A 72,089-nucleotide genomic window follows, 5' to 3' on the forward strand; every position below is an offset into this window, starting at 1 on the left:
AGTTGAACAAGGTTACAATTAAGAATAAGTATCCATTACCGAGGATTAGTGATTTGTTTGATCAGCTTCAGGGTGCCAAGGTATTTTCGAAGATTGATTTGAGATCTGGCTACCATCAGTTGAGGATTAGGGCATCCGATGTCCCTAAGACAGCCTTTTGCACTCGGTACGGGCATTATGAGTTCTTGGTGATGTCATTCGGGTTGACGAATGCCCCAGCAGGTTTTATGGATTTGATGAACCAAGTGTTCAGGCTTTACTTGGATTCGTTTGTGATAGTCTTCATTGATGATATTTCGATATATTCCCGCAGCCGGGAGGAGCACGAGCAACATCTTAGAGTGGTTCTTTAGACCTTGAGGGATAGTTAGTTATATGCTAAGTTCTCGAAGTGTGAGTTCTAATTGAGTTCAGTTACATTCCTGGGTCATGTTGTATCAGTAGAGGGTATTCAGGTTGATTTGAAGAAGATTGAGGCAGTCAAGAACTGGCCTAGACCAACATCAACTACAGAGATTCGGAGTTTCTTGGGATTAGCAGGCTACTATCGTCGGTTCGTGGAGGGGTTCTCATCTATCGCAGCCCTAATGACCAGGTTGACCCAGAAGGGTGCCCATTTCAAATGGTCGGACGAGTGTGAGGCGAGCTTTCAGAAGCTCAAGACAGCTCTGACTATGTCACCGGTGTTGGTTTTGCCCACAGGTTCAGGGCCTTACATAGTTTATTGTGATGCATCTTGTATTGGACTTGGTGCAGTGTTGATGCAGGATGGCAAAGTCATTGCTTATGCTTTACGACAGTTGAAGATTCATGAGAAGAACTACCCGGTTCAAGATTTGGAGTTGGCAGCCATTGCTCACGCATTGAAGATTTGGAGGCATTATCTATATGGCATGACATGTGAGGTGTTCACGGATCACAAGAGTCTTTAGTATTTGTTCAAGCAAAAGGGGTTGAATTTGAGGCAGGGGAGTTGGTTGGAGTTGTTGAAAGACTATGACATCACCATCTTATATCATCCGGGAAAGGCCAATGTGGTGGCCGATGCTTTGAGTAGGAAGTCAGCCAGTATGGGCAGTCTTGCTTATATTCTGGTCAGTGAGAGACCGCTTGCTTTGGATATTCAGACTTTGGCCAATCAATTCGTGAGGTTGGATGTTTCTAAGCCCAGCCATGTGTTAGCTTGTATAGTAACTCGTTCTTCATTATTGGAGCGTAACTGTGATCGGTAGTATGATGATCCCCATTTGTGTGTCCTTAGAGACACGGTGCAGCGCGGAGGTGCCAAGCAGGTTACCTTAGATGATGATGGAGTTTTGAGATTGCAGGGTCGAGTTTGTGTGCCTAATGTGGATGGGATTCGGGAGTTGATTTTATAGGAGGCCCATAGCTCGCGGTACTCTATTCATCCGGGCACCGCGAAGATGTATCAGGATTTGCGGTAACATTATTGGTGGCGGAGAATGAAGAAAGATATCGTCGCATATGTGGCTCGGTGTTTGAATTGTCAGTAGGCTAAGTACGAGCATTAGAGGCCGGTGGTTCATTTTAGAGGATTGAGCTTCCCGAGTGGAAGTGGGAGAGGATCACTAAGGATTTCGTTGTTGGACTCCCGCACACTCGGATGAAGTTTGATGCAGTATGAGTTATTGTTGATAGGCTGACCAAGTCAGCGCATTTCATTCCTGTGGCAGTCTCTTATTCTTCTGAGAGGTTAGTTGAGATCTATATCCGGGAGATTGTTCGTCTTCATGGTGTGCCTGTGTCTATCATTTCGGACCGAGGTACGCAGTTTACCTCGCACTTCTGGAGAGCAGTTCAGCGAGAGTTGGGCACCCGGGTTGAGTTGAGCACAACGTTTCATCCTCAGACGGACGGGCAGTCTGAGCGGACTATTCAGATTTTGGAGGATATGCTCTGATCTTGTGTCATTGACTTTGGAAGCTCGTGGGATCAGTTTTTGCCTTTAGCAGAGTTTGCCTACAACAATAGCTACCAGTCGAGTATCTAGATGGCTCCTTATGAGGCTTTATATGGTAGGTAATGTCGGTCTCCGGTTGGATGGTTTGAGCCGGGAGAGGCTCGGTTGTTGGGTACGGATCTAGTTCAGGATGCCTTGGACAAGGTCAGGCTTATTCAGGATAGGCTTCGTACAGCTCAGTCCAGGCAAAAGAATTATTCTGACCGCAAGGTTCGTGATTTGGCATTCATGGTCGGTGAGCGGGTATTGCTTCGAGTGTCGCCTATGAAGGGCATGATGAGATTTGGGAAGAAGGGCAAGCTTATCCCTAGGTTCATTGGCTCGTTTGAGATTCTTGATTGAGTGGGAGAGGTGGCTTATAGACTTGCATTGCCGCCGAGCTTGTCAGTCGTGCATCCAACGTTTCATGTGTCCATGCTTCGGAAGTATCATGACGATCCATACCATGTGTTAGATTTCAGCACTGTCCAATTAGACGAGGACTTGTTTTATGAGGAGGAGTCGGTAGCTATCCTAGACTGGCAGGTTCGCCAGTTGAGATCGAAGAGTTTTCGTTCTATTCGTGTTCAGTGGAGAGGTCAGCCTCTTGAGACATGGACCTGGGAGTCCGAGTCCGATATGCGGAGTCGTTATCCCCATCTTTCCCCGAATCAGGTAATTCCTTCTTCTTCCTGTTCAATGACGAACGATTGTTTTAGAGGCGGAGAATGTGATGACCCAAGAGATCATCACTTGTTTTAAAATGAAATTTTGCGTTCCGAGGCTTTACAAACCTCTTTTAGCATCACCTAAATTTACGTGCGCAGTCCGGGCGCGTAGCCAGAAAGATTATATGTGAAAATCCGTAAATAATAATAATTTTTGACTATAAAATGAATTAATTTGACTTCGGTCAATGTTTTGGGTAAACGGACCCGGACCCTGACCCGTGATTTGACGGTCCCGGAGGGTTCGTAGGAAAATATGGGACTTATTTTTGAAGAAATGAATTTTTGAAGAAACTTGTTTTCTGAAATTGTTTATAAGGTTTGGAAATGAATTTTTTATTAGAACATATTGGTATCGGGCCCGTACTTTAGTTTCGGCACTCGGTACAGGTATTATATGTGATTTAAGATAATTTTGTGAAGTTTGGGAAGAAACGGAATCCATTTGACGTGATTCGGACCTTAAATGCAAATTTGATGTTTAAAGAGGTTTTGAGAAATTTCATTGATTTTGAGGTTTAATTCGATGTTCATGATGTTATTTTGGTGATTTGATTACACGAATAAGTCCGTAGTATATTTTTGAGGTTGTGTGTATATTTAGTTTGGAGCCCCGAGGGCTCAGGTGAGTTTTGGATAGGCCACGAGGTGCATTTTGAACTTAGAAAATTGCAGATTTTAGTTGTGCATAGCAGGCCTGCAGGCTTCGCATTTGCGAAGCCTGGCTCGCAAATACGATATCGCAAATGCGAGTGGCTGATCGCAAATGTGAAGGAAGCCAGGCCAGCTCTAGGCTCGCAAATGCGAGATTTCCTTTCGCAAATGCGAAACTCCCCTGTTCAGCCTTGGGTCGCAAATGCGACACTGTCTTCGAAATTTCCATCTCGCAATTGCAAGACCCCCCTTCGCATTTACCAACCTAGCATAGGTCGGAGTTCGTAATTGCGAACCTCTGTTCGCAGTTCCCACATCTAAGACCTGCAACTTTTATACTTAGACGATTTTAAACCTATTTTCACATCTTTTCAAAACACAAACTCCCTAGGGCGATTTTCCAAGAACAACTCTTCTTCCAAATCGATTGTAACTTAATTTTAACTCATTTCCTTCAATCATTAATATCTTTTAACATGATTTCAACTCAAAATCAATAATTTTCATGGGGAAATTGGGTGTTTTGGGTAGAACCTAGGTTCTCAAAAATTGGGGATTTGGACCTCGATTTGAGGTACGATTTAAAAACAAATTATATATTTGGGTTCGTGGTGGAATGGGTAATCGGATTTTGGTTCGAACATCAGGTTTTGACCATGTGGGCCCGGGGGTAATTTTTGACTTTTTGGGCAGAACTTTGGGAAATTCATTTTCATGCATTCATATTGATTCACTTAGCGTTTATTGATGTAATTAAGTAACTTGTGACTAGATATGAGCGAATTGGTAGTGGAATCAAGGGGTAAAGCTATAATTGAAACTTGAGTTGTGTTCGTGGCATCGAGGTAAGTGTTCGGTCTAAACTTAGCTTGAGGGATTAGGAGTTGTGCCCTATTTGCTATTTGCTTCTTGTTGAGTACGACGTATAGGCATGGTGAGAGTATCTATACGTTGGTGTCGAGCATGACCGTGAGTCTTAGATTGCAATTTATTTTGTGTTCTTAAATAGTACTACGGATGCTTCAATTGATGATTCTCGATATCGAGCAAGGATTAAGTTTGTTTTCATGGAAATTACTTATGATTGAGTATTGGTGTTAGCTGAGATGAGTAGAAGTTGGGTTAAGATTGGTTATAGTTGTTTCTCCCTTATCGGGACGTATTTACTTTTACGGTCGAATCCCTTGCCGGGATAGTGTAGCTTATTGTTAATCCCTTGTCGGGGCTCTTGGTATGGTTGTTGCTAAAGGTATATAAATGTTATATTGGATCGGGTTGCACGTCGCAACAATACTATATATGAAACGGGTTGCACGCCGCAACAATATTATGTTGGATCGGGTTGCACGCCGCAACAATGTTATATTGGATCGGGTTGTACGCCGCAACAGTGATATAAATGGATCGAGTTGCATGCCACAACAATATTATGTTGGATTGGGTTGCACGCCGCAACAATGTTATATTCGATCGGGTTGCATGCCGCAACAGCAATATAAATGGATCGGGTTGCACGCCACAACAGTGTTAAATGATAGGGATCGGGTTGCGCGCCGCAACAGTGTTATTATGATTTTGTTATAAATCTTGAATTGTTCTCTCATATTTCTCTTAAGTTTCTACTGGATTCGATATTTCCCCCGTAGCATGTACCCCTCCCATGTTAATTGTTTATTCCTGTTTATTTTCTGTTGTATATTATATAACTGCACAGGTTCATCTGGAGTCTGGTCCTAGACTCGTCACTACCTCGCCGGGGTTAGGCCAGGCACTTACCAGCACATGGGGTCGGTTGTGCTGATGCTATACTCTGCATTATGTGTAGTTTCCGGAGCAGCTTTTGGACAGTAGCACTTGGGGAGCCTGCCTTCAGTCCAGCCATAGATACCGAGGTAGTCCTACAGGCGTCCGCAGGCCCGACGTTCTCTTCTAATTTATTATGTATTTTGTTTTCATTAGATTTCGAGACAGATTGTATTTCCATCAGATATTTGTTGTAGTAATCTTAGTTCGTCCGTGATTTTGTGACACCAGATTCCGGGTAGAGATGTGTGTTGTCATTATCATATTGGTCTTGGTTATTATATTAGATAAAGTCTTCCGCTTGATTTCATTTATCGTTAATATCTAAATGTTGGATACTTGTTAATTTAGATTGTTAAAAAGGGTTAAAAATGAAAGAGTTAGAAATTTTCCATGTTTAGTGGATTGCCTAGCTTCTACGAGTAAGTGTCATCACAACTCCCGAGGGTGGAAAATCCGGGTCGTGACACTTGATTTCCTCACTTTGAAGGAAATTATGCATATTCTTTGTCATATAATTTAATTCCTTCTATGGTAATATTTGAACTGCAAATATTTTAAGTAACACGTTGTAATATACAGTTTTAATCTCAATATTAAATTTAAAAAGTTAAAAAACGATTGTGTCTACGGTACTAAGATTATAAATCAAGATATTGCTTATATTAACAAAGCTCCAAAACTCATGATGAAATTCAACTTACGGAAAATTCTGGACTAAAATTTTCATTAAATATGTTTCCCTTTATAATTCAAATTTTTAATGTTGTCTTAAAATTGCCAAGTTGCTTCATTTTAGCTTGTCACTTGGCTTAACCACATGCTTCACTACTTTCTTTTTAATATAATATAGAAGATATGGATTTGTATTTAACTAAAATAGTCAAATATAGAATAAAGCTACCATATACTATTGACTTTTATTAGCTTGCCACTTGGCTTAACCATAATGTCAATTATATATGGTAACTTTCTTGCTTTAATATATATATATATATATATATATATATATATATATATATATATATATATTATATTTGTATTTAACTAAAATAGTCAAATAAATATATATTATATTATATATGTATATATTTATATTATATTATATTATATTTGTATTTAATTAAAATAGTCAAATATAGAATAAAGTTACCATATACTATTGACATTTATTAGCTTGCCACTTGGCTTAATCATAATGTCAATTATATATGGTAACTTTCTTGCTTTAATATATACTAGTATTAGCACCCGCGCGGATGCGTGGACACTAATCATGTCAAATATTTATTTATTTGAATTATGTGTCAATAGTCTTAGAATTTAAACCTTCTTGATAAATATAGATAATTATTGGATATAAATTAAGAAACACTACATGAAAAAGATTAACCATTTCTCAAATTTCTTAGTTATAATTCTATTTTCTTTTTTGGTACCATTCTCAGCGGTGTCATCCTGTAAATAGTCAGGAAGCAAAATAATAACTCATATCTATGGCAAAACAATCAAAGGTTGAGGCTATGAAAGATTCTTTGGATACGACTTGACTCTTGTATTACTACTTGAACTCTTATTTGGTGTGTTGATATCTTTCAAAAAATATTTCTATTTCTATATAGATGAAAATAATTGGGTAATTATTAATTTTTAGTAGGAGATTAATTAATTAATTAAACAAATTTGGATAAGCTTAAATACTCCTCAACGTGGCAGCAACACATATGAATTAAGTGACTCTTAATTTATTTTTGCAAGGTGGCAATATTTAAAGATGCATTTATCTCATTTGATTAAGAATGTAATAAAAAAGGGCAACAGATTTAGAAAGCATGTTCATCTAATTTGATTATCATCTATTGACATAGTACATCTTTACACTTTCATGCTCATTTTCATTCAGTCTTTTGAGCATACCCAAAGTCGGTCTTTCATAAGTGCCTAAGAGAACAAGTAGAGTGGCTAAGACATTTTTAAACACCTTGGATGCCCTGATATATATTGGGATATTTATGGATCTCACAAAAGACATTTCCATATCATATTAGGGCCTTTCATGGGTGAGTAATCAAACAATTTTGTTACGTTGCTCAAAGACAAAACTATTGTGGCATACTTACTCTATGGAAGGAAATGGTTGGAGGGTGGTTGAAATATTGGGACCTCTTTTTAAACGAGTCAATGGAAATGAAGATAGTATTATCTGTTCTTGTCTTCTAATTGGAAATATCTTGTCTAGACCATTGATGCAAGTTTTTTAATTAGAAAGCCAATCAGTTTGTGGCCAGGTATGTTAAGGCTATCCCTTATTACAAATGAAGCGAGCAAAATACGCAATTTTCATAAATGACTCTATTCATAGAAATATTAGGGGTGTCTATATTCTTGATTCCCCATGTGAATTATCATTATATCTTCTGTTTATGGGTCTCAGAAAAATATGTATTTGATAAAGTTTATCCGAAAGGTATATTGATTTTTATGGCATTTCGAGAAAATCTTATTAACGTATTTCATATGCATTTCATGCATTTATACATGCACATTGACCCATGACTAGATGGCGTTATATATGCGTATATATATATATATGTATGTATGTATGTATATGGGATATGAGAAAGGTTTTGGCGTATATACGCACCACTACCTGATCAGCTGGTATACGTTAATGATTTTGCCTACAGTGGTCGAGATGATATGATGGGATGCCCTTAGAGGGTTGATGATGTTATGAAACATGTACCTATGCACGACATGACATTCATATGCATATACATGATACTATAAGTATTTCATGATTTACAGAGTTATCCAAACTTACAGGTTGAGTCCTTTACTCCATGTTTCTTCCATGTCCTTTATATACTGATTTACATGCCTTACATACTCGGTACATTATTCGTACTGATATCCTTTTGTTGGGGACACTGCATTCATGCCTGCAGGTATAGATAATCAGTTTGACGAGCCCTTATAGTAGACGAGATTGGCAATCAGCGAAAGATCGGTAAGGCTCCACCTCATTCGGAGTACAGCCGAGTCTATGAGTCGTCGTGTCAGAGTTTTGCTATAGACTTATGGGTACGCCGGTACCCTGTCCCTATTTGATGTCAAAAATCTTAGAGGCTTTGTAGACAGAGGTTCATTTTGTACAGTATGTCAGAGGCCTTGATGGCCCATATGTATTTATGTTTTAAGAACGATAGTTTAGTGATATAGTATTTTCCCCATTTACAGTTGTACATTATGAGTTGTGGTCATGTTAGCGCATGATAGATTGATAGTTAGAAAAGGAGTGAGTTCAGCCAACTCAACCTATGTATGTTCTAGTTTTGGTCGAATAATCATAAGTTACAGAGTAGTTCGCTCGGGCCAGCACGACACCGGGTATCAGCCACGCCTCCCTAGATTCGGGGCGTGGTAATTATTTTCAAATGGCATGAGGAAAATATATCTCTATGCCTACATGTCAATGTATACATGCCAACTGTGATACCATGTAGTGATAAAACCATATGCATACTTTCGGTGCATCAATGCACTCAATCCTCCCAATCACTCAATTCTCACAGTCACTCAGTCCTCACTCCACTCAGTCCTCCCAATTACTCGGCACTCGGCACCTCGCACTTAGTAGGTACCTACGCTCACTAAAGGTGTACAGACTCTGAAGAGGCTCCTTCAGCCCAAGCGTTATAACAAGCCAACCATGGTAAAAATCAGTAAAACATACTGCGGCGTGTAGCCCTCTCCCATTATAAATCAATAAAACATTGTGCGCGCGTGCAGCCCGATCCTATAAACATCCTCACCATCAGGCCCTTGGCCTCACTCAGTCATCAATCTCTCCACTCTCTTTGTAACAACCCGATCAGTCGTTTTGAGCTCTAGTGCATCGTTCAACAGTTTGAGGCCATGAGCAGCTTCACTTCAGGTATTATGAATTGTGCACACGGTCGGAATTGATTTCCGGGAAGTTCAGAGTTGATTTGGAAAGAGAATTCTCATTTCGGAAGCTTTAAGAAAGAATTAGCTAAGATTGAATTTTTGAGTAAACGACCTCGAAATCGGAATTTGAAGGTTCCAGCAGGTTCATATGATGATTTCAGACTTGGGCATATGTCCGGATCGTGTTTTGGATGACCCAGGAGCGATTTGGCGCCTATTGTGGAAGTTAGCATTTTGGAAGAAATTTCATAAGTTTGGGTTGAAGTGCATTTCAGTGTAATCGATTTTCGTTTGGGATTCTGAGTCTGGGAGTAGCTCCGTATGGTGATTCTGGAGTTAGGAGCGCAATCGGAAGTGAATTTGGAGGTCCGTAGGTCATTTTGGAGTCATTTGGCTAAAGATAGAAATTTGAAGGTTTTTGAGAAGTTTGACCAGAAGTGGACTTTTTGATATCGGGGTCGGAATCCGATTCTAAAAGTTGGAGTAGGTCTGTAATGTCGAATATGACTTGTGTGCAAAATTTGAAGTCAATTAGACGTAATTTGATAGGTTTAAACATCGAAAGTAGAAGTTTGAAATTATAAAGTTCATAAAGATTGGATTGGAAGTCAATTAGTGGTTTTAGCGTGGTTTGATATGATTTGAGGCCTCGAGCAAGTCCGTAATGTGTTTTGGGTCTGGTTGGTATGATTGGTTGAGGTCCCGAGGGCCTCAAGTGGATTCCGGGTGGTTAACGGAACGAAAATGGAATTTAGAGAAGTGTTGAAGCATCTGCTTCTGTCATAACCGCACCTGCGGTTGGTCGACCGCAGGTGCGAGACCACAAAAGCGGTCGTAGCCTCGCAGATGCGTCCCAGAGCTGGCCATGCCAAACCATAGAAGCGGCTTCGTCGATGCGGCTTCAAGACCGCAGAAGCGGTCACAGCCCTTTTAGCCAATTCCGCAGATGCGGCCTCCCTTCGTAGATGCGGAAACTGCTGAAGCAGTCAACTTCATTTAAGTAGAGCCCCAGCCATTTTTGACTATTTGGCACTCGGGTATTGCGCGAATTTGGAGCTCTTGAGAAGGGATTTCCACATAGCATTGTGAGGTAAGTTCATCCCCCTTATTTCTAAGTTTAACACTCGAGTTTTGGGTAGATTAACTCCTAAAGATTTGGAGAAATCAAGGGGTTAGAGCTAGAACTAGAATTTTAATAAAACTTAGATTTTACCACGAAATTAGTTATGAAATGGATTAGAAATCATATATTATTGATCCTTAGGTTATAGAGAACAACTTCCTTCGGAAAATTTTGGAATCCGGGCACGTGGGCCCGGGGATGAATTTTAGGAACCTTGCATTTAGGGTTTGGAAATTGGTTTAATAATTAGAATATGAACTTTTGAGCATGTATTGACTAGTTCTTACCCTATTTGAATAGTTTTGGATCGTTTGGCTCCAAATTGGAGGTTTGAGCGTGTTCTTGAATTGGAATATAGGCTTCGGAGCGAGGTGAGTCTCCTTTCTAACCTTGTAAGAGGGAATTGTCCCCATAGGTGAGTTAATTGGTTATGTGCTCCTATTTGTGGGAGCTACGTACGCACGAGGTGACGAGAGTCCATGCGTAGCTACTATTATGCTATTGTCCGGGTAGTCTAAGACCCAAAAGCATGCTATACTTTGAAATATTTGTAATCCTATTGATGGTTTGAATTGCTTAAATCACATCGGATTAGTAAGTGAATTTCTAAAAGATTGAGCTTCATTTTCTTGAATTGTAAAAAGAGAATTGGATTTTCCTTGGATAGTTATTCCCTAATGAAGTCTTGATTAACTATTTGAATATGTGATTCTATGTATAACTGCATCACATGAATGATTAGCGAGCAGGGTGTTTGTTTATTTTATGTTGACCGCGTCGCATGGATGATTTACGAGCAGGGTAATAAATGCATCTATGGTTCACGCCGTTCGACCCTCGGCAATGCACATTTTACATTTATGTTGGATCGGGCCGTACGACCTCGGCATGATATGCGCATGCTTGTATTGTTGCTTGAGATTGATAAATGTGGACATTTGCCTTTCCTGGCTAGAGATAAAGATAATGAAAAACAAATCTTTGGAAATCCATTATTATTTGGGAAGTTGTTTACCTGCTATCTGGCTTTATGAATTATAATTGTCTTTTTATAAAATTCCCTGATCTCCTTACATTTTTACTATATTATCATTGGACCACTAGTAAGTGTCGAAGTTGACCTCTCATCTCTACTTCTTCGAGATTAGACAGGATACTCACTGAGTACACGTTATTTTTTTGTACTCATACTACACTTGCTTTGTATTTTTGTTACACAGGCAGATGTATGTCTAGTGGCATAGTTGGGCGCAGCGACATGGTTGATACGGAGACTTAGGTGAGCTGCACCTCTCGAGACGACCCGCAGCCAGCAGAGTCTCTTTCAGAGTATTGTACTGTATTTTCTTTTCTGTCCAATTTGTATTCCGGGCAGTAGTTGTATTACATTATTTTCTAGAAACTGCTCATGTACTTGTGACACCGGGTTCTAGGATGATTATGGGGTATTCTGTATTAACTTCTAGACATTCTTTTATTTATTTTGTAAAGATTATCTTTTACTAGCCAAATTGAAGGAAAATCATAGTTTTCACAATTATTTAAACGAGAATTTAATTAAGTATTTATGGTTGGCTTGCCTGACAGCGGTGTCTGGCGCCATCACGACCCTTAGTAGAATTTGGGTCTTGACAACATGGTATCAGAGCACTAGGTTCCCTTAGGTCTCACGAGTTATGAGCAAGTCTAGTAGAGTCTTACGGATCGGTATGGAGACATCTGTACTTATCTTCGGGAGGCTACAGGGCTGTTAGGAGTACTTCCCTTCTTGATTCCTCTTCGTGTGATTTGATTTCTCGAGGCTTATGCCCTTGCTCCTTCCTACTCAATCTTATACGACGCGAACCATTAGTTATAAATCAAGAATTGAAGAGTTGTAATGGCACTATGAATGTGGTGCGGGGTGTTTCTCCCTGTGGGGTTGCCTGAGCTATTATCGTCGCCTTGTGGAAGGATATTCTATCGTTTCAACTTAGTAGTGGTACTTCTGAGAGCTCTGAGGCTAGGCACAAATTTCCATGATGCTATGAACGATTGTTCCGCAGTATTGATATGATGGTAGGATATTTGCCTACGTGTCAGGGGTAGTGAATGACTTGAAGGGAGGTTTACTTAATGCATAATCTACAGATTCGGTATTTTATTCCCAGCAGGGGAAAGACAATCAGACTAAGAATGTTTAGATTTGGGTGGATGAAGTAACAAGACTTGGTATTTTCGAGCGTGGTAGAATTTTCATCTGTGACGTGGTATCATCGTCCTCGATTGAATATGTTGAGATCGCCGGTGTTATGGTTTTCTTCAATTTGCCTTTGGGGCGGGATATTGTGAAATAATAATGGAGAGGCGACTGCCAGAGATTGCGATGTGCGGTGGTTCAGGATTGAATCGGTATATCTAGTGTAGATGGCCCAAGAAAGATGACCTCGGGGAGATTTAAAGTTTGTAGCGGTTTGTGGGTTCAAGCGCTACGAAGATAGATTTTATTTAAGGCAACAACTGAGCAACAAAGGATGAGGAAGGACATGTGGGGAGTGTCAGGCGGTGGTCAAAATTTCTAGAAGGCCAGGTATAAGAGGCAAAGGTCGAGTAGTCGATTAAAGAGGGTGAGTTCCGCCAAAGTGGGAGAGTGGCGGAGTTGCATATGGGCTTTGTGGTAGGATGACTATGCACCTTAAGGAGAGTTTGGAATGATTTGGTAATTTTGGTGATTGGTAATTGGGGTCTACGGATTTAATTTGAAGTATGGGCTATTATGCGGTAGGAGATTTGATAGAACGGAAGGGAGCTGCTTGAAATAAAGAAGGATACAACATAACTTTGAATTGGAAGGATGTTGCCGCATATTTAATTGATGTCCACGAGGGGTGAATGGACTTGTGCAGCTAGAGAGTGAGCTCAGACTCAGGATGGATTATTGATGTCGTAGTGATTATACCCCGTACAGCAACGTTGAAAGATGTCGGGAAGTAATTTCCACAGGTGAGTTATCCCCTGTGAGCAGGTTAGTGGTCACGTGGTTGGAGAAGCTTCTGCGAAGGATTTTACTGGCCATTCCGGTAAAAGGTCGGATATGTGAATGTTGATGGAAATTCAGGGTGTTCATAAAGTGCTAATGGAAGGATTTCAAGGAATCTGGCGGTTTAATTGCGCGAGGTCATGTCAATAAGAGATAAAGAATCATGGTGAATTCCAGAGGTGTGTAATAGTGGCTTCAAGCTAAGTGGGAGAGTCCCACCGCCTACGGTTGGATTGCATGGTCGTCTATTTGTAAGGTTTAGGATTACCAGCATATTGGTGAGTTATTTCAGCTAAGGGAAAGAACATAAGTAGTAATTTGAGTGAAGGAATTGTTAAAGGTGTGCTATAGTTGGCCTATGTTCGGGCTTTGGGAAGATTCGGGATTTATGCTTCATACAAAGTTGATTTACAAGGGAAGTGATTCAGTTGGGTGCTTCGTGGAGATGGGTGTTCATGTGAATAACGGTCCTAGTGGATTCAAAGTTTAAAGTGTGGTGCCTAAGGATTTCGAGTCCGTAAGTATAGTTAAGAATCGAGCTTTTGTAGAAGATTATGATAAGAGGCTCGGAGTGTTCTATGATTTTTTCAACTTGCAGTGTAGCATTGGGAGGAAAATGAGAAAAAGACTTCGGATTCGTAGAGGAATTATCAGAATGGGTGTATCTGTTGAAGATGCGAATGTGCGTGCAAGGAGGGTATGAAACGATTCATGGGTTTGGAAACAATATGGTCTCGTGGAATGGGGTTACTCAAGATGAGTGCGGATTTAGGTTGGTAATGTAAGGAATTGAGCTATTATTATCTCTAAGGCAAGTTAAGGATGAATTAGAAGAAGTTAGATTGATTAGCCATGGTTGAATTGGCATAATGGTAGCGGTGATCAGTTCCTTCAGCGTGATTAAGTTATGCATATAATTTGTGGCGGTACGTGCGAGGCTTGACGGCTGACATAATTGATTTTATTTGGAAGTATTCAAGTATTATGGCCTTGTTATATGTAGGCGGATCTCGGAAGGGTCATGGTGGTTTAGACCACTACTTGAGGATTTGAATGTTCTACGGTTATGATAATTCACTCGCGTGTAGTTATGGTTCTCTTAGAATGAGTTAATAAAAAGTTTCTATGTGATGAAGTATTTACCCTAATAGTGGTTTAGGAGTTATGATGAAATTCTTGTACTATCGCATATTGGCTTGTTAGGTGCAGTGAGCGGTATGAAATTTGAAAGTGAGGATCAAGGTTGCGGTTCAATGTTTGACGAGGATGTCACTAGCTCGGATGAGCAAGAAGGGGATTTGGATATTTAGTGTAAGCTACTATTGTCGTCAGCGTCACCTAAGATTGGCATTTTGTGTCGGAGGCTTTGCATCTTGGTTACGGATTCTTGATATGCTCTACAACATTAGTATGACCGGTGGTATAGATGTGCAGACTCGTTATCTAGTGCAGAAGGTCGTGGGAGCGTATTTCACGGGAAGATTGTATAAGTGTGACATGTAGTTACTTGATTGATTAAATATTTAAACCAAGTATGAAGATTGTGGTAATATCACTAATTTGAGAATTTATGCCTGGAGGGCACTCGACTTATTGGGTTGTGGACCCTGGAGGATTGCCCCGGTTATGATGGTACTTCTCGTATGTTATGAGAAAAAAGGAGTTATTATGGACCTTCGAAAGGTTATTAGCCTAGTTCAGTGTGATCAGAATCAGCTTGAGGTCTGTGGGTAGATATGTGAATATGGGCTCTATATCAGGCCAGATGTGTTCATTTCAGCAATGCGCTCCTTTGGACAAGTAGTCAGGGTACTATTTCACCGTCAGCTATTTCATGTAATGATATATTATGCCGTATGAGTTGTGATATGGCTTGGTGAATTTCTTATGTGTTGAGGTTCCGCATAGAGATGATTTTATATGACCAGGATGGCTCTCAAGATTCAGATCGTATATCGCACCTCAGTTGTGCTTGAGTTTTGTAGCCTATGGCACCATATGTCTCCCCAGAGATGGTATTGTGCACTTAGCGTGCTTGTGACCGATATTCAGTATTTTGTTGTGATGAGCAATTTAGCTCGATGTATATCTCCTTATGTGGATTCTATGTGTGGATCAGGTGGCACGCTGCCATGGGTATGTCATTTGGATCGGGTCGCATACTGCAACAATGTGGTGTTGAGTACAGTTCCCTATATCTTTTTTTATGTGTTTTGTTTCCTATTGTTCTGGGGGAAACTCATATTAGTTGTGTTCCTGCGTCGCATATATGATTCACGAGCGGGGTGTTTGTTCAATTATGTTGACCGCGTCACATGTATGATTCACGAGCGGGGTAACTAGATTTCCTTTTCAGAGTTCATTTCCTTTACGTATCATGTCCGAATTGGTAGCCTATTAGCACATTGGGATAGCATATGAAACTTTTTGATCATGTTCGATGTGGCTTATTGCCTTGAGCAGTTCGTACTGGGTGAGACGAGATCGTGGATTTAGAATCATTGCAATCTGATTATATAAAGTATATTAAGGAGCGAAGACCATTATTTGGTTCAGAATGAGGTGATGGTTCCTGTCAGGAGTATAGACCCAATGAATTGTTGATTCGGCAGTTAGTTATGAATTTTTACACATCTCTCCCATCGTGGCGGTATTGTAAGAGTTGGAGCAAGACCTATGTATGTCATGAGGTGCAATGTGAGCATCAGATTCATGGGATTTCGACTAAATTAATCAGAGAATGTTATTGTGGTCCTATGAGTAAAGTGGTGCAAGGTGTGAATTCAGCCATGGTATGCAGTCATGTTTTCGTGTTGCGTGTAGTTATTGATTCGGTGAGCATATGTTGGAACAGGCCTGGCAGAGAATTTCGGATGTTGGAATTTGGCTCTAAGGCTTATTTGCCTAATTAAAAAGGGGTATCTTCGGATTGATCGAGCTAGGGTGCCCAGTTGAGTTGTGGTAGCACGAGTAGGTGCTCGAAGTGTTAAACAGTGATTTCGGGTAACCACAGCGTAGTTCTTAGCACGTTCGAGGATAAATGTATGTTTAAGTGGGAGAGAATGTAACGACCCGACCGATCATTTTGAGCTCTAGTGCGTCGTTCAGCAGTTTGAGGCCATGAGCAGCTTCACTTTAGGTATTATGACTTGTGCGCACGGTCGGAATTGATTTCGCAAGTTCGGAGTTGATATGGAAAGAGAATTCTCATTTCGGAAGCTTTAACGTGAAAGAATTAGCTAAGATTGGATTTTTGAGTAAACGACCTTGGAATCAGGATTCGAAGGTTCCAGCAGGTTCGTATGATGATTTCAGACTTGGGCGTATGTCCGGATCGGGTTTTGGATGACCCAGGAGCGATTTGGCATCTATTGTGGAAGTTAGCATTTTGGAAGAAATTTCATAAGTTTGGATTGAAGTGCATTTCGGTGTAATCGATGTCCGTTTGGGATTCCGAGTCTGGGAGTAGCTCCGTATGGTGATTCTGGAGTTGGGAGCGCGATCGGAAGTGAATTCGGAGGTCCGTGGGTCATTTTGGAGTCATTTGGCTAAAGATAGAAATTTGAAGGTTTTTGATAGGTTTGACCAGAAGTGGACTCTTTTATATCAGGGTTGGAATCCGATTCCGAAACTTGGAGTAGGTCCGTAATATCGAATATTACTTATGTGCAAAATTTGAAGTCAATCGGACGTGATTTGATAGGTTTAAACATCGAAAGTAGAAGTTTGAAATTCTAAAGTTCATAAAGCTTGGATTGGAGGTCTATTCGTGGTTTTAGCGTGGTTTGATATGATTTGAGGCCTCGAGCAGGTCCGTAATGTGTTTTGGGACTGGTTGGTATGATTGGTTGGGGTCTCGGAGACCTCGGGTGGATTCCGGGTGGTTAATGGAACGAAAAGGGAATTTGGAGAAGTGCTGAAGCATCTGCTTCTATCATAACTGCACCTGCGGTTGGTCGACCGCAGGTGCGAGACTGCAGAAGCAGTCGTAGCCTCGCAGATGCGGCCAGATCTGGCTAGGCCAAACTGCAGAAGCGACTTCGCAGATGCGGCTTCAAGACCGCAGATGTGGAAACTGCTGAAGCAGTCAGCTTCATATAAGTCGAGCCCCAGCCATTTTTGACCATTTGACACTCGGGTATTGAGCGATTTTGGATCTCATGAGAAGGGATTTCCACATAGCATTGTGAGGTAAGTTCATCCCCTTTATTTCTAAGTTTAACACTCAAGTTTTGGGTAGATTAACACCTAAATATTTAGAGAAATCAAGGGGTTAGAGCTAGACTTAGGGTTTTAATAAAACTTAGATTTTACCACGAATTTGGTTATGAAATGGATTAGAAATCATATACTATTGATCCTTAGGTTATAGAGAACAACTTCCTTCGGAAAATTTTGGAATCCGGGCACATGGGCCCGGGGATGAATTTTAGGAACCTTGCATTTAGGGTTGGGAAATTGGTTTAATAATTAGAATATGAACTTTTGAGCATGTTTTGACAAGTTTTTACCCCATTTGAATAGTTTTGGATCGTTCGGATCCAAATTGGAGGTTTGAGCGCGTTCTTGAATCGGAATATAGGCTTCGGAGCGAGGTGAGTTTCCTTTCTATCCTTGTAAGAGGGAATTGTCCCCATAGGTAAGTTAATTGATTATGTGCTCCTATTTGTGGGGGCTACGTACGCACGAGGTGACGAGAGTTCGTGCGTAGCTACTATTATGCTATTGTCTGGGTAGTCTAGGACCCAAAAGCATGCCGTACATGGAAATATTTGTAATCCTATTGACGGTTTGAATTGGTTAAATCAAATCGGATTAGTAAGTGAATTTCTAAAATATTGAGCTTCATTTTCTTGAATTGTAAAAAGAGAATTGGATTTTCCTTGGATAGTTGTTCCGTGATAAAGTCTTGATTAACTGTTTGAATATGTGATTCTATGTGTACCCGTGTCGCATGAATGATTCGCGAGCAGAGTGTTTGTTTATTTTATGTTGACCGCGTCGCATGGATAATTCGCGAGCGGGGTAATAGATGCATCTATGGTTTGCGTCGTTCGACCCTCGACAGTGCATATTTTACATTTATGTTGGATCGGGTCGTACGACCTCGGCATGATATGCACATGCTTGTATTGCTGCTTGAGATTGATAAATGTGGACATTTGCCTTTCCTGGCCGGAGATAAAGTGATAAAGATAATGAAAAGTAAATCTTTGGAAATCCATTATTATTTGGGAAGGTATTTACCTGCTATCTGGCTTTATGAATTATAATTGTCGTTTTATAAAATTCCCTGATCTCCTTACGTTTTTACTATATTATCATTGGACCACTAGTAAGTGTCGAAGTCGACCTCTCGTCTCTACTTCTTCGAGATTAGACGGGATACTCACTGAGTACACGTTGTTTTTTTGTACTCATACTATACTTGCTGTGCATTTTTGTTGCACATGCAGATGTATGTCTAGTGGCCTAGTTGGGCGCAGCGGCATAGTTGATACGGAGACTTAGGTGAGTTGCACCTCTCGAGATAACCCGCAGCCAGCAGAGTCTCCTTCAGAGTATTGTACTGTATTTTTTTTCTGTCCAATTTGTATTCCGGGCAGTAGTTGTATTACATTATTTCCTAGAAACTGCTCATGTACTTGTGACACCGGGTTCTGGGATGATTATGGGGTATTCTGTATTAACTTCTAGACATTCTTTTATTTATTTTGTAAAGATTATCTTTTACTAGCCAAATTGAAGGAAAATCATAGTTTTCACAATTATTTAAACGAGAATATAATTAAGTATTTATGGTTGGCTTGCCTGACAGCGGTGTCCGGTGCCATCACGACCCTTAGTGGAATTTGGGTCTTGACACTCTCGGGCTCTCAATGTCATGAAAATTAGCCCAGAAATAATGATGTTATGTATCAATAAATGGCAACAGAGACTGAGATATGATATGCATATGAATGTGTATGACTGAATATGTAAATGCAATGTAAGAAGATAACTCAACAGTATAAATGACCTCAGTGGGTCCCAAGAGGATAAGCATGTAGCCTAGACATGGTCTCTAACATGGATCACAGTTCAAGTGCTCTATCACATAGAATACAGTAAAAATGTTCAGATAAGATAGCTACATAGTTTCGTAAAAGCGATTAAATCACAGTTACTGTGGCGCACGCCCACACACCCGTCACCTAGCATGCGCGTCACCTCAAAATCAATCACATAACACGTAATTCCGGGTTTCATACCCTCATCACCAAGTTTAGAAGTGTAACTTACCTCAAACAAATCAATTTCTATACCGAGCAAGCCAAATGATGCTCTAAAAATGTCATCCCGCGCGTACCGACCTCTGAACGGTCCAAAACAAGCCAAGAGCAACTCAAGAACATCAAATAATGCCAAAGGAAACAAACCCAATCGATAAAAGTCAAATCTTTAATCAAAGCCCAAGAATCATCCCAAAAGTCCAACCCGGGCCCGCACCTTGGAAACCCACAAAACCCAGAAAATCCGATAACCCATTCAATTATGAGTCCAATCATACTAGTTTCACTCAAATCCGACTCCGAAACGATGTTCAAAACTCAAAAATTCACTTTATCAAACTTTAGGCTAAATCCCCCAATTTCCTCTTTAAAATTCATCAACCAATTGCCAAAAACGAAGATAGATTCATGAAATAAAATCAAAATCAAGTGTAGAACACTTACCCCAATCCGTGTGATGAAAATTGCTTCAAAAGTCGCCTCAATCCGAGTCCCACATCTCAAAATATGATAAAAGAACCAAAACCTCGATTTTATAGCTTCTGCCTAGCAGTTTCCGTATATCGGTCACAATGTCGCATCTGCGATCTCCGCTTCTGCAGAACAAATTTCACTTTTGCGAAGAAATCCCTGAACCAGCAACAACTGCTTCTGCGATACAGCAGCCGCTTCTACGATCGCGCGCCTGCACACTCTTATCCGCATCTGCTGTCGCGTAGGTGCACCCAAGCACCCCCACCTTCGATCTTCACGCCCAGCTCCCTCTTCACGCTTCTGTGATGACACTGCCGTTTTTGCAGCTCCGCACCTGCGCCCTTAGCTCCACAAGTGCGGTCACACCAGAACCTCTGCCCAACCAGCCTTAGCCAAAATTCCCAAAATGATCTGAACCTCGTCCGAAACTCACCCGAGCCTATTGGGACCCCGTTCGAATATACCAACAAGTTCCATAATATAACATGGACCTATTCAAGGCCTCAAATCACACATAACAACATCAAAACGACGAATCACACCTCAAATCAAAATTAATGAACTTTGAACTTTAAATTTCCAAAACTCGCGCCGAAACATATCGAATCAACCCGGAATGAACCCAAATTTTGCACACAAGTCTCAAATAACATAACGAAGCTATTTAAATTCCCGGAACCACAATCCGAATCCGATATCCTCAAAGTCAACTTCCGATCAAACTTATGAACTTTCCAAACCTTCAAATTTTCAATTTCTTGCCAATTTGTGCCGAAACCTACTAGAAACATCCAAATGCAAATCCGGACATACGCCTGAGTCCAAAATCACAATCTGGACCTAACGGAACCATCAAAATTCCAATCCAAGTTCATATACTAAAAAGTCAAACTTGGTCAACTCTTCCAATTTAAAGCTTACAAGTTGAGAATCATTCTTTCAAATCAATTCCAAATAACCTGAAAACCAAAACCGACGATTTACAGAAGTCATAATACATCATACAGAGCTACTTATGCTCGTAAACTACCGAGCGAAGTGAAAATGCTCAAAACGACCGATCGGATCGTTACAGTACAAGTCTAAAATTATCATACAGACCTATTGAAACCTTTAAAATATCAATTGGGGTCTTTAATATTGATTTTGGTCAACTCTTTGTACCTTAATCCTCAACTTAGGAACTAAATGTTCCAAATCACTCCCAAACCTCTTGAAAACCAAACCATCAATCCCCACAAGTCATAAAATCATCAAATAAATTCATGGAAAGTCTCAAATAGGGGAATCAAGTCCTAGAATTCAAAACGGTCGATCTGGTCATTACATATATATATTATACTAGAAAAGTATCTGGAGAGAAATTTTTTTACTATTAAATTTTCAAAAGTAAACTTGTCATGTTTTTATAAACGATTAGTAATCGAATATTTTTTTGAATTTTTTCAAGTAAAGTTAATATTTTTACTTTTAAAGTTATTATGTACGCATACATAGCTTTTGGTCGTTTCCTAAATAATGCTTTAAGTTTTATATGATAATTTTTTTGGTCCCATCGGTACTTGGTATCGCTTTTTTGTTTTGATTAATTCAAATTCACACTAGATAATTCACTTCAAGTGTGAAACTTATCAAATGTGATATTGCCAGAACTCAAATCCAAAACCTCTTACTAAGTCAGTCAAATTTTGTTGTGAACCAAGTTGAGTCAGGAAGGGATTATGGGCCAGAAACCTCAAAACGCTGATCCAGTTGGAACATTTGTGTCAGAAGTTAAAGTGAGAAGAAGCTCAATGACTAAACACCCAAATGGAATGCTAGGACGCTATATTTGGGATCAAGGGGGAGATATAGGAATGCGAATTATGTTGAAGCCTTGGCTCAGTCTGTTCTTCTCATCTCCTCTGCTGAACCTGTTTCTCATCCCCTTTCTTCTTAGCTTTAGGTTGCAATTTCTCTTCTCATATATTCTCTAATTCCTTTAGTGTTGTTTTCTACTATTATATTACTATTTGGTTATTGTAGTTTTTTTATTGAGTTAATATAAGCAGTTGGTTTGGGTGTAATATCCAGTTGTTACAAATTTTGTAAGTATGATTGATTTGCTTTAAATGGAATCCACGTAGAAAAGTTCAATCTATTTTCATATGCTTCTTTGTTAATTTTTAAAATGAGATTGTCGGCGATTTATGTACCAACTTTATAATCTATAATGTACGTAATTGATAAGATACCCGAGTGATTCAAAATTCGTTTAAAAGGAAATAATTGAAAAGATAAAAAGTAATTAAGGGGAGCTTTGTGGTACAATAAATTAGACTATAAAGGGTAATTTTTGAATGTTACAAAATTTTATCCTTTCAACCAAGTTATGCTAAAAAAAATCAAATTAAGAGAGATAAGCTAATATATAAACTGATGCTGAACTTTTTCATAAATAAATTTATTTATTTGAATGCTTCACAATAGGGCAGTGCACGGATCGGATCGGATCGGATTTAGCATATTTCGGATTGGAATTTCGGATTTCGGATTCTAGAAAATGCAATCCGAATCCGATCCGAATTATATCGGATCGGATCGGATTTTAAAGTTTGGATCGGATCGGATATCGGATCGTATTATTATGCCTCAAAGTTAAACTAATATGTATATTTTCTTTGTAAAAGAGGCAATACATTAAGAAAACATCATGTTTATGCAATTATGAGAGTACTATGATGCCAATTTAGCTAAATCTAGCAATTGTAAAGGTAATAACTTGGAGGTTGATGTAAATTAAAGTGTAGTATTTATACATGTCCTAATAATTTCGGATTTCGGATTGGATTGGATTAAAATATACCAATCCGAAATCCGATCCGAAATCCGAAATTTTAATAAACATAATCCGAAATCCGATCCAATCCGAAATCCGAAATTCAAAATTGAATGGATCGGTTCGGATTTCGGATATCCGATCCGAATGAACAGCCACACTTCACAAGCCTTTCTCTAAAAGAAACCAGGAGTGCTAAAGGAGATATTTTTCAAAGAAGAAAAGATGGCTGGAATATCACAAGATTGGGAGCCGGTGGTGATTCGCAAAAAAGCGCCGACCGCCGCCGCAAGAAAGGACGAGAAAGCAGTCAACGCCGCCCGTCGCGCCGGTGCTGAGATCGAAACCGTCAGAAAAGGCTCGTATAATCTCCTCATCTTAGCCTTATTGTTCCTTTTTTCCGATTAATTATTCCTAATTTTTCTTTGGGACCAATTAGGGCTATCATTTTTTTCCTCGGTCAGATTATCATAGCCCATTTCTAGATGTACCCCTTTATCTATAGCCTCATTTTGTACTCCCTGTGGTAAGTGGAATGATTTCCATATTTTTTGAAGAAGAATTCTTTTTTTAAATAGGTGTAAGAGAATCAATTATCTGCCAGAGCCTTGGCTGACAAAGTTACCCGTACCTGTGCTGGTAGGAGGTACCTATGCTGGTAGGAATAAGCAGTACTCGCTACAATAGTCATGGTGCACACAAGCTAACGACACCACTAGTCTAAAAAAATGAATTAATTAGTGATTTCTTCTAGATTCATTCTGTGTGTAGGCTAATATGTTTTGTCACAATTAGAAATTTCAATACAACAACGACAAACGCAGTGTAATCCCCCAAGACAATTAGAAATTTCAATGTTACAACGACAAAACGCAGTGTAATCCCCCAAGACAATTAGAAATTTCAATGTTAGGTAAATTTCCTCTTTTTATAAGTTCTTTGTTTCGGGTAGTCCAGATTTGCCTGTTTTTAGTAGCCTGAAATCCTATATAAGGAGCCATCTTGTATATTGTCTACAACCAATTCAGTCAAATTCTCCTTTATTTTCTTCTCTATTTTAATAGTATTAGGTAAGACTGTGGCTAAGTGTTAGTTCATATGAATTTTTCTTTTCTATGTTGTTTGCCAAGAGAGACTCCTAATCTGAATTTTGATATTGGTAAGGACTCCTGAGTGATATAACTTTCCTTCTCGCTTCGTCATTGCATGTCGATTTCTCTTGGTAACTCAAGTTGGGTAGTCAGGGTCGGGAAGGTAATGACTCATTTATATTGGAACGCACCTACTTTTAAATAGAATGATATCTCTGTATTCACGTTAATACCAGCCCGTGCTATTTCATGAACCTTTTTGTCTTATTTTATATACACACATTCACATATGTTCTCTGTTTTATGCCAATTGCTGGAGTGTGTGTGCAAGACTTCATAGTTGGTCTGGATATATTTTGTTGAAATGGATCCTTTAGTTGTGAAACGCCAAAGTGTTTAGCGCTCACGACATTTATCCTTGACTGCAGCTACTGCAGGGTCAAACAAGGCTGCATCTAGCAGTACAACATTGAACACCAGGAAGCTTGATGAAGATACCGAGAACTTGTCACGTAAGTTTGAGTTGACATCTTTTATAATATCAATTAATATTAGGAACACTTCTATAAAACAATTACTGTGGTTATAAAGATACTGAGAATTTGTCAAGTAAGCTCTTCTTTTCTCTGGCCCATTATCTACTATGTTCCAAACCGTGTGCCACTAGCCTGCCTGATTTCTCGGTTACAAAAAAAAAGAGCTCTTCTCTACTCTCTGAGTTCAAGTCATGCTTACATCCTGATTTCTCTGATGTGTATACTGTGTACTTTGTTTTACCTTCTTCATTTGCTGCGTGGATGTGCTGTATCAAATTTCACAAAGCACATTGTCTGCTTTGTGAATATAAAATTTGTTAGGACTCAATTAATTTGACAAGAAGACACCTTTTAGAGGTTTTTCCTTCTGGCAACAAATGGCAACATATTGCTAAAGTTGAAAAGTTTAATTGGTTTGCCACTGGAAAAAATAAAAAAGAAGATTTTCTCTTTTGGTGATGTCATCTGGTGTACTTTTCATGTTTGTTCTCAGATCAAAAGGTACCAACTGAATTGAAGAAAGCCATTATGCAAGCACGACAAGATAAGAAGTTGACTCAGTCTCAACTTGCCCAAGTATTTCTCTCTATCTCTTTCACGCCCTCCCCAATTCCTTTTCTTTGAAGCAATCTACGTATAGATAGAGTCAAGAGAGGGGTTTTAGTCCTTGTATCAATATAATTTTGGTAATCCCTTTGTTTTGTAGTTGATAAACGAGAAACCACAAATCATTCAGGAGTACGAGTCTGGAAAGGCAATTCCAAACCAACAGATAATCTCTAAACTGGAGAGAGCTCTTGGTGCGAAACTTCGCGGAAAGAAATAAAGGTTGGAATAGTGAACCTGATAAAAAATAGCGAACCTTTTGAATTAGACTGTCTGTTTGTGTCCTAAAAGTGGTCATGTACATGAGCTTTTTTACTTTAACCACTATGGTACTTGTTGTAGCTGGATTCATGAATGTGGTTTTCGTGGTTAACTTGGGTGTTTTTTCTTGTGGAAAATGAGGTGCTTACTCCTGTGGTGCGGATTCCTTCTGCGTTGTGATTCCTAGTTTCTTTTTACGGGTGTCTTCTTATGCCAATTTCTCATGAGCCCTACCAATTGCCAAATCTAGCCTCTTTTGTATTGCAAATGGAGGTACATACCTGGCCTAGCCAATGGGAATGTGTCCTTCAATCTTCGATACTCATGCTGGGAATCCATTATAACGCCAAGGGTGATCTATTGGGGACACTTTACTTGGGGAGGTAAGGTACCATTTATGTCGTGGGTGTCCTTGTTCGATATTTCTCCGTCTTTTCTATGCCCTTAATTTTTTGATGTTTTAGGAGCTGCCACACTTGTATGCTTGTTCTAAAACAAAAAATAAAGAAGTCTTAAAAAGACCAAGTTTGGTGATTAAAGTTGCATGATGCATTATTTGTGTATAATGTACAGGTTTCTAGCTCTGTGCGAGCATTGTTAAGTTCACTCCACAGTTACCTGTTACGATACATTAATTGAAAGGAAAATTATTAACTTGAAAAAGAAAACAAGTTACCTGCTACGATAACTTAAAATACACAACATGTTTTGGATTAGGCTCAAACATATTACTTTAAGGTTTTGCACTTAACTGATCCCAGAATCATTTCTCATGCCTCATCATATACTGATAAAACATCATACAAGGAAACGAGGAACATTCAGAGCATCAGGAAGCGAAGCTATAAAGAAAATTTTAATGGCTTTTATACAGAGATGATACTTTCGCTAGTAACTAGTGAGTAGTGACGTATTCCTACCTTGATGGTAAAGAGGTTGTTTTCGATATACCTTAACATTTAGTTCTGTTAATAGGTGTTTGCCGTAGTATTTTCAAATCAATTGCTTTTAAACATGGGACAATAGTCTAATTTATTTATATATTATTTGAAATTGAGCAATTTTGTTCTTCTTTAGACTCTTGGTCAAATATTACCCACTCTCACTGTCACGAAAAGATTTTGTTGTTGCCTTGATCCCTAACGGGATACCAACCTGAGGGTAATTAAACTCATAATCAAAAGGTGAACAGTAAATTTGTGGTTTCGTCAATAATAAGAGCAAGTATGAGATAATTTGCTAGAAAGTGTCATATATATATACACATCGCGCGCACACGGGAAGACAAAATTGTTATAAAGGGGTGAAAAAATGCGATAATCATTTAAATGCTTAAATTTAATATCTTACCTAAGACTTCTTTGTAGATAGTATTTTTTTTATTTATGTTCCTTTCTGACACTTTGGTTGCTTCGTTACGACCAAAAACTCTTTTTATCGACAATGATATCCCTCTAGACCATGCAACATATGATTTTTCATGTGAGAAAATGTGTTGCAGAAAAATATAGTCCAACATTAGGGATTATTTGTCTTTGTGCTTTATTTATTACATTGAAAAATACAAATGTATTGAAAATTGTTTGCAGACAAATTTAAATGGATATTTTTTATTTTTAGGAGGCGAAAATTAAATTTTAGGGATAAACACATGCTCTAAAGTATATTGACCAATCATGATTTCGCACATTATAACATTAATATTGTCAAACCTCAATATAACATCCTTATACCATTAAATAAGCCATTTGACTGAAGTTTCTTAGTAGCATGATGGGCAATTTTTATTTTTTCAATAGCAGCTTGTATCCAAAGGAATTTTTTTTTGACTTTATCTATTTTATATATACATGACACTACCATACATAATAGATAATAACCTTGACAATGAACCCGTGTTGTGGAAGTAGATTTGATCTTAGAGTGTTTAACTATTCTCCTCGTAAAAGTTGATGCTATCATCTTTCTCTGAGTCAAACAAAGAAATATTTTACTTTCACCAACGAAACTTGGCAATCAATATCTCATTTAGTTCATGAATTTATTTATTTTTGCTAGTTAAGATAACTTTTTTTAATCATGTGCTTTGCACAATTTATATTTTTGTTTAATGATAAAAATATTTTTCTTATTAAGTCATCTTCAGCACTACTATCACCATTGAGCTTACAACCAATTATTCTGGAAGAAGGATAAAGTTATCTATTTTTGTACGCTCTTTTTCATTTTCAATACAAGGCAAAAAGTCACTGAATGATGTTTTTGTTCTTGCTCTCATATTACTTGTTAGCCGAATCTTTTTCAAATGAGGCTATAAGTATAATTTTAGCAAGCTAATATTTACGGTCTCTACTCTCTTCACTATTGGAATTATTAGTAGTACTTGACAGAAATGACATCCATAAACTATTGTTTTTTCACTAAACTGTTTATTGACATTCATTATATCTTGATAGATCTTGTCAACTATTTTGATTGTTTGACGCTTCGCCGTAGGTGCTTCATCCTAGATTATTAGTTTTTGTTACCTTATGATCAATTTAGCTTCCGCTAGTCTTTGGCATATTTGTGATAGTCATTTCAATTGTTTGAAGAGGTATGTCGAATCAGCTTAACATCTACATCCACCGTTCAAATTGTTGTTTTTATACCACGTGCATCTCTAAGATCTTAAATTTAAATAAAAAAATTTCTCCATCATCTAACTCAATATAGACAGCACACATGCCATGACTTTTATACACTTGCACGTATATTTTGTTGCGTTCACCAAGAATAAACCTCTACACTAATATACAATATTGAATCTCGTAAGTAAGTAATGATTATAAGACACAACCTATGGTTATTCATTGACAAGCCACATAAATATATTATATCTATAATTTCTTTTCGTATAAATAAGGTATTCATCCTTTCCTTGCATTAACTTATTATAAAGAGGTTGAAAATAGTGATGATTCTTGCATTGAACATTCTTTATGTACGGATTTGTTGGACGATAACTTCCACGTGGATGATACATCATATTTTTGATAACCAATTCATGCAAAAGTGGTATTTATGTTTGTGAGGAAATTTCGATATAATAAACTTGTCATACTTTTATGCTTATCTGTTAATGTAATTTTATATGTCCTCCTTTAAGCGACCGGCCTAAATATTTGTTTCTTATTTGATCCTTATTCGTAATCACTACAACAAATTCAATTATCAGTGATGAATTATTTTATCACCTAAAATTTGTATTTCGTCACAAATGATTTTTTGTGACAATTTTTTTTTATCAATCTTTCGTCCCTAAAATGCCGTCACCAATAGTATACGTAGATAACTTTGTGTTTCGTCGCTAAATAGAGTTATATTAACTACGACACCACTTTTCGTCCCCAAAGTGATAGTATTTACGACGAAGTTATTCGTCACAAAAAGTATAAAAAAATCGTAGTTGATAGTATTTTTACCTCACTGAAAAGATCATTAATGCCAACAAAAATACTTTGTCACTAATTATTTAGTTTAATTAATGACGACATGAATTGTCTTTGAAATTCTATATATTTCGTAGTTGAATATTCACAATTTCATCACTAAAGAATGCATTTTATATACGGAAAAAGTATTTCATCCCTAAATATATCAATTAGTGACAATTTTGCTTTTATAAATAAGCTTTATTATTTTATAGCTAAAAGTCATTGTGTCACCAAAAATATTGGTTTTACCAATAAAACAAAAATGTCACTATAAAACATCATGATTAGTGATAATTGCTATTGTCAAAAAATACAAAGATAATTCGTAATTAAAGAATATAGTATATTATTGATAAGGCAATTCTGAGACGGACTATTTTTGTCACATTTATGACAAACTAATATGTTCTACAATAAAAATATAATTGTCTTGAAAAGTACAATATAATCTAATAAGTGTTGCATCTTTCTCCTCTTTTGTGAGGTCCTTCCACTTGTTTGGAAGCGAAAGAAACTTTTGAGTAGTTATTCCCAGCTAGTTTGATAGCTTTGTTGATGGAATTGCCTTGATTGAGCTCCATTTACTAACTGGGTTCTCTAATACTTTTCTGCCAAAAACTTCTTTATTTCTGAAGGCTTTTCTTCTAATTTTTCTATAATCATCCTGGATTCCAATTAAATCTGCATTCAATTGTAAAAAAATCAATTCAAAATACTATCTAAAATGCAAAAAAAATATGAAGCATATATATTAGTAGTACTTTCTAAATTGCAACTGAACTTTATCATTACAAACTTGAACATATGTGAAAGTTTATCAATTCCTAGTATATCATCACAAAGTTTTACATCCACAAACTACTCTACATGACAACATAAACTATGTCCATATATTTGTAATTACTAACTATCAAAATATAAGATAATCTATGTAGATTTTCTCACATTAGAATCAAATATGTTGTGAACTAAAAAGAAATTATATCTAGTTATTGTTTATACCCTCATTCATTCATTTTATTGACAAGAAAAAAGATAGAAGTTTCAGAAAACAGAATCCAAGCAATCCTTTAAAACATTATAAAAATAAGGCATCCACTTGTATAACAAACACCTGTAATTAAGCAATAACATAGATTAAGCAACCAAAAGCGCGTTCTATCAAAGAAACTAGCAAGAAACTACTTGTGAAAATTCAAGTCTTCTTTACTGACTCATTTACACATGACACCATTGAAATGTTAAGATCGTCAATCGACGATGTTGTATTGACAAAATCAAATCAACCCTTCAGCCATGGATATTATATAATGATTTATAGAATAGTAAGTTGTGTTAAATCTACCTGTGACGACCCGACCCGTCGTCTCATGAGTCACCGCTCTATTTCCCCCATTTCAGCTTCTTTACGCTTCGTTATCCGTGCTTTATGGGATCGAGATGATTAGTTCGAGTTCGGAGAGGATTTGGTAAGAAATGAGACACTTAGTCTCTTTTAAGAAGGCTTAAGTTGGAAAACTTAACCGAATGTTGACTTATGTGTTAGAGGGTTCGGATGTGAGTTCCGATGGTTCGGTTAGCTTCGGGAGGTAATTTGTGACTTAGGAGAGTGATCGGAAGTGGTTTTGGAGGTACGGTGTAGAATTAGGCTTGAATTGGCGAAGTTAGTATTTTAGCGAATTCCGGTTGATAGGTGAGATTTTGATCCGAGGGTCGGAATGAAATTCCGAGAGTTTCTGTAGCTTCGTTATGTCATTTTGGACTTGTCTGCAAAATTTGAGGTCATTCGGACGTAGTTTGGTTGGATTTTTGATCAAAAATGGAATTTGGAAGTTCTTGAGATTCATAGGCTTGAATTCGATGTGATTTGATAATTTTGGTGTTAGTCGAGGTGTTATGATGATTGGAATGAGGTTGAATAATGTTTAGGATGCGTTGGTGCTTTTGGTTGAGGTCCCGGGGGCCTCGGATGTATTTCGGGTGAGTTTTGAGCGAGTACGGACACCCCGGAAATTAGAAAAATGGAGGGAGCAGCAGTTTTGGCGCGAACCGCGCTCCTTTTCGCGCTGGGCGCGCTGGCCTAGTGCTGGCCACGTCAAAGTGGCTGCGTCCGCGGTCGTGAAGACTGCAGGTTGCTGGTCCTACTTTGGAAGCTCATATCTTTTGATCCACAAGGAATTTTGAGGTGATTCAAAAACGAAAGTTGTATCCCTTCGTGTCTAGTTTCCAGAAAAGTAAAGATATCGCAATTAGGACATCTGTAGAAAAAGTCATGGCCAAAATACTAAAGCCTGTCCCTGTAGAGCAAGACCTGCGCGGCCGGGGTCGTTTTTGCGCGGACCCCGCTGGTTTTGCGCGGACCGCGGTCATTTTTGTGCGGTCAGTGGTGTCGGAATCCGAGGGGTACTCTATAAATACGAGGTTTTGGGTTTTATTTGATATTTTGACCTAGAGAGCTCGGATTTTGGCGATTTTTCGAAGGTTTTTCAAGAAATTGGTCGGGGTAAGTGATTCTAACTCAGATTTGGTTAGAGTACATGAATCTATCACTGAATTCATCATTTAATTCGTGATTTGAGATGGAATTTGGGAAGAAAATTGTGGAACCTTTCAAAAATATAAAATGATGATTTGAAGGACCAAATGGTATCGGAATTGGATAATTTTGATATGGTTAAACTCGTGAGAGTATGAGGATTCTGAAAATATAAATTTTACCCGATTCCGAGACATGGGCCCAGGGCTCGGGTTTTGCTAATTTCGAGATTTTTGATATTTTTCGAATGTTTTCGCTTTGGCTTTGTTCCCTTAGAATATTGTGACGTATTCGTTCTGATTTTGGATAGATTCGACGCGCGTGGAGGCCAATTCAAGGGGCAAAGGCGTCGTGAGCTAGAGAATTAGCCAGTTTGAGGTGACTAATGGTTGTAAATGATGTCCTGAGGGTTTGAAACCCCGGATTGCACATCGTAGTGCTATATTGAGGCAAGATACACGCTGGATGATGAGTGTGGGGTCTTTCACCACTGGGGATTGTGACTTGGTCCATCCCGATTGATGATTTTAGTGAATATTTGACTGAAATTCATTTGTTACTGCTTGACTTATTATTTGAACTCCGTCTTGTTGATATCTATTGTTTTACAAACTCAGCCACTTTTACTCAGATTTGAAACTTAAATGATATTTCTACATCATGTTTCGGGCTGAGAACTACTGTTTTACTAATGTCCGAGGGGCTTGTAATGATTTTCGGACTGAGTGAGGTCGAGGGCCATATGTGAGGATATGCTGAGTGATATGAGGCCGAGGGCCTGAGATACTTTATATGCCACGAGGTGGCTTGAGTGATGTGAGGATATGCTGAGTGATGATGCCACGAGGTGGCTTGATATAGCGCTTGGTCCGTAAGGGGCCCCTCCGGAGTCTGCACACCTATAGTGAGCGCGGGTACCCATGTGATTTGAAACAGTGGTAACAATGACACTGTATTATGCAATTTGGTCAGGTAACAATGGCTGACCATTATGCTGAGTGATTGATACTATGCCCGAGGGGCTAATATGAGTGATTGTGAGGTTACAGGGGTAACAATGACACTGTATGATGCAATTTGGTCAGGTAACAATGACTGACCAGGAGTAACACCGTGCAGTCAGGTAACAATGGCTGACCAGGAACTAATTTGTGCCCGTGGGGCTGGTACTATTCTATATGATTGCCCAAGGGGCGAGGTTTATGTGTTCATTTTGCATACTTACTTGTCTTTTACTTGTTTAACTATGGTATTTGTGCCCGAGGGGCAGATTTCTGTGCATAGCGGCACCAATTGTTTTGAAATTATTTCACAAATGTTGAAAAGATCATTTTCAAAAGAGGTTTAGAACCGAGCCAAGTTATTTTCTAAAGAATTCACAGTTTCACTGATTTTTCTCAAGGAGTTTTACACTGCTTCTATATAGCATGTTGGTTGCTTTACGTGATTTCATGCTACTCAGTTATTATTTACTTTTATTACTCACTGAGTTGGAGTACTCACTTTACTCCCTGCACCTCGCGTGCAGTTGCAGGTATTTATTCACCCGGTAGCGGGTATTGGCTGTGTGGAGGCAGGGTTGAAGAGGTTTAGCGAGGTGACTGCCAGCGTTCGCAGCACCACTGTCTTTCTATGTTATTCATTACTCTTGTTCAGTGTATTTCTAGACTGTAAAGTGGAAATTTCATTCTCATAGATGCTCGTGACTTGTGACACCCCAGTTTGGGCTGTGTCAGGATGGTTCCTGCTGTTATTATCGTTAAATTTCGCAATTTATGAGCATTATATTATATGTTATTACTATTTATGATGATTAACTGTTTAAAAGAGGTGTTCCATTTTGGTCTGGCTGGCCTTGTCTTCACGAGAGGCGCCATCACGACCGGGTTCGGGGATTGGGTCGTGACAAGTTGGTATCAAAGCTTAGGTTACATAGGTCCCATGAGTCATGAGCAGGTTTAGTAGAGTCTCGCGGATCGGTACGAAGATGTCTGTATTTATCCTCGAGAGGCTGCAGAACCTTTAGGAAAAACTTCTCATTCTTGAATTCTTATCGTGCGTCCTTGAGTCAGCTTGAAAAGTAACTCTTGAAATTCCTTCCACATGTTCGTACGCGCGCATGAGCGCTCAGTATCAGATGTGCCTTGATGGCTTGTGATCCCTCAATCGAGGGGCGAGATGCAATCTCTGTGAGTTTATGTTGGGCCAGTCTGGAGGACTTGAGGCCAGATTTTTGCCTATGGCTTAAGCACCGAGGCGCTGATTGTGTGAGCAAGTGTTTTGAACTTATATGTTCAGTATTGTCCCTAATAGTGGGAATGACGGCTAGATAGCTATGTGATAAATATGCTAATTCTGCGTGATGTTTCTATATGAGTACAGACTCAAGAAGGTCAAGTGACTACGTAATGCTTATGTCGGTGGAAAGTGTGCAGAAATGTTGTATTGGGGCGAAGCAGGTGGGTTATCTCCTGCATAGTGTTCTGAAGTGGCGTGATCCTCATGTGTATGTCAGAAGATCCCATGTGTAATTAAAGAATACGTACTGAATTTGGAATTTCGGGTCGCTTAAGAGAGTGGGTTTAACTGTTGCGAGAATGAATGCGAGAGTTGCAGAAGGTTTACATTACTAGATAATATGAGTTTCGCAAACTTATAAATGATTCGAGTTTAATCTCACTATGGTATTGTGGAATCAATAGAGTAAAAGTGTTATGAGTATTTTGTGTTCTGATCTATGGCTTCGAGCCAAGTTGGGGAGCTTGTTATTGGTTAGCTGATTGTACGGTGGTGTTGCTATGTTGGTTCCGATTTGAAGCATGCTGGCGAATCAGTTCTGATTGTGGAATTGAGCCGAGGATGGCCCGAGTGAAGGAAAATTTTAATAAAGGTTATATGGTGCTTCGTAGATGTGTGAAAATAATAATATGTCTTGAGCTGTTGTTGGTAAAGAATGCCTAGCGTATAGAGAAGGAAGATGCTTGTTTGTATTGGGATAAGGTCGTATCCTGCGGTGTCAGAGTGCTAATGAGGCACAGGTGGTTTTGTTAGTTGAGCGGGCTAAATGCAAGCTGAATAGAGTGAATGGCTCTCGGAAGTAGTTCTAATGTGTTCGAGATTCTACATGTAATAATGGGGTATCTTAAAGTAGCATATGTGATTAGGAACTGAGTCTCCATTGGAAGAGGTCAAGACTTGTGGTATTTTTATGTTAATTATGGGATTCTATATATTAGTATCTGGAAAGTAAAGGTAACGAATTTAGATTCACAGGAAGTTCTCCAGAGTGGAGTATGTTGGAATGTGGTTTATCTGGAAATAATTGAGAGAGGATTTAGTGGCTTATGAGTCTTAGACAGTGTGGTTTTGCGCGTGGGTCTCGTGCAGTGAGCCTGGGTTGAGGAACTGTGGTGCTACAGCAAGGAAAATATCAAGTTGAATAGGAATCAGAAGGAAATTTAGATAGATGGAGTATCTTGATAGTAGACCGGATCGACACGATAAGGATATGATTAATTCTTTGTATGTGTTCGAGGTAATGAGTTCGTATAAGTATTTGGTAGCAATGCTCTTGGGATTTGTTGGCTTGCTTAGCTTGGTCGAGTTAGAAGGATTCCATCCTGGCAGTTTAATTTATGCAAACGAAATTGAGAGAGTACTTCTTGATTTCTACCGTGGTTGAAGAGGTACATTTTCTACGAATATGAGAGACATGGGATGTGTAATGATTTTTCTTCTAGATGGGATTAATGGAAGTTCTTGACTGGTGGAGTGCATAGATGTCTGTGGCCCGGAAGGGAGGTAAGGTTTTCATGTATCCTCGGATGGTATGTTATATGCGGTATGTTGTGGAGGACCGAGGCTTGCGTGTATTAGGTTACAGTTCAGTTCAGAAAGGAAGCTCATAAAATGCTTAGGCAATGGGTAGCCTTTGATAATCAAGGAAAATGGTACTGCTATTTGAAAGGGATTTGACGAGAGTATATGTTTCAGAAAAGGGCAATGTGATCAAATGGATGACACTTCGGTGGTATTGCAGCACTTTCTTGTTAGATCGACTGGTGATATTCGGGTTGACTTGGTGACACAGTGAAATTTTAGAGTATCTATCATGGAATTGTTGGGAATTAAGGTGTGGTATGCTTTCGGATGGCGAAATTGGGATCAGATGCGATGATTCGTGTGCTATATGGAGATGGAGACTGAGAGTTCTCATGTACAGGCTATGTCGTGGTTGTAGACTGTATGTATTCAGAACCATTGAGAGGAAATCAGGATTTGGAGGCTCGGGTGGATCTTTATTTGCTGGTATGTTAGATTTTGGATGTGATGTTGAAATTCAGACTGATTGTCTGAGTATTAGGTGATTCTGAACTATTGCGCTATGGGCTATGCCGGAAATGCCACGGGTTGAGTGGCGAGGTGCATTGGATTATGTTTTAGCAGAGTGGCTTATATTTCAAAGACCCAGTGGGCGACGGGGAAGGATTGTTTTTCTTAATTGGGCCTTCGTGATGATTGTCAGTACAGAGGTTTTTTACCATTGGTTCTGTACCAGTGTTAAGGGACTTTTCGGATGCGTTTCTTGTGGCCGGGCATGTCGTCGGACGAGGTTGTGGATTTCGATATTTATTTGGTGCCGGGCACCGTATCGTACGGCTCCGATAGGATTTATAGTAGTGGAAGGAAAAGCTTTACGCTTTCTTGGTAATGAGTTCGTTGGTAGGCCAATCTGGATACGCGTTTAGCTTGAGTTGTCTTAGTTGGCCCCGAATTGTATTGTTGAGGGATAGGTTGATTCGATCGTTATTGAGCTTGTTAGTGATATGAGGAGAGCTATGGGTTGCTTTTCGGTGTAGTGAGACGTCATGATTTGTTGGTTATGGGCACATGTAGTGCGGTTCTACTGGGGAATTCATAGTGAAAGTCGAGCGAGAAGAGTAATTGGGTGTTTGTGCGGTAGATGGAGGATTGGTTATGACTTATCGGGTTGCGTGGCGTATGTTATTTGTTTCACCGTGGGTGTAATGAATTGCTTTGGTTCCAGACATCAAATTGTGCGTGGCTGTCGGTTTTGAGCATAGTGACATGAGTGGGTTTCATGTGTAACAGTGTTTGTATAGGATCATGTATTGTGGCGAGGCCACGTGGAGATATGACCGTTCGGGGTAGATTCAGGTGTTCTATTTCTATGATGTGAGATGGGGTCTCAGCCTTGTGTTGTGACGGTACAGATGATCTTGAAGTACAACTCTTTCGTTTGAGTCATTTTTCGTGATTTGAGTATGTTCAGACCATTTCTTATTGGTGCGCGTATTATGCAAGTTGTGGCTTAGGCTCGTATTGATGTGTCATGCCACCTGGATGGTGTGTTTGGTCAGGAGGGATCGTTGGGATCATCAATGAATACAAACAGACTCGAATTCAGCATGTTTAAGGGGTTAATATCGAGGTTCGATCCAAATTTGCTATGGTGGCTGCCAAAGGGGAAGTGACCTCATGAATGGTTAACCTGAGAAACGGTTTCGGTTTATTGCGTGTTTCGGTATCGTTAGCAGTATATGAAAGTGTTGGAATGAGATTTCAGTCGATAAGAGCTTCTCTATCGGTATTTAGGTGTTGTATACAGCTACTGCGGATAGGGGTTATGGTTGCGAGCATTAGAGCTAGGTGGTTTATCATGTAATGGCACCGAGGTTGCAGGTATGGGTTATTACAGCTGGTTCGGGCTTATTCTGAGTATAGATATGAGGTTCTGATCGTGTGTATGGTTTCGGAAGGTGCAATGTGGTTCTATGGTTTACGGACTAGATGGATTGTGAAATTTCAGCTATGTGATGTTATCGGACCTATGTGAGATAGGGTGACGTGGGAACACCCCGAGTATATGCTTGGTAAGGTTATCCAACTATTGGTTGGCTTCGAGGACAAACTCTGGGTACGCTCGAGAACGAGCGTTTGTTTAAGTTGGGGAGGATGTGACGACCTGACCCGTCGTCTCATGAGTTACTGCTCCATTTCCCCCATTTCAGCTTCTTTACGCTTCGTTATCCGTGTTTTATGGGATCGAGATGATTAGTTCGAGTTCGGAGAGGATTTGGTAAGAAATGAGACACTTAGTCTCTTTTAAGAAGGCTTAAGTTGGAAAAGTCAACCGGATGTTGACTTATGTGTTAGAGGGTTCGGATGTGAGTTACGATGGTTCGATTAGCTTCGGGAGGTGATTTGTGACTTAGGAGAGTGATCGGAAGTGGTTTTGGAGGTACGGTGTAGAATTAGGCTTGAATTAGCGAAGTTAGTATTTTGGCGAATTCCGGTTGATAGGTGAGATTTTCATCCGAGGGTCGGAATGGAATTTCGAGAGTTTTTGTAGCTTCGTTATGTCATTTTGGACTTGTCTGCAAAATTTGAGGTCATTTGGACGTGGTTTGGTTGGGTTTTTGATCAAAAATGGAATTTGGAAGTTCTTGAGATTCATAGGCTTGAATTCGATGTGATTTGATGATTTTGGTGTTAGTCGAGGTGTTTTGATGATTGGAACGAGGTTGAATAATGTTTAGGATGTGTTGGTGCTTTTGGTTGAGGTCCCGGGGGCCTCGGGTGTGTTTCGGGTGAGTTTTGAGCGAGTACGGACACCTCGGAACTTAGAAAAATGGAGGGAGCAGCAGTTTTGGCGTGGACTGCGCTCCTTTTTGCGCTGGGCGCGCTGGCCTAGTGATGGCCGCGTCAAAGTGGCCGCGGCCGCGGTCGTGAAGACTGCAGGTTGCTGGTCCTACTTCGGAAGCTCATATTTTTTGATCCACAAGGAATTTTGAAGTTCTTGAGATTCATAGACTTGAATTCGATGTGATTTGATGCTTTTGGTGTTAGTCGAGGTGTTTTGATGATTGGAACGAGGTCGAATAATGTTTAGGATGCGTTGGTGCCTTTGGTTGAGGTTCTGGGGGCCTCGGGTATGTTTCGGGTGAGTTTTGAGCGAGTACGGACACCCCGGAACTTAGAAAAATGGAGGGAGCAGCAGTTTTGGCACGGACCGCGCTCCTTTTTGCGCTGGGCGCGCTGGCCTAGTGCTGGCCGTGTCAAAGTGACCGCGGCCGCGGTCATGAATACTGCAGGTTGCTGGTCCTACTTCGGAAGCTCATATCTTTTGATCCACAAGGAATTTTGAGGTGATTCAAAAACGAAAGTTGTAGCCTTTCGTGTTTAATTTCCAGAAAGGTAATGATATCGCAATTTAGACATTTGTAGCGAAAATTATGGACAAAATACTAAAGCCTGTCCCTGCAGAGCAAGACCTGCGCGGCCGGGGTCGTTTTTGCGCGGACCCCGTTGGTTTTGCGCGGACCGCGGTCATTTTTGTGCGGTCAGCGGTGTCGGAATCTGATGGGTACTCTATAAATACGAGGTTTTGGGTTTTATTTGATATTTTGACCTAGAGAGCTCGAATTTTGGCAATTTTTCGAAGGTTTTTCAAGAAATTGGTCGGGGTAAGCGATTCTAACTCAGATTTGGTTAGAGTACATGAATCTATCACTCAATTCATCGTTTAATTCGTGATTTGAGATGAAATTTAGGGAGAAAATTGTGGAACCTTTCAAAAATGTAAAATGATGATTTGAAGGACCAAATGATATCGGAATTGGATAATTTTGATATGGTTAGACTCGTGAGGGTATGAGGATTCTGAAAATGTAAATTTTACCCGATTCCGAGACATGGGCTCGGGGCTCGGGTTTTGCTAATTTCGAGATTTTTGATATTTTTCGAATGTTTTCGCTTGGGCTTTGTTCCCTTAGCATATTGTGACGTATTCGTTCTGATTTTGGATAGATTCGACGCACTTGGAGGCCAATTCAAGGGGCAAATGCGTCGTGAGCTAGAGAATTAGCCAGATCGAGGTGAGTAATGGTTGTAAATGATGTCCTGAGGGTTTGAAACCCCGGATTGCACATCGTAGTGCTATATTGAGGCAAGATACGTGCTGGATGATGAGCGTAGGGTCTTTCACTACTGGGGATTGTGACTTGGTCCATCCCGATTGATGATTTTACTGAAATTCATTTGTTATCATCATGATTTGGGCCGATTGCAATATTTGGGCTTCGTGCCAACTATTTGAACCCTTCGGGGATTTTTATCACTGTTTCCTTACTGCTTGACTTATTATTTTAACTCAGTCCTGTTGATATCTATTGTTTTACAAACTCAGCCACTTTTACTCAGATTTGAAACTTAAATGATATTTCTACATCATGTTTCGGGCTGAGAACTACTGTTTTACTAATGCCTGAGGGGCTTGTAATGATTTTCAGATTGAGTGAGGCCGAGGGCCATATGTGAGGATATGATGAGTGATATGAGGCCGAGGGCCTAAGATACTTTATATGCCACGAGGTGGCTTGAGTGATGAGAGGATATGCTGAGTGATGATGCCACGATGTGGCTTGATATAGCGCTTGGGCCGTAAGGGGCCCCTCCGGAGTCTGCACACCCACAGTGAGCGCGGGTACCCATGTGATTTGAAATAGTGGTAACAATGACACTGTATGATGCAATTTGGTCAGGTAACAATGGCTGACCATTATGCTGAGTGATTGATACTATGCCCGAGGGGCTAATATGAGTGATTGTGAGGTTTCAGTGGTAACAATGACACCGTATGATGCAATTTGGTCAGGTAACAATGACTGACCAGGAATAACACCGTGCGGTCAGGTAACAATGGCTGACCAGGAACTAATTTGTGCCCGAGGGGCTGGTACTATTCTATATGATTGCCCGAGGGGCGAGGTTTATGTGTTCATTTTGCATACTTACTTGTCTTTTACTTGTTTAACTATGGTATTTGTGCCTGAGGGGCAGATTTCTGTGCATAGCGGCACCAATTATTTTGAAATTATTTCACAACTGTTGAAAAGATCATTTTCAAAAGAGGTTTAGAACCGAGCCAAGGTATTTTCTAAAGAATTCACAGTTTCACTGATTTTTCTCAAGGAGTTTTACACTGCTTCTATATAGCATGTTGGTTGCTTTACGTGATTTCATGCTACTCAGTTATTATTTACTTTTATTACTCACTGAGTTGGAGTACTCACTTTACTCCCTGCACCTCGCGTGCAGTTGCAGGTATTTATTCACCCGGTAGCGGGTATTGGCTGTGTGAAGGCAGGGTTGTAGAGGTTTAGCGAGGTGACTGCCAGCGTTCGCAGCACCACTGTCTTTCTATGTTATTCATTACTCTTGTTCAGTGTATTTCTAGACTGTAAAGTGGAAATTTCATTCTCATAGATGCTCGTGACTTGTGACACCCCAGTTTGGGCTGTGTCGGGATGGTTCCTGCTGTTATTATCGTTAAATTTCGTAATTTATGAGCATTATATTATATGTTATTACTATTTATGATGATTAACTGTTTAAAAGAGATGTTCCATTTTGGTCTGGCTGGCCTTGTCTTCAAGAGAGGCACCATCACGACCGGGTTCGGGGATCGGGTCGTGACACTACCTGATTGACTCGAGAGTTGGAACAACTAGGTGGCAGTTGACCCCCAAAGTGTTGAAGAAAACACATTTATTGGAAGCTGATACAACAAAAAAAAAATAGAATGATTAAAAAAAATACAAAACAATAGCAACAGGAAGTTGATAATAAAACTACATATTTCACTTAAGAGCACCAAAATCGAGCCAATAATGGTTTTATTACCTGCCCCATTTTCCAAGCATCTTATAGTGGCTTTGATTTTTCTTTATTGTAAAGGTAACTACAATCTATAAATTATTGGTATCTATAGTTCATAAGTACTTCCCATAACAAAGTCACAAAAGCAATTTGCATACAAGGGTCTTATAAATTTAGAATCGACTTATTGGTACCTAGCATACTGATCTCATTCATTAAGCATTTTGATGCAGCAGTTATGGTGAACCTCGAGGATAAACTATTCAAAAATATTCTTGCTGAGGAAGAAATATCTTCACACAGTAATTAGCTATAGAGTATCTATTCCAACAAAGCATCCCTAGTACGTACATATTTTTCAATGGGATGAAGTAAAAGGCATGAAATATTAATATATTCATGGTAAGGTAACTTTTACCCGTGCCAAGATTCAAAGTCACTTCAACTGTTCATTAAGCTTTAGTTGGTGCACCAAGTTTCAACTCCATAGGCTCATATTCATTCTCAATCTGTCTGTAGGTTATCAAAGAAAGAAACTTTCATTAAATTACTCTTATTTTTAGCTTCAAAAAGAAAAACATAACTTAGTCCCACAAACAAACATCATAAGATATATTGGAAATTCATAAAAACATAAAGGAACTTTCGGATAAACAATGAGATGGCAGATAAATAAACAACACTAAAGTGCTTTACCGGGTGGGATATAAATTTTTTATCAGATAATTCAATTGAACTCCATTGACTTTAATTTAAATACATTGAAATTAGCTACAGAAGGTGAACAAAGGAGCCAGAAGGTCTTCATCTCTATATGAATATGAACATGAATTCTCCAAGCTCATAAATAGAGCTTATCTCTAAATCCTTTCTCTTCCCAGAAAATGTGTCATTTGAAGATGAAACTAGAGGGTATAAAATACAACTAAACACGATCAAAGAGAAAAGACCAACTTAAAAACAGAGCAACAACCTCCAAACATTAATCTAATATACAGAAACTCGTATTGCCTATTCAAATAGAAGGATTATATCCATACTTAAATACTTGTCTAGTAACAACTTGAAAAGGAAAAGGACATACATGAGAACTAGGACAGAGCTAGCTATTCTCCATAACTAGTATCCGTACCCGCGCGTTGCGCGGAAAATATTAAATGTAGTTTTTCATAAAAAAAATATTATTTTAAAAATACGATAGACAATAAGGAGCATGCAAATACTATTATTGTATGAATATGCAAATGCACTGTCAATATATATATGGAATAGGGAATCGCATCACAAAGCCTTATAGCAACCACAGGGAGTCTCTGCAGTTTACTCTTTTCACACAGGTCTCTCAAATGGTGTCTGAGTATGGTAATATGAGCCAATGACAAGTCACCCCACTGTCATAATGTACTTTGATTTTATTTTTTTTCATAAGAATCGTCTTCTTCATTCATTTCCTTAACCGCTCTCTGAATCATCTGTAAAGAAAGCGAGAATATTAATAGTAGTTGTTAAGTTTTTTATGAATTTTTTAGCACACTTGTAGGGAAGAAACTTTGTGTTATAGTTCTATTGTATAAATATAAACATCAGAATAAAAATGTTTATCCTACATTCATATTCACATGCTCATAAATAGTCCTAATAAAATTTGAATTTTTAGAAAAGCTATGCATTGTTCTTTTAAACTGCAAAAATTTCCTAAAATCAACTTATCTCCTCTTTAAAAACTGAAGCAATCGGAGTATCAATATCTCTACCAAAAACAGAAATATCATAAAGTGAAACAAAAATAGAACCAAGAAAATGCTCCATTAAGGGTTGCCCTACGATCACAAGCAAAAATCTGGATAATAATAGAAAAATTATAATGTTCATATGTTGTTAACATTGTTTAGACAAATACATCACACATACACCACTGGCAATTTTTTTTAACCATTATTAAAACATATCATTATGTTATTTCGTATGAGTACTCTAGCTAATAGTTCATACCATTTTCTGCAGAAAGTTAGCATAAATTATGCAGTGTTGTAGTAATTTAGCATATTTCAAGTGCATGAGAAATGAGAAGTAATGATATAAAGGTGTGACAAATAGCAAAGCTTCTTCAGGAACAATTCAACTACATAAGAAATAAGAAGTAATATCAATGTAATGTGCACTGGCACAAATTGATGTACAACTATAACTATTGAGGAATAGGAGAAGATTGTATCATAAAAGTAGAAGCAAGCTTTGCCAAGTGATGGAGGAGATCAAGTCTGTGTTCTGCCACCATATGTAATGGTTAAAATAGCACGGAGATATTATTGACTGTTTCCATGGATCGGCACAAGCAAACAAAAATAAATGTTCAAACACAATCAAATTGTAGCTACAAAGTAATAGTCTTTTAATTTATTAGTTATCTATAATAGAACATATATATCACAGGCTATTAAGTCTTTGAAAACGTACGTTGATATGGAAATGTTAACTTCATTAACATATTTCTTCAATTTATTAGCAGTCTATGAATCTATGTCATATTGTTATTATATTATTTCTTAAGTCGATTCCCCCATCAACTAACAATTTCATCAATCAAGAAAGTAAAGCTACAAAGGTCATCACCAATCATTAAGTATTACAATAATATTTTCAAAACTTATAAAACATAATTTTATTAAAAAATTAAAATTTCACATTATTGCAGTAATCTTTTTATGTCAAGATTAACAACAAAAAATTACGTTATAAGGTCTGAAAGTATGTTATAATCTTAGTACAAAATCAACCGCACCAAAATAGTTAATTTGAAGTTAATAAAAATTACTCAACAGATATGAACCTCATCGCGACTTGTATCGTGATTTCTTTCATCCATTAGACCTCTGAAAATGAAAAATATTGGTATTCACAAATTACTTGCCTTCATAGGATTGTTCTTCACTTTGAGGTTAGGAGACGTAACTATCTCATCATGAGTAGATGATTTGTACGCAAGAACCTTCATGTTAGTAGCCTTACTAAAGAAAATTTCGAGAACATTGAATGCTTCCTTTGTTGATCATTCTTAAAAGTGAAGCAAAAACTCAAGGGATTACCTCATTACAGGGAAAACACCAATCACTGAAAAATTAACTTTCAATTGAATACTCTGGCATTGGATACTTTTTATCATCTGCAATTCCATGATATGGATATGGATATGGAACTTGATATTTCAAGTAAACTCAAGTTGTAACTCTATAGAAGTGCGAGCGAAAGAAAATGGAAGCATTAAAATAAAAAATAATACGATATCAAAAAAGACGATGCACCAGCAATATAATTTTTACTGCCAGAAAGAGCAAAGCTGTTAAAAGCACAATGATAGAAAATCAAAATTGAGTTCAAAAAAATATATGTATGAATTTACAGAGAGTCTTAACCAAATTTTTTGTATGTAATGTAGTTGAAGAAGTCCTCTCTCCAACGGCATAACTGGATCATGGTTTCGACGTGCCTGCAGCGAGATGTATTATTTTTTAGTCAGGATGCACAAAGCTTAAAATTATAATGACAAAATTTCAAACTGAGATCAAAGATTATTTGTATAAATATTCAAAGATTGTGGACCTATTTTGTTTTATATATCATAGCTCCAGAAGTTCTAACTCCAACGGCACAAGCAAATGATAGTATTGACGTGTCTGTAGAAAGATATGATTTTATTAGTGAGGACACGTAAAGATGTGAAAATCAGAATACCAATATTTTAAAAATAAATTCAAAAGTATATCTTTATAAATATACAAAGAATGTAGATCTGTTTTTTATATATGTTTTAGTTTTAGAAGTTCTCTTTTCAACGGTACAAGTGAATCATGGTTTTGAGGCGTCTACAGAGAGATATAACTTTTTTAGTCAAGACACACTATTTCCAGAAAATTTCATCATTCATGAGTAGAATTTTTGATGCAGTTAAGTTGTTACCTTCTAAAAGAATGTGGTCAGAAAGTAACCACCGGGAAGCTAAAGGGGAGAGTTATAAACTGTAAAGCAATAGAAACAAAAACAAAGGCTTGTCTTGACTGTCTGCATAAGGTTTCACTCTCCAACACAACCCTCTCCTCGTGGATAGGCATCATCCAAAAAGAAACATGAGCACAACATGAGAAAAGCTCATTCTTACTTGTAATCTTTTTTTTTGCTAGAATAAAAAATATAAATATTTCAACTTTCTGATGTGGTTTACCTGCCTCCTTAAGTTCTCTAATTGTTGTATCAACAATTATTCCTAGAATGTAGAATATTATAGCTCAGATTTCAAGATTCAACAAAATAGATATATTCTGAAAAAATTTGACTACATCTTGTGGCACTAATAACTGAATAATCAAAGCAATCATCACACCTTCATATCCTTTATGGCTAATAGTCCTTCATTTAGTTGATGTTCAAGCAGTCGTAGTTCATTCAAACCCAAACCATTAAGGTCCTTGCCGAATAACCGCCTGAAATAACAGTCAATCACATATATAAATTTAAACCATGTTCAAGTACTAAATATCTTTAATCAATGATTTGCATAATTAACAGAGCCATACAACTATTTTATGTTGAGCCTTGAGAGTTCGTCTTTAAGACTGTTCACCTCTTTTTTTTCCTGCTTCTGCACGTGTGTTTATAGCTGCGCATGTGGTTGTGGCTGATGGTTGTCCTCGTTCAAGAAAAAAACATAATAGAACAAATTCAAAAACCTCTACTAATAGGACCATATCAATAGATAAAGGACTGTTTAAACACGATTAAGTATTCACACTATTACCACACCCAACCCTCCACCATAGTACAAAAAAAATAGAATCATCTATATATGAGCCAAGTTCCAGTATGTCCATTATAACAAACTTAATAACAAACTTGCCGATAATAGTTTAACCGAGGCGAGCATAGCTGATATATGACAGAAATTATTTTGAACACAATAGAAGTTAAACCGTACAAAGATTCAGTATAAATGAATTATAATAATTTTTATAGTGAGCTCCATATCAATTAAAGAATATTTTATACATAATTTGAATTACTGGCGTTTTTCTTAGACAATTGAGAAACACAATTGTGAATATAGCTTTAACAAACAGATAGAGAAATAATCATACTACACATAATCGTTTCTTATATAAGCAAAATTTCGGTATGTTCGTCCTAAAGAAAGTAATAACAAATTTTTTGATGATAAACTTTCAGAAACAGAAAAAGAATACTGGTATAATCGTTTAATTAGTAAAGTTTATTGAGGAAATTTTATCCGTTAAACCAGAAAAGAAGAGAAACTTTAAAACTAAGTAAAGTTGAATCATCAAAATTGCCATAAGCTCACCCTAAAGAAATTAATAACAAACTTTCCGATGATAAACTTTCAGAAACAGAAACAAAATATTGGTACTACACATAATCGTTTATTTAGTACAGTTTATTGTGAAAAATTTATCATAAAAGTAGAAAAGAAAGAAATTTAGAACTATTAAAGTTGACTATGTTACCTTTGCATCTTGTAAAATCAACTCAATGGCGTATGGTATTTCAGGCTTCAAACGATCCGGGATTCCCACATTCGAACGACTCTAACTTTGAGATTCAATTTTATCAAGTTGCTTGAAATTTGACTGATTTCATGAAGTGTTGTAGCCATATTTGCAAAGTTCTGTATTTTGAGCAGAGAAAAAAGGGAGTGTAAAAGAAAAGAAAAGAAGTAGCAAACCGTTTGAGACATTATTAGCATAGGAGACAGTTTCTAAGTTATGGAGTTAGGTTTTGATGCCCACGTTTGGGAAGAGCATCTTGGAGTGTTTTTTTCCCTATCTTCCTATTTCTATGTAAACTTATTTACAAATAATTTTTGTAGTCGAATATTTAGGTTTGTAGTCGAATATTTAGGTTTATAATAAAATAAATAAAAAATTAAAGAAAAAACGTGAGAGACCATCTTTTTAATTGACGATCGTGGAGTATTTTTTTCCTTTATTAATATTTTTATGTAAAATTCTCTTTAAAAAAATGTCGTGAGTAATTATATTTTTTTAGTTTTCAGGTTTAAAAAAGATATGCCCAAAAAACTTGGGCATGGTGTGAATAGATCTTCCCAGACGTGGGATGTGAATAACTGACCAAATTAATGGTTTAAAATTTTGTAAGTTTTTTTCTATTTTCAAATTTTTTTGAATCTCCAAATTTATTGGAGTTTTATCTTAAAATATGACACGTGTTGATATTTTGTTTTGACACTTGACATAATATCATGTATTTGCCTCTCCTTTTCTATATTAATAGATAGATGTGACCTACTATGAGAACAACTGAAACTTAAATAAAAGTAGCTTAGAGTTTCAAGCCCTAATTTTTGCTTTGATGGAATTGTAACCCAGTAACCGGAGCATTGAAAGAATTTTATGGAATAAGATAACTAGTCAAGAGAATAATATACTAGAAATATTGATGAAAGTAAAAAAAATAGTTTCGCGACCCAATCCCCGATCCGATCGTGATGGTGCCTCTCGTGAAGACGAGGCCAGCCAACTAAACCCAATTTATCTTATTAAAGCGGTTAAACAGTTCATAAGCAGTTTAAATGTGATTAAATAATAATAATTAGCGGAAGTACAACCCGACATAGCCTAAACCAGGGTGTCACAAGTCACAAGTATCTATTAGAATATGAATACAACTACAAAGTCTGAAATATACATATTAGGACTAATGAATGAAAAGGGAGAAAAGCGGTGCTGCGAACGCTGGCAGCCATCTCGCTAAACTTCGATGACTCTACCTCCGATCAGCCAAAACCCGCTACCGGGTGTATAAATACCTGCATCTGCACACAAGGTGCAGGGAGTAAAGTGAGTACTCCGACTCAGTGAGTAATAAATGTAAATAACAACTGAGCAGTAAAATTCTCGTAAAGCATATTAGCATGCCGTACAGAAGCAGTGTAAAAGCCATTTTTAAGAAAAGCAATGAAGCTGTGAAATCTCTTAAAGACATCTTAGCTCCTTTTAATCTCCTTTTGAAAATGACTTTTTCAACAGTTATGCAAATGAATGCAAAATAATTAGTACAGATAAGCACAGAGTTCCGCCCCTCGGGCACAACACTTAATTAACAGGTAATGCCAGACAATCAGGAAGATAACACATAAAGTAACACAATCAACAGGTAATGACAGACAATTGAAATAAAGTAAACACATAGAACAGTACCAGTCCCTCGGGCTCACTCTCAGAACAATATCAGCCCCTCGGGCTTACTCTGTGATCACAATGGGTACCCGCGCTCACTGGGTGTGTCCAGACTCCGGGAGGGGCCCCTTACGGCCCAAGCGCAATATCAAGTCATCTCGTGACATCAAATCTAGGCCCTCGGCCTCATATCAATCAACAAGCCACCTGTGGCGTACATATTTCAGGCCCTCGGCCTCATAATCAAATCAGTATCCCACTGCTGCGGCGTGCAGCCCGATCCAAAAGTATCCTCACAATACAGGCCCTCGGCCTTACTCAGTCAAAAATCACATAAGCCCCTCGGGCAACAGTAAAACATGATGCTCAACCCAAAAATGTTGTTTGAAATATCATTTCAAGTGTTAAAACAAAATAAACTTGGCTGAGTGTTGAAAACAGTGGAAAATAACATGACTGAGTTCAACTATAAAATCAAAACAGTGAGGAAATATCAACAACAATCCCTGGAGGGTTCAAACAGCTGGCACTAGGCCCAAATATGGCTTTCAGCCCAAATAATGATGATAACAATTAGTTTTCAGTCAAATACACGGTAAAATCATCAATCGGGGCGGACCAGGTCACAATCCCCAATAGTACACTACCCCACGCTCGTCGTCAAGCGTGTGACTCACTTCAATATAGCACTACGATGTGCAATCCGGGGTTTCAAACCCTTAGAGTATCATTTACAATCATTACTCACCTCGAACCGGCTACAACTCTAGCTCGCGACGCCTTTGCCCCTCGAATTGGCCTCCACGCGCGTCGAATCTCTCCAAAATCAGAACGAATACATCACAATATGCTAAGGGAGCAAAGCCCAAGCGAAAACAATCGAAAAATATCAAAAATCTCGAAATTAGCAAAACCCGAGCCCCAGGCCCACTTCTCAAAACTCAGAAATTTTCACATCATTAGGTTCCTTATCTCCTCACGAGTTCATACATATCAAATTTACCAAAATCCGACCTCATATGGTCACTCAAATTCTAAAAATTCACTCCCCAATTTCAAGCCCTAATTTCCCAACTCTTCCTCTAATTTCCACAAATTTTCATGATTAAACAATGGTATAATCACCATAAACACAAAGTATAAAGCCCAAGTAGCTTACCTCTGCGGATACACTTGATCCCCTCTTGAAATAACAGCTTGGAGCTCCAAAATCGCACAAAAATGATGAACATGACTGAAAATCGCGAAAGGGCATTTTTATACCTTCTGCCTAGCTCTTTCGCACCTGCGATCCAGTAAGCGCACCTGCGCTTCCGCTTCTGCGGAAAAACATCCGCTTCTGTGGATTTCACTTATGACCCAGGACCCGCATCTGCGGTCCAAACACGCACCTGTAGTACCGCATATGCGGTTCTTCCTCCGCTTCTGCAGAAATCACTTGTCGGCCAAACCTCGCATCTGCGATCCTTTCCCCGCATCTACGGCTTCGAAGATGCGGTCCACATAGCCGCTTCTGCGGTTTCAGCCCATCTGACCTTTTTTCGCTTCTGCGATAAGTCACCCGCATATGCGGCGCCGCATCTACGACGCCGCATTTGCGGTCCCCAAACCACAGATGCGAAAATGCCAGAAGCAGCAAATCTGAAGCTGCAACCAACATCTAACTTCTCCGATAACCATCCGAAATCATCCCGAGGCCCCCGGGACCTCAACCAAAAGTACAAACATAACCCAATACCTTATTCAAACTTGTTCCAATCATCAAAACACCTCAAACAATATCAAATCTACCAAATCAAATCGAATTCAAACCTAAGTTTCTAAAAATCTTCCGAAATACGCTTTTGATCGAAAACCCAACCAAACCACATCCAAATGACCTGAAATTTTGCGCACACATCCCAAATGACACAACGAAGCTACTGTAACTCTCGGAATTCCATTCCGACCCTCGGATCAAAATCTCACCTACCAACCGGAAATCGCCAAAATCTCAACTTCGCCAATTCAAGCCTAATTCTACTCTGGACCTCCAAAATCAATTCCGATCACACACCTAAGTCATAAATCATCCAACGGAGCTAACCAAATCATAAAAATTCCGATCTGAGCTCATATACAAATAAGTCAAATCTTGGTCAAATCTTCAAATTTTTAAGCTCCAACTGAGAACTGTTCTTTCAATTTCATTCCGATTTCCGTGAAAACCAAAACCAACGATTTACATCAGTCATAATACATCACACGGGGCAAGTTATGCCCGAGAACTGGCGATCAAAGTACAAAAGCTCAAAACGACTGGTCGGGTCGTTACAAATAGTGTGCTTGTGAATACTCGCTTGAATGAAAAGAGAAGTCCGACTATTGTGGAAATTGCGTCAAACGGATCTATGCCGCGAAACCCTGCTGTTTCTGCGGAATCCTCCAAAGCATGCCAAAACCTATAATTATACTTTGAAAAAGTCAGTCCTTTTTAAACTGAAACATGAATTGGAAATACTGATTTTTATAATTAAATCTTTGATATCTTCTGGAAATTTTTTAGATTTATCGTTCTAAGTCATTAAGTTTTTCTCTCCATGGATGATGCATTCGAATTGGAAAAAATATGTTTACATGAGAAATTAAAGCCCTAAGCTTGAAATAACTTTAACTAGAGAGAGGAAGAAGCTTACCATTTCAAACCCTAACTTGGATTGAGGGAAGGCCGAGTATCGTTTCCTTCCTACTTAGCAGCTCTAAAGTGTTTGGTGAAATTTGTGAAGGGTTTGGAACAAAAGAGAGAGGGGTTAGGCCAAAAGAGAGGGAAATTTTGCAGCCTAAGCTTTTTGTGAAAAAATTAAAATATAATTAAATTATTTTTGCCATAACCCAAACAAGTGGTTGAGAAAATTAGATGTCTCGCCAACAGTAAATATTTTTGGTAACAATGAAAACATACTGTTGCCAACTTATTTAATATTTTATATTTATTATAATACCCACAAAATATGGCAACAAGAAAAAACTTATGGCTAAAGATTTCAACAACTACATTAAGTTGTTCCAATTTTATTAATATATTAGCAACAAAATAATTGTTGTTGCTCAAATATTATTGCAAGTCTACAAGAAGTATTAACTAGTTATATTATACAGTTAATCTTTTCTATAATAACCTCGTTTGTTTTGATATTTTTTTGGTTTTTATAGTGAATGGTTATTATACACCTATAACAACATTTGACGTTTAAATATTTTTTGGTTGTTATAGATAAAATTATCCCAAAATCAATTATTTCTCTTTTCTTAATGTTACATATAACAGATAAAAAAATTATTCAAATTTAAAATCTCAAAAAATATGCATAATTCACTAGTTAAATATTGAAGAAAGTTAGTACAATATTAATAAATTAATAACTAAACGTATAAAGATTTAAACACAAAGACAGACATTTTAAAGCAACCTACAAAAATAAATTCTTTCAAGATTGATAGAAGAACTTTGTAATTGTAGCTTTTTTCGTAGATTTCATTCTCTTACTAGCGACATAGCGGTTGAATCGGGGAAGATTCATATCCAAATTTTTAGCAAAAAGGTATACAATAGTTTTTCCTTGAAGACACTCTAAGAGGTTAATGGTTAAATTTTATATCTATATATATTTTGAAATTTGTCCAATGAAAAAGAGATCATGTCCAAATCTTCAAATCTTATATCTTATGCAAGATAGAAATTTTGTTAATCTTAATGATTCTATATGGCTGTTATAGAGGGATAATTTTACAAAAAGTGTTACTGCTATAAATATGATTGATGCTATAAAAAATTCAAGTTTAATGGAAGAAATCTACAATTTTAGCTTGTTTTGTAGATTTTAGTCACTTTTGGTAGTGTAACGCTTGATTAATTGGCGAAGTTTTTTCTCAGCTTTTAGAAAAGTGTATTCCATAGTCTTCTCTCAAGGAAGTCCACGAGTTTAACCATTGAATCTTCTATCTCAACCAAATAGCAGTAAATTTGGAAATTTTGCTATAATTAATCAGAATATAAATCAGTATAACCGCTGTGGCACGCAGCCCGACCCCATAATTGTCACTCATAATCAAGCTCTCGGTCTCGCTCAGTCATCAATCTCTCCAGACTCACTTACGGGCTCATAATGTCATGAAACTAGCCCGACAATAATGATATGATGTATCAATAAATAACAACTGAGACTGAGATATGATATGAATGCATAAATATGACTGAGTACGAAATATCAATGAAATAAGTGAGATGACAGCAAGAAACGACCACTATGGGTCCCAACAATATCGGCATAAAGCCTAAACATGACATCTAGCATGATTGACATCTCAATTACTTTATCACATGGTGAAAATATCAACAAAATAGGACCACTATACAGTGCAATGGAAACAACAGAGTCACAATTCACAGAGCGCACGCCAACACGCCGGTCATCTAGTACGTGCGTCACCTCAAAAAAAATCACACAACAATTAATTCGGGGTTTCATACCCTCAGCACTAAGTTTAGAAGAGTTACTTATCTTAAACAAGATGAATCCAATGTCGAGCAAGCTAATCAATACTCTGGAAGTTCCATTCTGTGCGTATCCACCTCTGAATGCCTTATTGTCTCCTTAATTCAATGCCAACGATCCGAAACTGAGATTCGCCTCTTAATGGTACTACATCGATATACTACACTAAGCAACTTCAATCTACAATATCAACATCCAATGGGACCAACATTAGTAACCAATTCCATAGTTTAGGCCATTTAGACAATTTATCAAACACCTAGTAGGCATATATTTCTACATCTCTTAACCATGTAATTAGTTCTTCCAACTAACACTATTTACCAACAATTAATCCCAACATCATTCTTTAATAACTTATACTCCCAACATCACATGTGTGGCCAACCATTTACACTCAACCAATAAAATTCCATTAAATAATCATTTTTCAATCTCTACAATGGTTATGTATTTAAATTGGGAATTTATGGCTTCCAATCACAATACCATGAGTTGTAATACTTGATTCATACTCATATTTCCATTATAAATACATACATGTAGGTTTGAAGGTGAAAGATTACCTATTGTAAACCAAATCCTGAAAGACAACTTTTGGGGTGTTCTTGAGATTTTGAACCAATTCCTATGAATTTCAACCCATGTAGGTGTTAATACTAGCATCAATTTATATTAATCCACCATAAAAATATCATGGAACTTACCTTTGAAGTGTATTTGATTTGGGGATGCTCCATATTCTCTCTAAAACCCAAAACTTAGCCAAAATTATCATCTTCTTCTCTCTCCCGAACTCCCTTAATTTATAGCATAAGGGTTTGTGTGGGTAGCTGCGTGGGCCACGTAACCTGGCCACGCATCTGAGCCACATTTCCTCCCCATTCTGGAATAGGCCACACAGCCTTGCATGGCGACGCATCTTAGCCACGCATGTCTTCAGCAATGGTCTTGCTACGTGGGCATCTTGGCCATGCACGGCTTCAGCAATACACCAAGTCCAATTTTTGATCCGGATCCCATCCAAAACTCATCCAATCCACTCGGGACCTTGTCCAAATATACCAACAAGTCCCGTAATATAATACGGACTTACTCGAGATCTCAAATCACATAAAACAATGCTAAAACCACGAATCACACCCCAATTCAAGCTTAATGAAACTAAGAACTTCCAACTTCTATATTCGATGCCGAAACCTATCAAATCAAGTCCGATTTACCTCAAATTTTTCACACAAGCCATAAATGACATAACAAAGCAATGAAAATTTTCAGAACTGGATTCTGACCCCGATATCAAAAAGTCAACTCCTCGATCAACTTCCAACTTAAATTTCTTATTTTCTCCATTTCAAGCCTAATTTAGCTACGGACCTTGAAATAAATATCCGGACACACTACCAAGTTCGAAATTACCATACGGAGCTATTGAAACTATAATAATTCCATTACGGGGTCATTTTTATTAAAGTCAAACTTCGGTCAACTTTTTTCATTTAGGCTTCCAACATGAAACTCATTCTTCCGAACTAATCGCGAAACACTTGAAAACTAAAACTGACAATACACACTGGTCATAATATATCATATAAAGCTACTCAAGGCTTCAAGTAGTTGAATGGGATGTAAAGGCTCAAAACGACCGACCGGATCGTTACAGAAATCTTATTAAAAAATTTGTTATAAGATTCGAGTATCATCCCTAAATTAGTATATCCAAATATGAAATCTAATATTTACCACAAAAAATGACCGATTTCAGACGAATTTTTAGTTGTAGCTACACACTACATTATTTGAAACAAAACCTCATCGAGGCTAAATTAAGTATTACATAGGGACAACACAAAAATCGTCATAAATTGTTTACATTATTAGTGACAAAAAACTGTATGGTCACAAATAAGTATAATATTTTGTAGCTAAAGTTCGCATTATTTAGCTACAAATTTTTAATTGTCGCTATTTAATAATTTTTTTTTTGTGACGAAACTTTTTCGTATCTTAATTTAAGTATTTATTAGGACAAAAACTATTTTGTCACAAATAGTATCCAACATCAATGGCAAAATTATTTCGTCACCAATAATGTTATATGTATCACTAAATATTACCTAGTAGATGGTGCCAACTCATTTTTTGGTGGAAAACTTTAGTGGACAAAACTTTGCAACAAAATTTTGTGTTTCGTCACTAAAAGTATATGGATCATGTATTCAGACACGAAATATAATTTTTGTCACGAAAAGTGAACAATTAGTGAATTTTTTTATGTCGTAGCTATTAATTTCGTAGCTAAATATCACATTTGTTATAGTGAATTTTGATGTGAAAACTCTAGCCATTAAGTTAGGCATGTCTTAAGAAAGTTACCCTTGGCACAATATTTGGAATCTCCTTAACCACTCTACATGTCATTGTGATAAATAGATTTGATTTACCAAACGTTGAATTGATGGCTATCCATACTATAAGCATCCATGTTATGGTTGTATACACAATAAGGAAACCAAAAAACTAATTTCATGTACAAGGACTTATTTGTTGATATCTAACACTCCACTATGAAAAGAACCGATCAGTTTATGATATTAGGCTATATAGATGATATTTACGCCATAATATTACCATGCTTTATTGTTGTTTTATAGGTAAATTACCAATAAAATACTCTACATGGTGTTCTTTTGTTTCGCAGGGAATATTTTAAGTGAGGAAGCGTCACGGAGTGTTTTGGAGGCAATAAGGTGAAGAAACCGCACACTCGAGAAGTACCCGAGCACAAAGAAGCGAGAAAATGGCCTGAGAAAATTCCACCGCGACCGCAGTGGAACCGCGGTGCAACCGCGACAGACAAAAGCTCGAGGCAGAATGATCAGCTCCCACCACGGTCAAGCTGCGGTCCTGCCGCGACCGCGGTGCACTGTTCACGTGTCAGTAAATTTGGGGACCAAAGTGTAAATTTGGAAAAACTTGTTCCAAACCCTATAAGTTTTAGAAACTCGCCCAAGAATGTGTTAAGCTTGTTTTTAGACTACTTTGGAGGCAAGAACAAGTATGAGAAGATCAACCAAAAATTAGAGTTTTTCTATCTCTTTTATTTTCTTGCAATTACACATTATGAATAATTTAGTAGTTTCATCTTGTTTTGTCATGAGTAGCTAATTCCTTAGTCTAGGGTTTTGATGGAACTTATTGAAGGATGAAATTCTTGTGATGTTAATATAGTTTGCCAGTTAATCTCTATTTTTTCAACTACATGTTTGTTGTAGTTAATTGACAGGATCCTCAATTAGCTGTGCCTATTTAGTGTGCATAACTCGGGAGAGAGTGCATATTTAGGTAGTTGTTGAACAACACCACTCCCAAAGTATATGAGGGATCAATAACTGCGGGTTTAAATGTGGGATTAGGGATAACGAAGCCTTGGGTGCAATCTAAAGTGAGTTGTAATAAACAAATCCAGCTAGCGTATCTCGGGAGAGTGCGTCTAGTAAATTATCATGATTACTCGGGAGAGATTTACGGTAATAAGAGTGCTCATGATTGATAGAGATGATTTGGTAAATCTATATGAAACATAACCGGAAGGGATTCCATCAATAGAGGAAATCATAACCTTAGAACCTTCTCTTAATTGTTTACAACTTAATCATAGATAGTTTTCAGTTGCTTATTTACATTCATTCGTAGTTAGTAGAAATACCCTTAATTGTTATTTACAACATTTGAGAAGTTGATTCCGTAGAATTTAGTAATTCTAACAAGAGTAATTGATAGGCTAATTCCTTGTGGGTTTGACTCTGGGCTGAATACTCAGATTATATTTACAACGTCCGCATGTCCTTTTAATATGCATAGTTGGGCGTGATCAAATTTTGGCGCCGTTGACAGGGAATTAACGGTGTTATCAATTACAATTGAAAGAAGTACAAAAATTCTTAGTGTAGTCTGTTTTCTCTATACCCAATCTTTCCATTGAAATTTTAAGTATTTGAAGCATTATCAGATCCCGAGAAAGTTTTCAAGGCCTTGAATCGGGCCAACTGGAAAAACAAACAATAACAAATTACTGAACAATTCAAAGCAGACATGGGAGATCACGAGGAAGATCCAGCTGTACCAATAGCGCCAGTGGCACCTCTTGTGCCAGAGGCTACTCTCTATGACTAGGCACAACTCACAGCTGAAAATTTGGCCACATCGATTGTAGTCCCGCAGATACAGGCTGAATCATTCCAAATCACGAATAACATGCTGCAATTATTGCAAAACAAGGGACTATTTTCGGGGTCACAAGTCGAAGATCCTCGGCAGCATTTGAAGAATTTCTTATCTATCTGCAAAACCCAAAGGCAGCCCAATATAACTCCGGAAGTAATCAAGCTGTTATTGTTTCCATTCTCAGTGACAGGAGCTTCCCAGACCTGGCTAAACTCACTCCCCATAAATTCCATAACAACTTGTGAGGAATTAGTTAAGCAATTCCATAACAAGTTCCACCCACCCAACAAAACTGCTTAACAAAATTGATGAAATTTTGAGTTTTAAATAGAGACCAATGGAGACACTGCATGAAATATGGGAGCGTTTTAAAGGGATGTTGGTCATATGTACGCATCATGGTATTTTAGATCTGATGTTGGGGCAGCGGTTTTACATGGGATTGTCAGATAGCGTGAAGAACATTGTTGATGCTTCAGCTGGTGGAGCATTTTTGAGCAAAACATAGAGAGATAGCCAGAGTCTGCTTGACAAGATGGCACAGAATTCGGGATGGACATCCAGGAATGCACCTATGACTCCAGTGGTTCTCTTAGTGCCCTTCGATCCATCCAACTCTATGGCTAAAAATATGGCCACCTTATTGACATAGATGAGTATACTCACAAAAAGGTGGAAGAGCCAGGGCAGAAGCTGCAGGTACACATTGTAGATACTACCAATGTGGTCTTGTGCACATCTTGCATCAGTCAACCAATTGGTAACCAGTGGAATGCAAAACTTGATCATCATCACTACCCTGAAGACATGAACTATATGTCTAATTGTGGAGGCCAGAGACAGGGTGGTCAGAATTAGGGCTAGCAGAATCAGCAGTACATGCCAGCTCAGCCACAGTTTAACAATGGGAACATGGGAGGTATGAGACCCCCTAACAATATGGCACCTTACCCAAGGCCACATGGATATAATAATTAGAATCAGCAGCAGGGGTATCACCCTCCTCAGCAGTAGCATGGTGGAAGGCAGGAAGATGGGTTTGCTAGACTTGAGGCAATGATGCAACAGGTTATTGGTTCTAATGCAAAAATTAGTGAGAGAGTAGATGCACATGATTCAGCTATCAAGAACATTGAAGTGCAGATGGGCCAAATTTCGATGTCTCTGAACAATCGTCCTCATGGGATATTACTTGCAGACACCCAGATAAATCCAAAAAATCAAGGCCCGAAGCAGCTGATGGTAGTGAGTCTACGTAATGGCAGAGATTTGGATGTAGAGCAAGAGAGAGCTAGAGAAACTAAATAGGCTAAGACACTCATACCAGTGCCTATTGAGCTGGATAAGTCAACGAATCTGACAGAGGTGACAGTCCAGCCTGCCCAAGAAGAAAATAACATTCAGATTGAGACTGAGAAAGAAGCTGAGACAGCCCAGGAACCAGTAGTTAAGGTGGCAGCTGATAAAGATCAATCCCAAATCATTGGTAAGGGGAGACCTCCTGCACCATTCCCTTAGAGGCTGGCTAAGAACTAAAAAGAGGAGCAATACAAGAAATTCTTGGAGATGCTGAAACAAATCTAGGTAAATATTCCATTGATTGATACTTTGAAAGAGATGCCTGGGTATGCAAAAATGATGAAGGACTTGATGTCCCGAAAATTTGATTTCCAAGACTTGGCCATAGTTACTCTTACTTAGACCTGTAATGCAGTGGTAACTAGACCAATTGCGGAAAAGCTGTCTGACCCAGGGAGCTTTACAATTCCATGCACTATTGGTAATTTTGCTTTTGCTAAGGCACTGTGTGATCTAGGGGCCAGCATAAATCTTATGCCCCTGGCGATTTATAAGAGGCTGGGGATTGGAAGAGTTAGACCCACCTCTATGTTGTTGCAGCTGGCCAATAGGACTGTAAAGCGACCCTCTGGTATCTTGGATGATGTGTTGATTCAGGTAGGGAAATTTGTGTTCCCTGCATATTTTGTGATCTTAGACTGCAAAGTAGATGAAGAGATTCTCATAATTTTGGGAAGGCCGTTCTTGGCCACTGGGAGAGCTCTAATTGATTGTGAGACTGGGGAGCTCAAGATGAGATTGAACGACGAAGAGATAACATTCAATGTGCAGAAATCTATGAGGCGACCAAGTGAATTCGCCAATTGCTCTCTGATTGATGCCGTGGATGTAATCGTAGAGACTGATGATGAGATGCTGACTATTGAGGACCCCCTTGCTGCATGTTTGATGAATTTAGATGAGGTGAATGGAGAAGAACTGGCAGAATGGGTGTTGGCGTTAAAGGGTAGAGGGTTCTGGGACAGAACTCTTGAATTTGAGCCCTTGCACTTGGAAAATAAAGAAACTCCTCCAGCCAATCCATCCATCGAAGAACCACCAAAGCTGGAGTTGAAGCCACTGCCCGCCCATCTCAGGTATGAGTTCCTTGGACCTGACTCCACATTACTTGTTATTATCTCATCTAGTTTGTTAGATGTGCAGGCATAACAACTCTTACAGGTACTCAAGAAGTGTAAGGCTGCCATTGGGTGGACTATGGCAGACATAAAGGGGATCAGCCCCGCCTACTGTATACATAAAATTCTGCTGGAAGAGGGTCACAAACCTTCCAGGGAACACCAAAGAAGGTTGAACCCCAACATAAAGGAAGTGGTGAAGAAAGAAGTGATAAAGTGGTTAGATGTGGGAATCATTTTCCCAATCTCTAACAGCAGCTGGATTAGCCCGGTTCAATGTGTACCTAAAAGGGTGGCATGGCGGTAGTTAAAAATGATAACAATGAGCTGATCTCTACGAGAACCGTCACGGGCTGGAGAATTTGCATGGATTACAGAAAGTTAAATCTACCCACTCGGAAAGATCACTTCCCACTTCCCTTCATTGATCAGATGTTAGACAGATTGGCAGGGAGGTCACACTTCTATTTTCTGGATGGGTACTCAGGGTACAATCAGATCTCCATTGCACCAGATGACAGAGAGAAGACCTCATTTACTTGCCTGTATGGCATTTATGCCTTTCGGAGGATGCCCTTTGGCCTATGCAATGCACCCGCCACATTCCAAAGGTGCATGATGGCCATATTCACTGACATGGCAGAGGATATAATAGAGGTGTTCATGGATGACTTCTCGGTGGTGGGGAACTCATTTGATGAGTGCCTGATAAATCTGACTCATGTGCTGAAAAGGTGTATTGAGACTAACCTGGTTCTTAATTGGGAGAAGTGCCATTTCATGGTACAAGAGAGCATAGTCTTGGGGAACCGGGTATCAAGCAAAGGAATTGAGGTGGATTGTGCTAAAGTGGATGTGATAGCAAAGCTGCCCCCTCCAACTTCAGTCAAGGCAATCAGGAGCTTCCCTGGGCATGCAGGTTTCTACCGGAGATTCATAAGAGACTTCTCAAAATTTGCCAACCCTCTCTGTAAGTTGTTAGAAAAAGATCACCCCTTCTTGTTTTCTGATGATTGCAGGGCAGCATTCGAGGAGCTAAAGAAGAGGCTAGTCACAACACCCATCACGGTTGCCCTCGACTAGGAGCAACCTTTCAAACTCATGTGTAACGCTAGTGACTACACAGTGGGGGCAGTGTTGGGACAGCAGAAAGACAAGCTAATGCATCCAATCTACTATGCTAGTAGAACACTGAGCGAAGCCCAACTGAAATACACTGTGACTGAGAAGGAGATGTTGGTTGTGGTGTTTGCTTTCGACAAGTTCAGATCATACCTGATTGGTTATAAGGTAATTGTATACACTAATTATATAGCTCTCAAGTACCTGATTGAGAAGAAGGAGTCTAAGCCATGCCTGATTCGTTGGGTGTTGCTACTGCAAGAATTCGACCTCGAAATTCGTGACCGTAAGGGCACAGAAAACCAAGTCGTTGATCATCTATCACGACTTGAGGGAGCTGAAAACTCGGTTGAGGTTGAGGACATTCTATAAACCTTTCCAGACGAGCAGCTGCTCGCCACTAGTCTTGAGGAAGTTCCATGGTATGCAGACTTTGCAAATTACCTGGCCAGCGGCATAGTTCCCTATGACCTTTCATCTGTACAAAAGAAAAAGTTTTATTGTGATTGCCGCATGTATTATTGGGATGAGCCTTATCTGTTTAGAATATGTGTTGATAATATGATCCGGAGGTGTGTCCCCGAGATAGAACAATCTTCTGTTTTGTAGGCTTGTCACGTATCGGCATATGGAGGACATTTTGGAGGGGTCAGGATAGCTGCGGAAGTGCTAGAGGCCGGATTCTTTTGGCCAACAGTGTTAAAAGATGCGCACCAATGGGTGAAGGGCTTCAATGAATGTCAGCGGACCGGGAACATTTCCCGTCGCCATGAGATGCCCATGAACCTGATTCAAGAGGTGGAAGTGTTTGATGTTTGGGGGATTGACTTTATGGGTCCTTTCGTCAGCTCCTTTGGCAATAAGTACATACTCGTTGTTGTGGATTACGTGTCCAAATGGATAGAAGCTGCAGCGTTGCCCATTAATGATGCAAGAGTGGTGGTGGGATTTTTTGAAGAAGAACATATTCACCCGCTTTGGGACACCAAGAGCGATTATCAGTGACGGAGGCACCCACTTTTGTAATAGAGCTTTAGAAAAGTTGCTAGAAAAGTATGATGTACGCCACAAGGTGGCTACCCCATATCATCCCCAGACTAGTGGGCAGGTTGAAGTGTCCAACAGAGAGATACAGAGTGTGCTAACCAAGACTGTGAACACCACAAGAAGTGATTGGGTGAAAAAGCTAGTGATGCACTTTGGGCTTATAAAACTGCTTTTAAAACACCAATTGGTATGTCACCATAGAAGTTGGTGTTCGGGAAGGCCTGCCACTTGCCAGTGGAACTTGAACATAAAGCATGTTGGGCATTGAAACAGCTGAACCTAGACATTGAGGCTGCGGGCACAAGGTTGTACAAGGAGAGAATGAAGAGGTTACATGACCAGAACATTGTTGAGCGACATTTCAAACCCAGGGATATGGTATTGCTCTATAACTCAAGATTACGGTTGTTCCCTGGTAATCTTAAGTCACGATGGTCTGGTCCATTTCGAGTGGTCGAAGTCTTCCCTTCAGGAGCTGTGGAGATTGCCTCGGATAAAGACTCTCGCACATTTAGAGTCAATGGGCAGAGATTGAAGTTATACATAGGCATGAAAGAGCCTAAGGAAGTGTTTGAGATCCACCTGATGGAACCTAAGAGGTCGAGCGAGCCTTAAATGCGCTTGTCTGCGTCGCGCCGCGACGTTAAATCAGGCGCTGCATGGGAGGCAACCCATGAATATTGTTGTTAGTGTTTTCTTGTAACTTTCTATATATACATAAAAGTCAGCACCGCAACCGCGGCGCGACCGCGGTAGAAGCCAGGCATTCTGCCTCAACATCGTCAAACCCACCGCGACCGCGGTGGGACCGTGGTAGAACTGCGGTGAGACGTAACCTTTCTGCCTCCAATTTTTAAACCCATCACGGCCGCGGTGGGATCGCGGTCGATTGCGGTGGTTACCAGGTATTTTTAATTTCTTTTCCATTTTTCTTTCTTTTTCTTCTTCTTTTAATTTTATAACCCCCACTTAAACAATCTCCCCCCCCATAAACCACTAACCACCCTCTCTAACTCTCAATCCCTTTCTCTCTCTAAACCCTAACCCCCCAAAAATCCCAAAATCCCTCTCTTCTTCTTCTTCTCTCATCCCACTTCCCCCATCTTCATTCCTCTTACTCCTTCACCCTTCCAGGTATGTAATACTCATCTCTCCCTTCTCTTTTCTTTTTGTATTTTATTGTCGTATATACTAGCCTAGTATTTGTAATGTTGTAGTAATGTTTAGTCGATTTTTATTAGTTTTTTTTCTTGTTTTCTTGTGAATTTCGTTTTTGAGAATGGTTGGTAAAAGGGCTGTGTGTTTAATGTGGTGGAAAGGTGTATGTTAGTGGGTGTTGAATGAAGTATTGTGGGGTGTTATGGTGTAGTAGTATCTTTGATTTGGGGGAAGTTTTGATGTACCCACGAGGGCTATATGTGTTAGGAGAGTGCCTTGCCCACAAGGTGTTTGGGAAATTGCCTCAATGGAGTTATAAGGACTAATGTGACATGGTTGTGGTGAAATCTGAGTATCCACCCATAGTCACATATTTCACACACTCACTAATAGGCGTTCCTCTGTTTGACAGGTACAATGAGTTCATCTAGGAAGAGATGCAACACCGGACCCTCCGCTAGTGGACCAGAAAGCTCCTCGAGAGCCAGGAGTCAGGCCAGTGCACCACAGTTTGACAGCACTAGGTTTGTCTCCCAATCGGCGGAGGATAGATACAATGCAAATGCAGCAAAAAAATTGCTACATGAGGTGTATATTGACAGACAGGCCTTAGATGTGGAATTCTCGAACATCTTCAATGAATTGAGGAGGTGTCAGCTGGACATCTTCTTCGAGGTACCGGAGGCGGCCAATGTTCAGATAGTCAGGGAGTTCTACGCGAACTGCCCGGAGCATGAGAATGGGGTTGTTACTGTGCGCAATACTCCGGTAAATGCATCTATCGAGGCCATCCGCAGGGTTTATCGGCTGCCAGTGTTCAGGGGAGAAGCTGATAATTATCATACTTTTATTCGAATAAGTGCCTTGTGGGGAACTCTTCTTGAAACTATCTGTGTGCCCGACAGAGAATACATATGGATAAAGCCCAGGATAACACTTAACTCCTAGTCTCTCAATTGGGAGGCTAAGTGTTGGCTAACTATTATCAATAGTCGGCTGTTGCCTTCCAGCAACACGACTAATGTCAATTTACCACGGGCGTCAGCAATCTACTGTTTCATGGCTCACCGGGATTTTGATGTGGCCTGGCTCCTCCATGATGAGATGCTCATTAGATCACCTGAGTTGCTCAAAGGCTTCTACTTCCCGTCTCTAGTTACCAGGCTGTGCCGTTTTGCTAGAGTCCCTGAAGACCTTAGAGTTGATGGGAAACTACCATTGAAAGCCCCGTTCTTGGCAAGAAAAATCAGAATTGGGATGGAGCCGGTGGTGAATGTTGATGACTCAGATGATGAATCTGATGATGATGACGATGATGTTGAGGCAGATGAGATCCCCCCCACCTCCGAGAGTTGACGAGGTCGGCCCATCACAGCCACGCCGGAGCACCTGCATGACAGCTTTGGAGCAGGACATGGATGGGTTGCGTTCAGTCACTGATTTGGGTGCCCGTGTAGATGCAATGGCTGACCGGCAGGTGAAGTCGGAGAAGAAATTCTTGGGCTGGCTGAGAGCTCTGGGTCGTGCTTGCAACATGAACCCAGACACCGTCTCCGATCAGGAGTGATCCTTCAGGGAAGTGCCTTTACCTCACTGTTCTTTAAATTTTTAAACCATGAGGACATGTCTTCATTTTAAGTGTAGGGTGGGGGATACTTCATTGTATGTATGTAATTGTAACAATTGACTGTTCGATTTTGTTGTGTTTTGTTTGCTTTGATTATTTTGGTTTTGAGTAATAGTTCATTAGGTAAATTAAAATAGGTAAGTGACTTGTCCCGAAGACGGATCTCTTTCGACGGAGTTCTTGAGGGACTAAGTCGAGGAAAAAAACCAAAAAGAGGGAATATGGAGACTCTTCCTGATGACGGATCCTTTAGACAATTTTCTTGAGGGAAGTTAGTCTAGAGAAAATACAAAAAAAAAAGATTTTTTATTTTATTTTTAGGTAGTGTAGTAACTCCCTTTTGGTTTTTCTTTGGTCCACGGTTCTTTTCCAAGGGTTTAGCTTGAACCAGTGTAGGTAGTTTTTGTTCATATTTTTTTAGTTTTTAGATTAGGATTAATGGGCTACAAGCTAAAATCGAAGGAGAAAACTCTTAGCGTTGATACACCTGAACACAATAGATACTAGAGTGTAACGCTTAGTCTCAATGGTTGAATCTTGCTAAAGTGCCTTAAAATTCTATATTTGTATCTAACTTGAACACTCAAAAGGGAATGTCTTGATAAATCAATCCGGAGTGAGTCATGTGCCATGTGTATATGAGTTTTACTATATTCTATGATTCATATTCGATGCCTAGAACTTGCCCTGTGTATTTGCAAAGCGAAATAATAGTTTCATTCAGTTTTAGAAGTGATATAGGCATTTCTTTGTTGAGCCAGACACATAAAGTAAACCCACCTGAATGTAATACATCTTAGTCAACCCCGTTGAGCCTATAAGCCTGTTTCTTTGGCAACCACATTGCGAGCCTTACCCAATTGTTTGAATAGCCTGCTGTTTGAACTCTTTTACCTTCCATAAGCACTTGAATGATATTGAAATTATGCAAAAAACACAAGTGTGGAATGGTGGTTTAGTTTTTGAGTGTAACCATTGAAATAGAGAAAAGGTGAAGAGTGTTGAAGAGTAAAAGAATGAGAACCAAAAAAAATGAGTAAAATGTAGTAATTGATAAGTGATGGTTTGTTACAACTGCACCTAATGGATGGGGATGTTTTTAAATAAAAGTGGTGGAGTGTTTGGTTGACATAAGTATGGTCTTGAAGGTTAGTGTAATTGTATTAAAAGTGCTTAGGGAGGTTCGTCACTATATCCAAATATATCATACCCGTCCTTTAGCCTACATTACAACCAAGTGAAGTCCTATTGAACTTAGACTGAGTGGGCTCGATTAGTAGAGTATTACACTACGGGCAAGCCTATGGTGCATCTTTGTGTCATGTGAATGTTCTTTTTGAGAGTGAACGAATTTTATCTATTTAAGTTCCTAATTATTCTAAATATCATTATATGTGGAACTACTCTCTTGTGTGATGTGAGGGCATGTGATTCACAAAGAAAAGGTAAGTCTTGGCTCTTGTATAGAGTGGTTTGAGTAAGTGCGAATGTTGCATGGTACGAGAGATTTGACTTTTGAGGTAAAGGTTGTTCACTACTAGGTGCAACTTTGATAAAATGTTCAAGGTGTGAGTCGTTAAGGGAAAAGCTTAGGGAAGGAACTTTGATGGAGTGTGGTGGATTGCTCGAGGACTAGCAATGATTTAAGTGTGGGGTGTTGATATTAGGCTATATAGATGATATTTACACCTTAATATTACCATGCTTTATTGTTGTTTTATAGGTAAATTACCAACAAAATGCTCAAAATGGTGTTCTTTTGTTTCGCAGGGAATATTCTAAGTGATGAAGCACCACTGAGTGTTTTAGAGGCAACAAGGTGAAGAAAATGCCCACTCGAGAAGTACCCGAGTACAAGGTGGAACCGAGACAGACAAAAGCCCGAGGCAGAATGATCATCTCCCACCGCGGTCGAGCCGCGGTCCTGCCGCGACCGCGGTGCACTGTTCACGCGTTAGTAAATTTGGTGATCAAAGTGTAAATTCAGAAAAACTTGTTCCAAACCCTTGTAAGCTTTAGAAACTCGCCCAAGAATGTATTAAGCTTGTTTTTAGACTACTTTGGAGGCAAGAACAAGTGTGAGAAGATCAACCAAACATTATAGTTTTTCTATCTCTTTTATTTTCTTGCAATTACACATTATGAATAATTTAGTAGTTTCATCTTGTTTTGTCATGAGTAGCTAATTCCTTAGTCTAGGGTTTTGATGGAACCTATTGAAGGATAAAATTCTTGTGATGTTAATATAGTTTGCCAGTTAATCTCTATTTGTTCAACTACGTGTTTGTTGTAGTTAATTGATAGGATCCTCAATTAGCTGTGCCTATTTAGTGTGCATAACTCGGGAGAGAGTGCATATTTAGGTAGTTGTTGAACAATACTACTCCCAAAGTATATGAGGGATCAATAATTATGGGTTTAAAGGTGGGATTAGGGATAACGAAGCCTTGGGTGCAATCTAAAGTGAGTTGTAATAAACAAAGCCAGCTAGCGTATCTCGGAAGAGTGCGTCTAGTAAATTATCGTGATTACTCGGGAGAGATTTACGGTAATAAGAGTGCTCATGATTGATAGAGATGATTTGGTAAATCTATATGAAACATAACCGGAAGGTATTCCATCAATAGGGGAAATCATAACCTTAGAACCTTCTCTTAATTGTTTACAACTTAATCATAGTTAGTTTTCAGTTGCTTATTTACATTCATTCGTAGTTAGTAGAAATACCCTCAATTGTTATTTACAACGTTTGGGAAGTTGATTCCGTAGAATTTAGTAAGTCTAACAAGAGTAATTGATAGGCTAATTCCTTGTGGGTTCGACTCTGGGCTGAATACTCAGATTATATTTGCAACATCCGTGTGTCCTTTTAATAGGCATAGTTGGGCGTGATCAGTTTACAATTAATCTAATTTACACATAAAATAAAAAGAAAACGTTACTTTGAATTGGTAATTTTATAATATACATCATGATATTGTCGAAAAGGAAAAAGAAAAATGCACTCAATTTTTTTTAAGGGTAGATTTGAAGCTTGGTCATTGCAAGAAGATACTCGAAATCATGGACTGAGCAACTAGTCACGGACAATTCCAATACTTCTCCCGTATTTAGGATTGTGATGTCTTGTTCGCGAAAGAAATCCTTAAACCATAAAGAAGACAAGTATTCTTTTGGGACCTCGTATTTCTTCCAATTCAATTCTTCTTTCTTTGTATCTTCGATTTCGATGTCTTGTTCTAATTCATCGAAGAAATCCCCAAATAATGTAGAAGTCAAGAATTCATTTGGAACCTTCAATTTTACTCCTTCTTTCTTCGCATCTAGGGTTTTGATTTCTTGTTGGAATTCATCAAAGCAATCCACGAACAATGAAGAAGTCGAGTTTTCTTTTGGGACCTCATACTCCTTCAATTCCAATTCATCTTTCTTCGTATCTAAAATTTCGCTATCTACTACTTGTTCATATGCATGGATGAAATCTTCGAACTTTAATGAAGAATACACGTATTTTTTTGGAACCCCATAATCCAACTCCTCTTTGTTGCATACATACACAAAAAAAAGTTGACTTCTTGCATTCCTTTTGCAAATTCTTGGGAGTTACAATGTTCTTCTTAATCTTGGTATAGCCATTGTGGTTGAACTTGTGCGTTAGTAAGTGTTGAACCATTTTACAGAAAACTAATACTTCCATTGATGGAGCTTTAAAATCAATAGAGAGAAGGTGAGTTATATATGAAGCTTTGACGTGAAAAGAAAAGAGAAAAATGTGAATATTTTTTTGTGAAACTTTGGACTGGCCGGTGAATGCATTTATATACATTGTATTTTAAATCCTAATCCTAAGAGAAGTGGGATTTCCTACAAAAACCTAACATTTATGGAACCTTTGAATCCAAGCGGCTTTATATTATGTTGTCATTTGGCTTAGTAGGGTATCTTTGTCTCTTCTTTTATTATATATATATATATATATATATATATATATATATAATCTCGAAAGGATATAATCTAATAAGATATTAAAAATTGTGTATTTTATCTTTCGATTTCAAACACACTCTTAGGATTATAAATTATCTATACAAATTTATAATATAGATATAGATTATATTTTGTCATCAAATTTAATTAAATTTTGCCTTTTAAATGCGAAGTAGCACTTCCTATATGACATTTGGGGTGACCTCATACTTAACTATCATTTATTTAATATAATATATAAAGTTATATTATGTGTGGTGACAACTTTTCGATTTAAAATAGAATAAGTTTCAGAATAAATAATTTTTAATAGATAAAATTATTGTTTCCGTAAAAATAATAATTAAGTATGTTGAAATTCAAATTCAAAAAGTGTAACTAATTATTAAATTTACATAATACATAATTTTTTTACTTTTAAAATTTAAATTCAAAAAGAAACTAATTATTACCTAATAACTAACTTTGTCTTAATTGCCAAGTGGCTTATTGTGAGGATGCCACTTGGCTTAATGTGGAAACTTTTCCCCTCCTTTTAATAATATATAAATATAAATATACATTAGCTATACCTTGCAATATTTTCCTTTTAAAATTCTATTGGTCCACTCAACAATACTCAAGTCTTGTTGTTTTTCGTTCTTTTGATAAAGCCTTGAACAACCAATTTTGGTTGAGGTTGCGGTGTTTCTTTGTTATTTTTGCTTTTTGCTGATTGATTCAACGTTACACATTTTTGGAACTTTCTCATTACGGGATAAGTTTCATATACCAAACAACTAAAAATGTGCAAAAAAGATAGAATAATAAGAATTTCTTATAACATAGTATTACAGAGAGATTTTTCTCGATCCAATAGCACCCGTTATAACCAAATGATGAACTTATATTGGAAATTGCCCGTCTCTATCACATCACACTATAATATTGAGGAGTGGTAGTATCTTTATAAATTGGGTTGTTGGATTCGTTCGCAATGGGATATCTATTCTGGTGTAAGTTCAATTTATCTGTGTATTAATTGCAATAGTTTCATTTTAGATTCAATTGTTATAGTACACGACTTACTTGGACAGGCTTGATATTACGAAGAAATATTCAAATTTCAGTTTCATTAGCAAAAATCAAACGAAAAAATCTAATGAGAATGATGTCTCAAACGTAATTACTTAATTACGAATATATGAAGCCTCTTGCAATACAATTTCCTAATAAAATCGTATACTTCCTATAATATTTTATAATATATGGTGTGTGTTATAGCTGCTTCTTATTGATGGTGGCTATATGAATTGGTTGTTGATCACGCCTATGCCTTATAAAAGGACTTAGCGGTCGTTGCAAATATATTTTGGTTAATAAGTCCGGAGTCGAATTCCACAGGGAATTAACCTATTAAACACAACTACTAAACTCGCACAAATTCACGCAATCAATCTTCAGAAATATCTAAGTAACAAATGTGATGTTTGTTGAAGTTTGGCAAAATGCCAAAGTCCCACATTGGTTGGGAGTTAAGTTTGGAGGGGATTTTTCCCCTATAAAAGAAGGCCTAATGTTTAGGATTGAAATACACCTCTCATTTGCCTTCTCATCTGTTTAAGGCATTTGTATCTTCTCTCTTTAGTATTATTTCACTTGTATTTTTGGAGTGAAATAAAATATTGGTTGTGTCCGAGGAGTAGGCAAAATTAGCCGAACCTCGTAAATTCTGGTGTTCCCTTTATTATTGCTTTATTGTCTTATTTATTATTTGGTGGCTGTCATAATTTTTGGTATAGTAGTTGTGACTTATTCACACTCTATACATTTGGCTTCCGCAACAATTGGTATCAGAGCCAAGGTACTGTCTAAGTATGCTCTGTGGTTGCAGCATAGTCTGATCTTCCACATCAGAAAAGATTTATCTTGGTAACTGAGTCAAGGTTCTGTCTGAGTATGCTCTGTGGTTGCAGCTTAGTCTGATCTTCCACACCAGAAAGGAAATAATCTTGATTTGTGTCGTCAGCTATTAAATAATATTTGTGTCAAAGATGGGAGACAATAAACAAGAAGAATCTACATCAAGTGTCAACAATACGTCATCATTGGCATCTTCGCTTATGACAAGAATTGTGTCAAATGCGAAATTTGCGGTAGAAATTTTTGACGGGTCCGGACATTTTGGGATGTGGCAAGGCGAGGTTCTAGATGTCCTTTTTCAACAAGGGCTAGATCTGGCCATTGAAGAAAAGAAACCAGATGTTATTGGAGAAGAAGATTGGAGAATTATCAACCGTGTTGCTTGCGGTACCATTCGATCCTACCTTGCTAGAGAGCAGAAATATCCATACACAAAGGAAACTTCTGCAAGTAAATTATGGAAAGCACTGGAGGATAAATTTTTGAAGAAAAACAGTCAAAATAAATTGTACATGAAGAAGAGACTGTTTCACTTCACCTATGTTCCTGGTACCACGATGAATGAACATATCACCAGTTTCAATAAGTTGGTTACAGATTTGCAAAATATGGATACAACTTATGATGATGGTGACTTGGCCTTGATGTTGTTGGCGTCACTTCCTGATGAGTACGAGCACCTTGAAACTACTCTACTCCATGGAAATGACGAAGTTTCTCTCAGAGAAGTTTGTTCGGCTTTGTACAGCTATGAACAAAGAAAGCGAGAAAAACAGAAGGGCGGAGAAGGAGAAGCACTATTTGTGAGGGGTCGTCCTCAAAATCAAACGAGGACAAAGAAGGGAAGATCCAAGTCAAGATCCAGACCCAGCAAAGATGAATGTGCCTTTTGTCGAGAAAAAGGGCACTGGAAGAAAGACTGTCCGAAGTTGAAGAATAAGGCCAAACATAACAATGGAAAGGCCATTATGGATTCAAATGTAGCTGATTGTGATGATTCAGACTTCTCATTAGTTACAACAGAGTCATCAACATCTTCAGACATATGGTTGATGGACTCGGCTTGTAGCTATCATATGTGTCCCAACAGGGACTGGTTCGTGGAATTTCAAGAAGGAGAATATGGAGTCGTCCACACAGCGGATAACAGCCCTCTTACCTCATATGGCATTGGTTCAATACGATTAAGGAACCATGATGGAATGATCAGAACATTGATAGATGTTCGATATGTACCGGATTTGAAGAAGAATCTCATCTCTGTGGGAGCCCTAGAATCAAAAGGGTTCAAAATCATTGCAGAAAATGGAGTGATGAGAGTATGCTCCGGTGCACTAGTGGTAATGAAGGCTAATCGGAAGAATAATAATATGTATCGCTATCGTGGCAGTACAGTTATTGGGACAACGACAGTGACATCCAGTGACGACAAAGAGGCAGAAGCAACCAAGCTATGGCACATGCGCTTGGGACATGCTGGAGGAAAATCCTTGAAAACTCTATCAGATCAAGGATTGTTAAAAGGAGTAAAGGCTTGCAACTTGGAGTTTTGTGAGCATTGTGTCAAAGGGAAACAGACAAGGGTTAAATTTGGTACAGCGATCCATAATACTAAAGGCATTTTGGATTATGTACACTCTGATGTTTGGGGTCCTTCCAAAACACCTTCATTGGGTGGGAAGCACTATTTTGTAACCTTTGTTGATGATTTTTCCCGAAGAGTATGGGTGTATACAATGAAGAGCAAAGATGAAGTGTTGGGAATTTTTCTCAAATGGAAGACGATGGTGGAGAATCAGACAGGCAGGAGAAT

The 72,089-nt window shown here is 38.5% G+C and overlaps 1 protein-coding gene and 1 long non-coding RNA gene across 2 annotated transcripts; one reads left to right on the top strand and one right to left on the bottom strand.

Moving 5' to 3' along the window:
• Positions 1-22,805: 22,805 nt before the first annotated feature.
• On the top strand, positions 22,806-25,433 carry LOC104215824 (multiprotein-bridging factor 1b-like). The gene is made up of 4 exons (XM_009765732.2): positions 22,806-23,160; positions 24,322-24,405; positions 24,923-25,005; positions 25,136-25,433. The coding sequence occupies exons 1-4, from the start codon at positions 23,028-23,030 to the stop codon at positions 25,253-25,255; spliced, it is 420 nt and encodes a 139-aa protein (XP_009764034.1). The 5' UTR covers positions 22,806-23,027; the 3' UTR covers positions 25,256-25,433.
• A 22,211-nt stretch (positions 25,434-47,644) lies between these two features.
• LOC104217515 (uncharacterized) lies at positions 47,645-51,001 on the bottom strand. Its single transcript, XR_708777.2, has 3 exons — positions 50,870-51,001; positions 48,943-50,635; positions 47,645-47,830 (listed from the first exon to the last, which is right to left on the bottom strand). It is a non-coding gene; the product is annotated as an uncharacterized lncRNA (long non-coding RNA).
• Positions 51,002-72,089: the final 21,088 nt, after the last annotated feature.

Source organism: Nicotiana sylvestris, chromosome 6 (genome assembly GCF_000393655.2).
Source record: "Nicotiana sylvestris chromosome 6, ASM39365v2, whole genome shotgun sequence".
Lineage (NCBI taxonomy): Eukaryota > Viridiplantae > Streptophyta > Magnoliopsida > Solanales > Solanaceae > Nicotiana > Nicotiana sylvestris.

Bases quoted from the DNA above. Each gene is read 5' to 3' on its own strand.
- LOC104215824 (XM_009765732.2), top strand. From the start codon at position 23,028: ATGGCTGGAATATCACAAGATTGGGAGCCGGTGGTGATTCGCAAAAAA. The intron at 24,406-24,922 runs GTAAGTTTGAGT...GTTTGTTCTCAG, and splicing joins AGATACCGAGAACTTGTCAC to ATCAAAAGGTACCAACTGAA. The intron at 25,006-25,135 runs GTATTTCTCTCT...TTTGTTTTGTAG, and splicing joins CTCAGTCTCAACTTGCCCAA to TTGATAAACGAGAAACCACA.